Source organism: Pipistrellus hanaki (assembly GCF_964339955.1).
Source record: "Pipistrellus hanaki genome assembly, chromosome: 19".
Taxonomy (NCBI): domain Eukaryota; kingdom Metazoa; phylum Chordata; class Mammalia; order Chiroptera; family Vespertilionidae; genus Pipistrellus; species Pipistrellus hanaki.
This window is the reverse complement of record NC_140521.1, coordinates 22129822-22199943: the sequence shown is the minus strand read 5'-3', so window position 1 is coordinate 22199943 and position 70122 is coordinate 22129822. Positions and strand designations below refer to the sequence as shown.

The following is a 70122-nucleotide window of genomic DNA, read 5'->3' as shown; positions in this document are numbered from 1 at the left end:
CTTCTCTCTGATTCCCTCCATCCCTGCTCAGTCCTGGCCACTCTTCTCTCCCCCGGACGACTGCGTAGCCTCCAGGCTGGGCTCTCCTTACAGCTTCACCATCTCCAGTCTGTCCCCCACCCGCAGCCTGGCTGGTCCTTCTGAAGGCAGATCTGACCATACACCATCCCTCTTTGCAGGCCATCAGCAGCTGCCTGTTCCCTCAGGGTAAGACCCAAATGCCTTACTCTGGCCTCCCTGGTCCTCAGAGGTACAATCACGGCCTATCGCAACCATTTTTCCTAAGGATGCCTCTTGTGTTATCGTGAGCTAGCCTTCTGTCTCTGAAATATGCTAAGCCCTTTTCAACCTCAGGGTCTTTGCTCCTGCTGTGCCCACCCACTCCTCATTTCACTAACTTTTAAACACATTGACATTAGCCCTAGCCCGTTTAGCTCAGTGGATAGAGCATTGGCCTGTGGACTAAAGGGTCCCGGGTTCAGTTCCGGTCAAGGGCACATGCCCAGGTTGCATGTTCGATCCCCAGTAGGTGGAGCCAATCAATGATTCTCTCATCCTTGATGTTTCTACTATCGCTTTCCCTCTCCCTTCCTCTTTGAAATCAATAAAAATGTATTTTTAAAAAGGAATGAAAGAAAGCGCCGAAACCGGTTTGGCTCAGTGGTAGAGCATCGGTCTGCGGACTGAAAGGTCCCAGGTTCGATTCCAGTCAAGGGCATGTACCTGGGTTGCAGGCACATCCCCAGTAGGGGGTGTGCAAGAGAGGCAGCTGGTCGATGTTTCTCTCTCATCGACATTTCTAGCTTTCTATATCTCTCCCTTCCTCTCTGTAAAAAATCAATAAAATATATTTTTAAAAAATAAAAACAATAAAAAGGAATGAAAGGAAGAAAGTAAAGAAACAAATGATTTAAAAAATTGATATTAGAAAGTGAGAGGAAGGGAAACAGAGAGAGAAACGCCGATTTGTTGTTCTCTTATTTCTGCACTCCCTGGTTGCTTCTTGGGTGTGTTCTGATGAAGGATCGAACCTGACACCTGGGCTATCGGCTATGGGGACGAGGATCTAACCACTGAGCTCCCGGCCAGGGTGGCTCCCAGGACTCTGGGGAGGCGGCCTGTGAAAGCCTCGCCATGATGGAGGCTGCTCTCATGCTTAACCCCGACTCTAGGTCTTCATTCCAGTGTGTGAACATTGAATGACCTTGAACCCCGATGTGGAATTCAAGCGTCTGGTCAGATTTCTGATCAGACTAAATCTGGGCTCAACTCTTGCCTCCAGCAGTTCCGTGGGCCTCCTTCCTTCGCGTGAAATGGTGACAGTGAGGAGGGTCCCAGCCTCATTCCACCCAGGCGCGCGCGGCTGTGCGTCCTCTCCCCGGAGCGGCTGCCCCTGCCCGTGGTGTGCTTCCCCCTAAATATCAGCCTCTTCCTTTACAGCAAGCACCATATTTCTTATTTCTTTTTTTTTTTTTTTAAATATATTTTGTTGATTTTCTACAGAGGAAGGGAGAGAGATAGAGAGTTAGAAACATCGATGAGAGAGAGTCATCGATCAGCTGCCTCTTGTACACCCCCCACTGGGGATGTGCCCGCAACCAAGGTACATGCCCTTGACTAGAATCAAACCCGGGACCTTTCAGTTGCCAAGCCGACGCTCTATCCATTGAGCCAAACCGGTTTCGGCTTATTTCTTATTTTTAAAAAATATATTTTATTGATTTTTTACAGAGGAAGGGAGAGGGATAGAGAGCTAGAAACGTCAATGAGAGAGAAACATCGACCAGCCGCCTCCTGCACCCCCCCACTGGGGATGTGCCCGCAACCAATGTACATGTCCTTAACCAGAATCGAACCAGGACCCTTCAGTCTGCAGACCGACGCTCTACACTGAGCCACACCGGTTTCGGCTTTGTTGGTTCCATTGGGTCCAAGGGCTGTAGGTTGATGGATAGATGCCGAGTGGTTTCAGGGAGAGGCTCTGGCAAAGGCCGGACACGGGAGGGAGGGGAGGGGCCTCTCAAAGGCCTCGAGGGTGAGCTTTTCACAAAGACACTCGCCCAGCCCAGCCTGTGGAGCTTAGTGGTCATACCCAACATTTTCTGAAGTCCTACTGTGTGCCAGGCACTCTTCTAAGCATGTCACAGGAAAATTCATTCCATTCTTAAAACAGCTCCGCGGACATAGATAGAAGGTACTATTATTAGCCTCCTTTGTCAGGGGAGGGAGCTGAGGCATCGGGAGGGGACAGAAAGTGGCTGTGAGGGGATCTGAATCCGAGCTGGCCAGGGGCAGAATCCTATGAGCCCCTGAGGATGAGCGGCAGTGTGGCCTGAAGGTTAGTTACTCCAGAAGGAAGAGCTCCCGCCAGCCTCGGTGAAGGGTGGACTGAGGAAGCAGGTGTTCTCCGGGTCCCATTACAAAGGAATTCTTCGCTTATTCAAATGTCGCCATTTACAGCCGGCATTGAGGACTCTAGATAGAAGGACTTAGTTCAAACAAACAGAGGCTTAGCATTGACAATGGAGGTGAAAACAGCATCCAGATCAGAGGAGGGAGGACTGGGCTTCTGCCCACCATTAGGCGCTGATAAGAGGCCGCTAACGTCCTGGGAGGCCACACCTCCTCCCGCCGCCCCATTCCCTTCCACCCCTGCTCTCCCTCCCACAGGATGGAGCAGGTATCTGGGAAAGCCTTGGAAAACCCGGGTCCCCCTGATTCCTCAGGCTGCATGGAGTTCCCACAGCCCCCTGAGCCCACCACTTTGCTTTGCTACCCACCTCCTGCCTCTTGCTCTCCTCCCCCCACTGAGAAACCCCTAAGGGCAGAGACTGGCTGTGTCTCTTCCCCTCTTATTGGTCTTTTCACTCTTACTCACCCCTCAGGTCTCATCTTAAAAGTCACCTCCTCCAAGAAGCCTTCCTTGGCCAGCCCACCATCTGCATAGAGCACTTTCTCTCAGTAATGATTCCTTGTTGCATGTCTAGGTCGCCTTACCCTTCACCCGGGGGTTCCCACACCTCAGTGTCTGTTGGTCACCTGGGGGCTGTGAGGGGCCAGTTCCCAGGCTCCACCTCAGAGGATCTGAGTCAGAGTTTTTGGTGGGGCCTGAGAATCTCACTGTGTCAGCTCCCACCACGAATCTGGTGTGGGAGGCATCAGAGGAGCGATACACTAAACGGGGCTCCTTGCCCGGCTGGCGTGGCTCAGTGGCTGAGCATCAGCCTATAAACCAGGAGGTCAGGGCTCGATTCCCAGTCAGGGCACAGGCCTGGGTAGTGGGCTCCATCCCATGTGGGCTGTGCAAGAGGAGGCCGAGCTATGATTCTCTCCCATCACTGATGTTTCTATCTCTTTCTCCCTTTCTCTCGGAAATCAATAAAAATAATAAATAATAAGTAAATAAGTAAACAAATAAATAAATAAAATGGGGCTCCTTGAAGGCAAGGATCATGATCACTATCATCCCCGTTAGCCAGTCTGTGCCTGGCACAGAGGAGGTGTTCAAACAGGATTGTGGAATGAATGAATGAATGAGTGAGTGATGGTTGCCAGCACTGCAATATGTTCTTCAAATACAGCCACTTGCGTTTGGCCTTGAAAGAGCCACATGAAGGTCACGTGGTTGCACCTCCCGGGAATGGAGGCGGGAGGCGTGGTAGCTTTGGTGTCTGCAGGGCTCCCTGAGGAGCCAGGGACCCTGCTTCCCGGCGGTGCGGCCTGAGCAGGGCTGGTTCCCGTCAGCCTCGTTCTCTTCGTCTGCAGGTCAGAGGTGACAACAACCATGGCTGCGTCATGGGCTGTGCCAAGATGAAATGGGGCAAAGCTCTTAGCGTGGTGCCTGGTCCACAGTCAGCGTCCAAAGCCCTCTGGGCCCCAGTATGACTGTTGCTGCTGTTATTAGCATAACATTTTAACAGGGGACCCTGGAAAGCAGGGGAGTCCCCACTCAGGGTCCCATGGGTCACCCTTGATGAGGAATCCATAGCGGGTGCTCACAAGTATAGACTATGAATATCCAGGGTAGAGCATCGGATTGTGAATATCTGTCCGCTTTCCTAAGGAGCAGATGTTAGCTTTGAACTGCTGAAAGATGGGAAGCTGCCCGACCGGCGTGGCTCGGTGACTGAGCGTCCACCACCCATGAAGCAAGGGTCACGGTTCCATTCCCTGGTGGGGCACAGGCCGGGGTTGTGGGCTCCGTCCCCAGTGGGGGGCGTGCAGGAGGCAGCCGATCAATGATTCTCTCTCATCACTGATGTTTCTGTCTCTCTCTCCCTCTCCCTTTCTATCTGAAATCAATAGAAATATAGTTAATTTTAAAAATAAATATATTCTGCCGAAACCGGTTTGGCTCAGTGGTAGAGCGTCGGTCTGCAGACTGAAGGGTCCCGGGTTCGATTCCGGTCAAGGGCATGTACCTGGGTTGCGGGCACATTCCCAGTGGGGGGTGTGCAGGAGGCAGCTGGTCGATGTTTCTCTCTCATTGATGTTTCTAGCTCTCTATTTCTCTCCCTTCCTCTCTGTAAAAAATCAATAAAATATATATTTTTAAAAATAAAAATAAATATATTCTTTTTTAAAATATTAGATAGGTAATGTGCATTTCCTAACAAGGTTTGAGGGAGGCACATCTCACATAAGAGTCACCCTCATGAGCTACAAAAGGATCTAAATATTCTATTTTAACTTAAGAACCCACTGCTATATGTTAACTCACCAATCTTTTTTTTTTTTTTAATATATTTTATTGATTTTTCACAGAGAGGAAGAGAGAGGGATAGAGAGTTAGAAACATCGATGAGAGAGAATCATCAATCAGCTGCCTCCTGCACACTCCCCTACTGGGGATGTGCCCGCAACCAAGGTACATGCCCCTGACCGGAATCGAACCCGGGACCTTCCAGTCTGCAGGCCGACACTCTATCCACTGAGCCAAACCGGTTTCGGCTTAACTCACCAATCTCTTGAAGTACGGCCAAAGCCTCTTCTCTGAGTCCGATCTGTGTCTGCTGGTTGGCATCCCCCCATCCTTCCTGCATGAAACGCTCCCTGAATTCCAGTCTTGGTTTCTCAGGAGCTGATGTGAATCTGAAGGTCCCCATTGTCCAGATTATTAGAATTTCATCTTCATCCCTACCCAATAGTCTTTAGTTGTCCAGGCCACCAACTCCTCCCACTCCCAGTGGCTTACAACAAAAGTTGATTTTTGGCTCATATGTTACGGCCATCATGGGTCAAGCAGGGGCTTTGCTCCATCTTTCTTTCTTCTTTCTTTCTTTTTTTCTTTCAAAGATATTTTTATTGATTTCAGAGAAGAAGGGAAAGGGAGAGAGAGATAGAAACATCAACGAGGAGAGTGAATCATTGATCGGCTGCCTCCTGCACACCCCACACTGGGAATCGAGCCCACAACCCAGGCTTTGCCCTGACTGGGAATCGAACCCTGACCTCCTGGTTCATAGGTCAATGCTCAACCACTGAGCCACACCAGCTGGGCTCTTTCTTTCTCTCTCTCTTTTTAATTGACTTTGCTTTTATTTATTTTTTAAAATATATTTTTATTGATTTTAGAGAGGCAGAGGGAGAGAACGAGAGAAGCACTGGTCGGCTGCCCTCACCGGGGCTCCAGCCTGCAGCCCAGATGGGAATCCAGCCTGCCATGGGGAAGGAGCCAGCACCGCCCGGTGCATAGGACAGCACCCAGGTAACAGCCACACCGGCCAGGGCCCCAGCCACGCCTTAATCCAGGGAGCTAGTTAATCCAGGAAGTTTCCACTATACAGTCATGTCTAACAAAAAAGCTATCTCTCTAAGTGAAGGGTTGGAACAGAGCTAATTCTGTCCTTTCTGCTCACTTATAGCTCCTAGTTATTTTTGCACCTTTAAACGGGATGAAAGTGGGTGTGCCAGGTGCTAAGTGAACGGTACTAGACTCCACCTCCTTTGAATCGAGCCCATTGTGACAGGCTGGACGTGATGTGACAGGCCTTCCCTCCCGGGCATGGGTGCGGAGGCCTGGGCAATGGCCGCGCACTCAGCCTGTGCTCCGGGCCGCTGCAGCGCATCGCCTGGGAACTTGTTCGAAATACAAGTTCTGCCGAAACCGGTTTGGCTCAGTGGACAGAGTGTTGGCCTGCTGACTGAAGGGTCCCGGGTTCCATTCCGGTCAAAGGCATGTACCTTGATTGCAGGCTCATCCCCAGTAGAGAGTGTGCAAGAGGCAGCTGGTCGATAACTCTCTCTCATCAATGTTTCCAACTCTCTATCTCTCTTCCTCTCTGTAAAATATCAATAAAATATATTTTTTTTTTAAAAAGAAAGAGAAATTGCCTGGGGTTCCAGCAGCCTCCACTTCACTCAACCATATCACTGCTAGTTTTATAGCCAGAAGTTATGGGGTCTTCATCTCCTGGCACTGGAAACCTGGGCTGGGGCTTCTGGTGTGGGGCTGGGAACCTTGCTCCTCAGAACAGACCTCTGTAGCAGAGATAACCCTCCTGATTATTATTTGCTCTATCTGGATGTGAGATCAATCCTTTTGTGTGCCCCCTACCAGTCCTGATGTGGCTTCTTCCTTAAATCCTTAGCTGTAGAACTTTCATTTGGCCAGATTTCAGGCAGTACCAAATGATGGTTATTCTGTAATGCAGTTAAAATTTTTATGTGGTTGTGGAAGGATGTGAGAAATACAAGTTCTCAGGCTCCGCCCCAGACTCGCTGCTGGAAACTTGGGGGTGAGGCCCCACAGCCCGCCTTTGAACAGCCCTCTCAGGGGTGATGGGGCTCCCTGAGGGCAGCAGATGCTGCACATCCCAGGTTTACGTAGAGGCTGTGTGACCTTGGAGAAGTCCCTGTACCTCTCTGAACCCGTTTCCTCGCTGAAAAATGAGAATAATAATCCGGCCTTCCAGGGCGATGGTGAAGATTGAGTGCGATCAGACATGCACAGTGGACAGGACAGTGCTGACACGTAGCAGGCACCCAAGAGACATTAGGAATATTAATATGACTATTAGGAGCTCAATGTGGTCGCTCTGGTTAGGTGAAAATATTTGGGAGGAAAGGGAGGAGATGTCAGGTGGGTTAAATGGCTTCTGAGCGGCCACACAATAGCAGGCACTTTGACCTCACATGTCCCTTTGCCTTCCTAAGAAACGCATGGAAGTAGGTATAATTAGACTCCTTGCCCACTTCACAGATGTGGAGACTGAGGCGTGGGGAGGCCGGATGACAGCTAAGAAGCAGAGGAGCTGGGGACCTGACCACATCCATGTTCTCCACGTGTCTCACCCCGCCCCAGCTTCAAGCAGGTGCAGACACATTGCCACTTCCCATGCTGTCTGCACCTGCCCTCAAGAGTCTGGCTGGCCAAAAGCGGTTTGGCTCAGTGGACAGAGCGTCAGCCTGCGGACTGAATGGTCCCAGGTTCGATTCTGGCCAAGGGCATGTACCTTGGTTGCGGGCACATCCCCGGTAGGGGGGTGTGCAGGAGGCAGCTGATCAATGTTTCTCTCTCATTAATGTTTCTAACTCTCTGTCCTCTCCCTTCCTCTCTGTGAAAAATCAATAAAATATATTTGTTTTTTTAAAAAGAGTCTGGCCAAAACCGGTTTGGCTCAGTAATAGAGCGTCGGTCTGTGGACTGAAAGGTCCCAGGTTTGATTCCGGTCGGGGGCATGTACCTTGGTTGTGGGCACATCCCTGGTAGGGGGTGTGCAGGAGGCAGCTGATCGATGATTCTCTCTCATCGATGTTTCTAACTCTTTATCCCTCTTCCTTTCTGTAAAAAATCAATAAAATATATATTTTTTTAAAAAAGAGTCTGGCTGTTCTCCTGGCTGTCCGGGGGTGGGGTGGGCTGCCCCGTGCAGGAGGGGCTGGGAGCTCCGGCAGCAGGCCCAGCAGGGGTGTTTTCTCCGGGCTCTAGAAGGCAGGCCTTTCAACTCCTCTCTGCTGCAGGGGGATTTCTGGTTCTGTCCCTTCCTGCTGCCTCAGACCCTCACTCAGCTCCAGCCAACACCAGCACGATTCAGTTCTGAACCTCAGACCAGAACTAATAAATGCGCTAATTTATTATTCAGGCACTGGTAGGACAGAGATGAGCAAGACAGACACAGGTCCTACTGCGGAGAACTTGAATATTCATATGAAGGACATGCAGAACCAAGTACTAAACAGGTGATGGGAATACAGCTGGGCTCTGAGAGCCCCAAAGAGGCTCCTGATCTAACCTGGAAGTGGGAGGGAGACCCGGAGGGCTTCCTGGAGGCGGTGACTTCTGAGCTGACTGGGAGACGTTCCCCTTGGTGTTTCGTCAGTTTCTCATTTTTAGATGGAGAAATGGGACGAGAGAGAATGATCTAGTTCATTCATTCATTTAAGCAAGTAAACATTTCTTCAGAATCAGCCCCAAGCCTGAGGATACAGAGGTGAATAAGGAGACAGACAGAGAACGTTTGCATCCTGTGCTCACCCATTCCGAGTCCGTGCCTTCCCCGGGTTCACTGTGGGCCCTCGGGCGAGTCTTGTCCTCCCTGAGACTCAGTTTCTCCATCTACGAACTCCGTGTCTCACGGGCTGACGCCTGGCACACAGTAAGCGCTCAATAAACACCAGCTGCTCAGGCTGTCCCTGGTTCACCCTCCCTCCAGGCTCTTCCCACCCTCCTCCCCCCCACCTCTCTCTCTCTCTCACACACACACACACACACACACACACACACACACACACACGCTCGCACACACGCACTCGCACACAAAGACAGTTTTGAGGCCTCTTGTTTCTCAGGGCTTTATTTATAGGCCGCTCCTCATTGTGAATGTGAAAAGGAGAAAGCCCAGGCCTCCGTGGCCCTTTCATGTGTAAATCAGCCGGCCCCAGCGCCGGGGTCACGGGGGAGGATTTCACTCTTAATTACTCCGGGGAAGGCGGGAGGGGCGGCGGGAGGGGCCTCGCAGCCCGGGCCGGGCTCGGCCTTGGTGTCTGGGCCGGCGGCAGGGGCAGGTGCTGGGGGAGCGGCCCAGCGGGTTTCTCGCGGGCCGGGCGTTCGAACGGGAAAGACGGCAAAGGCTGGGCAGCGTAGGAGGCAGGGGAGGCCTCATGAACGTCAGCAACGAAAAACTTTTCTTAAAACGGTCTTTTACTCGTGATTTCTTTTCTGGGGCAAGAATAGAATGCTCTGGAAAGAAACAGGGAAGCAGTCTTGTCCGACCTTGAACATGGTTTACCTGGGGCTGAACATGGGGGAGAGGGACATCATTAACGTTTTGGTAGAACCTATTTCTTTTCTTTTCTTTCTTTCTTTTTTTTAAAATAGATTTTATTGATTTTTTACAGAGAGGAAGGGAGAGGCATAGAGAGTTAGAAACATCGATGAGAGAGAATCATCGACCAGCTGCCTCCTGCACACCCCCCACTGGGGATGTGCCCGCAACCAAGGTACATGCCCCAGACCAGAATCGAACCTGGGACCCGTGAGTCCGAAGGCCGACGCTCTATCCACTGAGCCAAACTGGGTAAGGCCGCATTTCTTTTTGGCTAATTACAAGGACTGTGTATTGGCTTTTAATAATATCTGTGATACTGTTTCCTGAGCGGAAAGTAAATTCCTGTTCAAGTAAAACACAGAGAAAAGAACGTCTAAAGCCACCATGACCACACACAAAGAAAGCCACCGGAATGTTTAGGCGCATACCCTGTGGTGGTTTATTCCCGTGTGTGTGTGTGCGTGTGTGTGTGTGTGTGTGTGTGTGTGCGCGCGCGCGCACGTGTGTGTGTGTGTGTGTGTGTGTGTGTGTGTGTGTGTTTTGCACACTTACATGGCACGAATCCTTTTGGCACAACCTAACTGCCGAGGTTTTCTTCCACGTGTCTGCCTCTGCACGCATGTTTACATGCAGACATATTTGTGTGACTGGAGAGCCGTATCCTGAAACTTCAAATACACAAACCCTTGGGCCCCCGCAACTCCACAGCTAACATTCTATCCCACAGTGCACTCACTCACGTGAATGGAGAAAGGTGCATAGTATGAACACGTATGTTCACTGCAGCCATGCTTATAAAAGCAGGCGTTAGCAAAACCCTTACTTTCAACCCCAGCCCTGAGGGTCATCAGTAAGGGGAGAATTAAAAAAATCGTCATGTGACATCACAGAGGAGACGGGGTGCAGTAACTATAGGAGAATATCATCCATGCAGAGATACCCACACATCATTGCCTGACAAAACACGTTTCAGAAATATTTATATTGTGTGAATCTCAGTCTCTCTACCCCTCCTCTCTCCATATATGTATATATATATCCATAGGATATGTGGGTAATCATATCTAAGTGGATATGCACAGAAAATTCTAGAAATGCAGACATGCAACTGGTATCAGTTACTTGGGGAAGGAGCCCGAGGGTTCAGGAACTTTTGCTTTTCATCTTAGACCTTTGTATACTGACTGAATTTTTCTTTTAATGTGAGCATATGCTATGTTTGTAATTTAAAAAACTAGCTAATTATAATGTCATTTAGCCATATATAATTCTAAGTAATATATGTTCATGAAAGAAAATGCAATGTTCCTAAACACAAAACCCATGAAAGAAACACAGAGTTGAACATATAATCCCCTATACCGTTCAAAGACAAGCACACTTCACATTCTGGCTTCCTTCCTTCTAGTTTTCTTTCTGAATATATTTTTAACTTAAAAATACTAACAGCCTAAACCGGTTTGGCTCAGTGGATGGAGCATCAGTCTGTGGACTGAGGGGTCCCAGGTTCGATTCTGGCCAAGGGCATGTACCTTGGTTGTGGGCACATCCCCGGTGGGGGGTGTGCAGGAGGCAGCTGGTCGATGTTTCTCTCATCGACGTTTCTAGCTCTCTGTCCCTCTCCCTTCCTCTCTGTAGAAAATCAATAAAATATATTTTAAAAAAATACTAACAAAAAATATACACAAATGATACATTTGTAGAAAAGCTAGAAAATAAATACCACTCACACCCTATGATTCAGAAATAACCACTGTTTACATCTTAGCTTATAAGCTTTGAACGCTTCTCTGCAGTGTTTTCTTTAGGGAGTGAGTGGTTTTTGGGTGTTTTTACACCGTCCTTTCTTATGCACATAAATTTGTGTTTTCCTTTCATTCATTCACGTATTTTCACGGGCCCTTCCATGTTATTATAAACCATTTGCAGACAAACAAGAAAGCCTTCGCTCAAACATTCTCCTCCTAAATGCCTGCTAAGCTGTTGCTAAGCTTTTGTGATTACAAAGGGCTCAGATGAACACTTTATAGTTACATCTTTTCCTCTGTATCAAACAACGTCTTCCCGGCAGTGGCCTAGAAGCCAAAGGGAGAGCCTGTTTCCTCAGGCCCTTCCACAGCCTTTTCCAGGTTATTCCCCAGTGAAACTCCTCGTGGCAACCCCACCCACCGTCTATGAGCCTCCATCCTGGACGGGCACAGGGATCCTGGAGGAGGAGAAAGATGGCGGAGTGGGAGGCAGAGCCTGGGCATTTGAATGTAATCTCTGCCCGTCTGCAGCCAGCGCTCCCTTTCCTTCCCTCTTCTAACATCGCAGCAATGCCAACAGCTACGGAGCTTGTACTTCGTGCTCTGCACTCTCCGACATTGTCTCATCCACATCCCAAAGAACCCTGCGAGGCGGCTGGTTTTATCATCCCCATTTTACAGATGAGAAAGTTGAGTCTCAGAAAAGTGTCTCCCAACCGGTGTGGCCCAGTGGTTGAGCGTCGATCCGTGAACCAGGAGGTCAGGGCTCTATCCCTGTCAGGGCACATGCCTGGGTTGCCAGCTGGATGCCCCATAGGCCGCATGTAGGAGGTAGCTGAGCAATGATTCTCTCTCTCATTGATGTTTCTATTTCTCGCCCCCTCTTCCTTCTTCTCTCTGAAATAATACAAACCTATTTAACAAGAAGAAAAGAAGTGTCTTCCCTAAAGCCACATCGCTGGTAAGCGGTGCGGCTGGGATATGAACCAGGCCGTCTGATTCCCTTCGCATGAATGTGTAGACGGGCCAAGCTCTCATTTTACAGGAAGAAAAGAGACGAGATGCCTAAAGTCAGAGAAAGCCCAGCCGGATTGCTGGGTTCCCACTGAGCTCCCCTGTCCGGTGGCAGGGCTTTAATCCAGGGGGTTGGGCCTGTAGGAGCGCCAGCACTCTGCCTTAGCAAGCCTTCCTGCCCGAGCTGGGGTGGCGCAGTGGGTAGAGCATCAGACAGCAAAACAAAGGGTCCCGGGTGGATTCCGGTCCAGGGCACATACTTAGATTGCAGGCTCCTCTCTGGGCCGGGTCCTGGTTGGGGCATGTGCAGGAGGCAATCAATCAATGTGTTTCTCTCACATCGATATTTCTCTCTGTCTCTCCCTCTCTTCCACTCTCTAAAAACCAACCGGAAAATATCCTCCGGTGAGGATTAAAAATATAGAAGAAAGAAAGCAAGCCTTCTGCCTCTCAGAACCACAGCCCAGCTGTGCGCTCCCTCCAGGGCTGGGCGCTGCCTGTCGGTCATTAAAAAGGCGGAAATAGCAGGGAAGCACCACATGCCCAGACAGGGAGGACACCGGGCAGCCCCCTGCGTGTTCAGCCACGGCCTTCCCGTGAGGAGGAGGGAGCAGTCAGGTGGACGGAAAGCAGCGAGAGACGGAGAGTGATCACACTGGGGGAGGCTGCACGCACAGGCGGGGCGAAGGTGGTGCCCGGAAGGACCAGCTTGGGGATCGGCTGGTCCCTGGAGGTGAAGAGAATTAAATGCCTGAGTTCCCAGCACAAAGAATAGCATGGGTGTCTGACCTGGAAGTTCCAGCCACTGCGTTCTACAGGTGAGGCCTCTGCAGGGGAGGGAGGGAGGGAGGGAGGGAGGGAGAGAGAGAGAAGAGAGAGAGAGAGAGAGAGAGAGAGAGAGAGAGAGAGAGAGAGAGATCTCCTTCCATTGCGAAGGTCAGAGACCAGGAGGTGAAAATCTAGCTCTGTCTTTCTCGCTTGGCTCTGGGCCATGTTCCCTGTTCATGTGGACCCTGATGCTCTGATGCCAAGGATGGTAGGATGGAAAATTTCAGGAAGGATAGAACACCAGGTATTCATCCATACATCTACCCACCCATTCATCCATTCATCCATTCATATATCAATCCATCCATATATCCATCCAACCATCCATGCATCGATCCATCCATCCATGCATCGATCCATCCATTCATCCATCCATATATCAATCCATCCACATATCCATCCAACCATCCATCCATCCACATATCCATCCAACCATCCATCCATCCACATATCCATCCATCCATCCATCCATCCATCCATCTATTCATCCATTCATTCACCTATTCATATAGCCATTGGTTTATCCATTCATTTGCCAGTATTTCTCTCCATCCACCCATCCTTCTGTCCACTCATGAGTATCCATCATCCACATTAAGAGTAACCACCAGCCACAGGGGCATGCTGGTGAAGACTGAGTCTGGAACCAGACTCTGCAAGTTGGAATGCTGGTCCCACCGTGTACAGTTTGACGGTGGGCACATGGCCTGGCCTCTGTGTCTTAGTTCCCTCCTCTGTGAAGGCCACTTGCAATATCATGCCCGTCTCACAGGGTTGTTGTGTTAAATGAGTTAATCCGTTTAAAGTACTTACCGAAACTGGTTTGGCTCAGTGGATAGAGCATCGGCCTGCAGACTAATGGGTCCCAGGTTCGATTCCAGTTGGGGGCAGGTACCTTGATTTCGGGCACATCCCCGGTAAGGGGTGTGCAGGAGGCAGCTGATAGATGTTTCTCTCTCATCGATGTTTCTAACTCTCTATCCCTCTCCCTTCCTCTCTGTAAAAAATCAATAAAATATATTTTAAAAAATAAAGTATTTAGAACTGGTTCCTATCTATTGAGCAGATTTGTTAGTGTTCGTATCACTTCTTATTTAAGGAGGCACTAAGCGGGGCCCTGGGGCTTGAAGCGGCTGTGAAATAGAAGCAAAAGTGAACAGCTTTGTCTGGGGCCCGAGTCAGGGAAAGCTGAGGTCCCCGTTCCTTGAGTCACTGTCCTGGGGGCCTTGTGAGGGGTGGGGAGACGAGAGAAGGGGAGAACGGACCCCCGGACGCGGTCTGGGCTGTGCAGCAAACGTCCTGGGCGCGGAGGCCCCTTCGGGACCGAGAACGCACGTCCCAGCTGTCGGCGGCGCTGACGGCTGACGGCTCGCCGCTGGGCTCTCGGGCTTTCCCACGGCGGAGGGGACCGTGGCCCCAGGGTCACGCCCTCTCCCCAGCGCCGCTCACCTCCGCCGGCTGGTGAGCGCGGGTAAATACACTCAGCCCCATGGCAACTCCGGACAACGCTGCGGGCCAGGGGCTCCAGGCGCTCAGGGACACCGGCTGCGGAAAGGAGCCTGTCCCAGCCCGGCTCCCCTGCCCCTGCTGCGCCCCTCCCGCCTTCCTCACCAAGGCCCGCGCTGCGCCCCGCTCCTGCTCTGCCTCCCAGGGAGCCTGGCCGGTGGAGGTTTGGTTTCATGTTATTTAAATGTAATAGCTGGCATTCGGTATGACATCAGTGTCAGGTGTACAGAACAGGTTAGCCCAGTGGTCGGCAAACCGAGGCTTATGAGCCACCTGCGGCTCTTTGGCCCCTTGAGTGTGGCTCTTCCACAAAACACCACGGCCTGGGAGAATCTATTTTGAAGAAGTGGCGTTAGAAGAAGTTTAAGTTTAAAAAATGTGGCTCTCAAAAGAAATTTCAGTCGTTGTACGGTTGATATTTGGCTCTGCTGACAATGAGTTTGCCGCCCACTTAGACAATGCCATACTTTATGATCTATCACAGTAAGCCTAGTGACCTTCTGTCGTGGCACGGAGTTGTTGCATGTCATCCACTGTTCTCTGTGCTGTACATTCTGTCTGGCGACCGATTTACTTTTTCAGACTGCATACCCCCTTTCACTTTCCACCCATCCCCTCTGGAAACCAGCAGCTTGGTTTCTGTAACTGTGAGTCCGCTTCTGTTTTGTTTTGTTTGTTCCTTTGTTTTGTTTTGTTGTCAGATTCCTCATGTAAGTGAGATCACACCGTATTTACCTTCCTCTGTCTAACTTATTTCACTGAGCACAGTACCCCTGAGGTCCATCCACATTGTCACAAATGGCCAAGATTTCATTCTTTTTTCTTCTTCTTCTTGATTTTAGATAGGAAGGGAGAGGAAGAGAGAAATATCAATGATGAGAGAGAATCATTGATTGGCTGCCTCCTGCACGCCCCCTACTGGGGACCAAGCCCGCAACCCTGGCATGTGCCCTTGACCAGAATCGAACCCGGGACCCTTCAGTCCACAGGCAGATGCTCTATTATCCACTAAGCCAAACCGGTTTCGGCTTTCATTCTTTTTTATTGCTGAGTACTGGAGCCTGACCTGTTGGATGAGAGATACACCTCTTAACTCCCGACAGGACTCTCAGAGAGAAGCTGCTATTCATTACTTCCATCTGCAGATGGGGAAGTTGAGAGGATTTGTTCGTAGTCACACAGCTGGTGTGTGACAGAACCAGAAGCCAGGAGCCGGGGAGAATGTGAGGTGGGCATGACACAGCTGCCTCATGAGGTTCAGAACCAGCCAGGATCTCCCCATGGAAGGGGGGTGGAGGCCTGGGCGATGAGAGTATGTGATGGGGAGTGCATGTGGGGCCACACATGGCACATACGTACCTGTGCTTTTACTATGAGTGTGATGGTATGAGTGCATGTCCATGTAAGGGTGTGCTCGGCTGGCATAAGGGTGATCAAGCAAGGCTCCTGGGGATGGTGTGCACATGGGACCCCTCGCCCCGGTTTCTCTCTTTCCCTTCAGACGCAGGCGCGTGAGTGTGCGGGTGGCTCGGGCAGAGGCAGGGTTTGACCCAAAGCCCACATTGCCGGTTCCCTCGCGCCAGGCCTCTGCTGCGGGAACGCCTGACTGTCGGCCACCCCCGCTCTCTGCGGAGCAAGCTGGTAGGCCAGGCGGGGAGTCGGAGGACGATGTGGCTGCACCAAAGGCAGCAATCCCGGCGTCTGGCCCCGCCCGGCCTCCGGGAGGGCGGCTCTATCTATCACCGCACTGGGGCCAGGCGTTATGGGGAGGAGAAGGCTGTGGAGGGAAACTGCAGGGTTCGAAGTCCAGCTTTGCCTCTTCGCTGTGTGCTTTGGATAACTTACCTACCCTCTCTGATCCTCTGGTTTCTCCTCTGTAAAGTGGGAGTCTAATAGTCTAACTCCTTCACAGGCGGGTCTTATGGCTAAATACCACTTGAGGAAACTCTGAGCCTGTAGTAAGTCCTCACTAAATACTACTTCTATCATTACTTTGAACCCACGCTAGGCAAGGAAAGGGGCGAGAAAGTGCTTTTCCAGAGGAAAGTGCTTTTGTCCAGGAGCTATGTTATCCATCCTTGTGAAGCAGGTACTAACACGCCCATTTTACAGATGAGGAAACTGAGGCTCAGCAAGAGAATGTAACTTACTTCCCCCAGGTCACACAGCCAGTGAGGGGCAAAGCCAGCTCTCCAAGGTCCGCAGGTCCAGTGCTCTCCCTACCGCCCCCAGCGTCTCCTCCTTTGGCCCGGAAACTTCCGGGCTGTGACAGCTTGTCCTGTAAACTCTGTTCACCACAGACATTGTGCTGCCTACACGTTTTCCTCTTCCGTTGCCTACTCACAAAGAGAGTGTGTAGAGACTTGCAAGTGGTCAGACGACACTTTTAAAAATTTTTAAATAAATCTTTATTGTTCATATTATTACAAATGTTCCTCTTTTTTGTTTTTTTGTCCTCCATTGCTCTCCTATTTTTTTTTTTAAAGACATTTTTCTTTGTGCAGAAAGAAACGCAGCTGAAAAAGAAACCTGAGTGAGACAGAGGAGTCGGTGGAGCAGGGAGCTCTGAGAGGGAAACGGGAGGTTCGCGCGGCAATTAATGCTTCGCTCTGAAACTGTAAACAGATAGTTAGGGCGCTGACACCACCAGCGCGCAGACAAAAGGCAGACAGACAGCACCGCAAGGAAGCCGGAGAGACTACGCCCAGGGTGGGAATTAAATGTTTTCCTGAGAGCAGAAAGGAAAACCACAGTTCAAGCCAAGCCATGACTCCGAGTCTGCGCCTCCAGGACAGCGCACGTTCAGTGAGGTAAAGGCCATAATTTGCACCCAGGTGATGTGAATCTTGAAGTCTTACTGGACATTCTCTCTTGACCTAAGTTTGTAAAGCAAAAGCAATAATTAAATTAAATTAAAGCAGTCTTCAATGCACACTGTCATTTCAATCAAAGATACACATGCACCGAGAGAGAGACAGAGAGAATATCATTGGCATAGTTTGTCAGAACGATTGGCTATAAGCAACAGAAAACTCAACAGATGCAAACAAAAAAAAAGTTAATAGTTAATAATAATTATTACTTAGTGGCTCAGGAGTGGACCCAGGCATTCGAAGATTTCCATCTGCGTCCTGCCATGTCTTGGCTCTGCTTCTTTTGTGGCTTCCCTCTCAGGCTGACACACTCCCTGTCAGGCTGACAAGATGCCCTAGAAGCTCCAAGCTTGCTTTCTTCTCAGAGTGGAAAAGAAATGGCCTCTATCCAGCTACAAATCTCAGGGCTCCCTCTGATTGGCTCTCATTGGGTCACATGCCCATGTTTCAACCAATCCCATGGCTACTTTAGATCACGGGGCTGGAGTAAGCTCCATCCAAGGTAGAGTACTGATATTGATGGAGGCAGAGTTCCCCGGCGAAACTGGGGTTCTGTTTCCAGAAAAAGACACAGGTAGCTCATGCCTCTGGTAGCTCATCTGGTAGCTCATGCCTCTCTTAACCAAGCTTAAGGAGAGGCTGCCATCAGGAATAGCAATAATCAATAACAACGATAATAGCAAACTCTTGCTGAGCACTCACTATGAGCCGGCATTCTATGATAAATGCTTCATATGCGTTATCTTATTTACTCCTCACATTTACTCCTTCTCACCATCTAACTTCATCAGGGGGCAAACCGATGCTTGGAGTGTTTAAGAAACTGGCCCAGTTTGTGCAGACAGGAAGGGGTGAAGCCGCAAACCTGTGCTCTTGGCTTCCTCGGGAGCCACGGTTAGAGCTGGTCTCAGAACGTCGTTTTGGGCCCCAGAGAAAGCTCTGAGTCTTCCTGGGGCCGCTGGCCGAGGTCCCGGCGGGGGACGGCAGAGAGCAGGGCTCTCCGAGGGCTGGTCCTGGGCATGGGGACCAGTGCTGTGGACCCGAGAGGTTTGACCAGGGGAGTCCAATCCAAGGATCATCGTGGGTTTCGGAGCCCGGATTCCCCGCTGCCTCGGCCTTCGTTCCCATCGGGACCGCGGGCAAGAGAGCACTCCAGGAGGGGCGTATTAGGTTTGAACCCTGTCCTGTCACTAGCCAGCTGTGTGTGCCCCCTAGTAACCTCCCTGATCTCTCAGAGCCTCCGCTCCCACACCCACAAGGTGGGCACACCACCCTCCCCGAAGGGCTGTGGGTGGCACTGCGTGCAGAACGGTGCCTGCTGCCACCCAGCTGGTGCTCCAAGAATCCCCCTCTCACTCCGGACAGTGAGCAAGGGGCGCAGCCAGGAGCCGGGGAAAAGCACCCTCCGCTTCTCCTGGCCAGCCCCCTCCCCTCCAGCTCTGCTCCCGGGTCCTCTGTCCAGCTCTGCTCCCGGGTTCGAGCTCCAGCTTAGCTGTCCTCTTCCCAGCACTGACCTTGGGCAAGTCCCCACCACCCTCAGCCGGAGAGCCACCTCCCTCCAGACCTGACGGAAGCCTCCCCTGTCAGTGCGGGTGGCGGGTGTGTGTGTGCGTGTGTGTGTGCGTGTGCGTGTGTGTGTGTGTGTGTGCATGTGTGTGTGTGTGTGTGTGCCTGTGTGTGCCACAGCTGCTGGTTCTCTGTCTGAGCGGTCAGAGGGACCGCGCTGGCGGGCTGGGCTGGGGCTGGGCTGTGGGGCAGGGCTGTGGGGCTGGGCTGTGGGGCAGGGCTGTGGGGCAGGGCTGTGGGGCTGGGCTGTGGGGCTGGGCTGGGGCAGGGTTGTGGGGCAGGGCTGTGGGGCAGGGCTGTGGGGCAGGGCTGTGGGGCAGGGCTGCTGGGGCAGGGCTGTGGGGCAGGGCTGTGGGGCAGGGCTGTGGGGCTGGGCTGTGGGGCAGGGCTGTGGGGCAGGGCTGTGGGGCTGGGCTGAGGCAGGGCTGTGGGGCTGGGCTGGGGCAGGGCTGTGGGGCAGGGCTGTGGGGCAGGGCTGCTGGGGCAGGGCTGTGGGGCAGGGCTGCTGGGGCAGGGCTGTGGGGCTGGGCTGTGGGGCAGGGCTGTGGGGCAGGGCTGCGGGGCAGGGCTGTGGGGCAGGGCTGTGGGGCAGGGCCTGCGCTGTCTGGGCAGTGAGGAGCCTCTCAGCTTCCCTTCCTCCTCCTGAATAATTCATGACAAACAAAATGGCTGGCCCAGCCTGCGCTCCCTCCTCCCGGCGGGCAGGAGAAGTTTCTAATTACAGGCCTGGGCGCTCACACAGGGGCATTGACGCGCAGTCAGGCGGGAGGGGCTCGTCCCAGCCCCTCTCCAGGAGGAACTCAGTCCTGTGGAAATTGCAGCCTGGGCCTGCCAAGGCCTGGGAGGGGCTGGGCGCTCCTGAGGAAGCGCCGAGGAGAAGACTGCCAGGGTCAGAGAGGAGAAGTGGCCAGAGACATGCCGGTCGGGGTGGGGAGCTCCTGAAGCCCACGGAGGGGCAGCCGGTCCCGAAGGAGGGTCCCCGTTCCTGGCCATAACCCCCCGCCCCGCCACCCCGCAACTCCCTCCCCTGAAATGGGGACAAGCACAGACCCTCCCTCACAGCACGAAACTAAAAAAACACGTATTTTAGGCTCGCCCAGGCTGGCTCAGTGGTTGAGCATTGGCCTATGATTGGCCTATGACCCAGGAGGTCACAGTTTGGTGCCCAGGTTGCAGGCTCCATCCCAGTGCAGGGGGAGGCCAACGATTCTCTTTCATCATGGATGTCTCTGCCTCTCTCTCCCTCTGCCTTCCTCTCTGAAATCAATAAAAATATATTTTTTAATTTTTGTTTTTTTAAGGAGCACTGGGCTCGGAGTTGGAGAGCCCTGGACTTCCCAGCTACAGCTCTGATCTTTTTTTTATTTTTAAAAACATACATTTTATTGATTTTCTACAGAGAGGAAGGGAGAAGAATAGAGAGAGAGCTAGAAACATCGATGAGAGAGAAACATCGACCAGCTGCCTCCTGCACACCCCCTACCGGGGATATGCCCTAGACCAAGGTACATGCCCTTGATCGGAATCGAACCTGGGACCTTTCAGTCCGCAGGCCGACACTATCTACTGAGCCAAACCGGTTTCGGATCAATAAAAATATTTTATTTTTTTAAACATATTTTATTGATTTTTTACAGAGAGGAAGAGAAAGGGATAGAGAGTTAGAAACATCAAGGAGAGAGAATCATTGATCAGCTGCCTCCTGCACCCCCCCCCCCAATTGGGATGTGCCCGCAACCAAGGCACATGCCCTTGACTGGAATCGAACCTGGGACCTTTCAGTGTGCAGGCAGATGCTCTATCCACTGAGCCAAACCGGTTTCAGCTTAATAAAAATATTTTAAATCATTCTTTTAAATACACACTAGCAGTAGCATAGTTGTTATTTTTTGTATTAAGCTGCCTCCATGGGGAGCTCAGTCAAGGATGAAGGTGACAAAAGAGGAGGTTCAGGGAGACTGTGGGAAAGGAGAAATTGGCGTGTGAGGGATTCAGGATAGTGATTAAGAGTAGAGACCGTGTATTTTGCCTAATAGTAATTTTTAAAAAATATATATTTTATTGATTTTTTTACAGAGAGGAAGGGAGAGAGATAGAGAGCTAGAAACGTCGATGAGAGAGAAACATCGACCAGCTGCCTCTTGCACACCCCCCACCGGGGATGCGCCCGCAACCAAGGTACATGCCCTTGACCGGAATCAAACCTGGGACCTTTCAGTCCGCAGACCGACGCTCTATCCACTGAGCCAAACTGGTTTCGGCTCTAATAGTAATTTTTAAAAAAAATAAGGACCCAGCACTAGGCTGCCAGGGTTCAATCCCTAGCTGTGTGATCTTGGGCAAGTTGCTGTACCTCTCTGAGCCTCCGGGTTCACCGCCTGCTGCAATAAATGGTAGCCACTGCCATTAGCCCAGTGTGGTGAACAAAACCAGTAAGGTCTCTGTCCTCATGGGACTTAGCGTCCAGTAGGGAGGTTATGCTGATCAAGAGCACTCACTGAAGGCCTACTGTGTGCAGACCATGGAGCTTGCAGTTTACCTAGAAAGCTGTACTAATGCAGAGCCTGTACTGTGTGCCTGTTGTGTGCGGGTCCTCTGTACACACTCCCTCCACCGAGCCTCAGAGGCCCTCACCCCCACTTCATGGATAAAGAGGCTGAAGATCAAAGTCAGGAGCAGAGAAGGGATCTGAGACAAAGGGGTCGGTCAGCAGCATGAATGGACCTCCAAGCCTGAATGTGGAGCAGAAAAGGCCAGACACAGAGAAGTGCACATGGTATGCGCTCATTTATACGAAATTCTAGGAAAATGCAAACTAACCCACAGCGACAGAAAGCAGGCCGGTGGTTGCCTGGGAACCCAGAGGGGGGCGGGCACTGACGGCGAGGGGCACGGGAACTTTTGGGGCGATGGAATGCTTTCCAGCTGACAGTGATGCTGGGGACGTGGGTGTGCTCGTTTGTCCATGCTCGCTGACCTGAGCGCTTCCCGTGGGCGCCTTCTCCCGCGTGTGAGCTCTGCCTCCATGAAGCCGGCTTTTCAAGAGAGGCGGGAACCTGTGAGCCAGACTCCCGCCCTGCGCTCCTTACACTATCTGTGTCTGATGAGCACATTCATGTGCAAACACCGAACTCTCCCCCCCCCACCCCCACCTCCCAGCCCCAGCGCCTCGCACAATGGCCTCAGACCCCGCAGCTCAGAGCAGCACAAACACCTTGGGCATTCTTTGTGCTGGGTGCTGAGGTCACAGCGCAGTCAGCCTGGTGGGAAAAACAGACGAAAATGGGCAAATAGACACAATAATTCAGTCCTGCAGACGGTGAAGGGGGACCGCGTGCGTGTGCAGCTGCGTGGACACAGCCGTGAGTCCTGCCAAGAGCCTGGAACTCAGGGTGGGGAGGGTCCCCGTGTTCGCATCCCCCCTCAGCCACGTGTCAGCTGCACGATCGTGGGTGAGCACCTTCACCCACGGAGCTTCCGGCTCCGGCCCTGGAGAAGGAAACCCCGCAGCTCCCGCCGGAGGGCTGTGCTGAGAGGAAGGAGGACGGGCTGGCCCGTTCGCAGGCTGGATGGGTGCAGAGTGCGGGCTCAGCTGCTGCTAGCGGCTCCCGCCAGGCCTGAGGAGTGGGCGCTGGGGGCACACCGAGGGGCCCCTCCCGGCCTGGGTGGGAGGCAGCGCGGGGCCCCGTTCCCAGGAGGCCGCGCTGCAGGAGCAGTTGGCCAGGGAGCGTGGCCGTGGGCAGGAGAGGGTGGGAACAGCTGAGGCGAAAGCTCAATAAATATTTGCTCAATAAAAACATAAAGACTGTGCATGGCCCGCCTGTAACCAGGGGGACAGAGAAGGCCTGGGGGCAGGCGGGGCGGGGGGCGGGCAGGGGGCCGGGGCTGGGGGGCTGGCCCCAGGGGCGGACTCCACACCTTTCTGGACGCAGGGCCCTCCCTGGCCTGGTCCTCCCCGATCTGCTCCCCGAAAGGGATCTGGGCACCTCGGACCGGAGACCCGCAGCCCCCGGAGAGGCGGCGGCGGGGCCGGCCGGCGGGAGGGGCTTCTCGGGGCCCCTCGCGGCCCCCCCATGAGCCTGGGCCGGTCCCTGCGAGGCGCCGCGGGCGGCCCCGTGGCCGCACAAAGGCCGGATCGGCGGGGGCGGGGCGGCTTTGTCGGCCCCATTGCCCAGGCATGTGGAAAGGCCGCCGCCTTTGTGGCCGTTGCCAGGCTGCGCCCCGCCGCCCGGGCCCCGCGGCCAGACGGAGGCCACAGCGCCGGGCTCAGCGAATAACGGTGCAGGGTGCCCGGTGTGAGTCGGATTGCTGGTACACAACGAACACAAGCCCCCGACTTATTTTTATATTTATTTATTTATTTAAAAAAATATATATTTTATTGATTTTTTACAGAGAGGAAGGGAGAGAAAGAGGGACAGAGAGCTAGAAACATCGATGAGAGAGAAACATGGACCAGCTGCCTCCTGCACACCCCCTAAGGGAGATGTGCCCGCAACCAAGGTACATGCCCCTGACCGGAATGGAACCCCGGACCCTTCAGTCCGCAGACCGACGCTCTATCCGCTGAGCCAAACCGGTTTCGGCCCATCTTATGTGTAGTGTGTGTCCCAAATACTGCCCGGGACATGCTTACACCAGAGAAGGATTTTGTGCTCTCCCACCTGAAAGTCAGCTTTCCCCGGAGTCCGTGTTTTATCTGTTCCCTGCGGGAGGGAGAGCCAGTCCACTCTTTCCCACCTTCACCGGCTCCTTCTCCCACTTCGATCCCCGCGGTGTTTTCTGCTTTTGCGTTTTAGGCCTATCTGCGTCTCCCTTGAACTACTATTGAGACCCTATTTTTTCTTGAAGTGAATTTATTTTTTTACCTTCAATGACGAACAGTGGCTCACTGACGCACACAGCACACACACCCGCTGGAGCACAGAGCAGGTGTGCCATTGCTGTCTGTGTGGGGTCACGTGACTGCAGCCAGGGGGGGTAGACAGCAGTCCCACCACCCCAGAAGGCTCTCCTTTGGCTTCCCCGAATGCACTCTCTTGAGCCTGGCTTCTTTGAAAAATACAAACTGTATTGATTTCAGAGAGGAAGGGAGAGGGAGAGAAACATCAATGGTGAGAGGGGATCATGGATCGGCTGCCTCCTGCACGCCCCCCACTGGGGATCGGGCCTGCCACCGGGCATGTGCCATGAATCTAACCGTGACCTCCGGGTTCATAGGTGGATGCTCAACCACGGAGCCACCCCAGCCCACGGGCCTGGGCGCTCAGTGTCATGTCTGTGAGCTGCGTCCAGGCTGTGGCTTGCTCCCTTTCCGGCCTCCGAGGGGCGTTCCCCTGGCTGCACCCCACTGTGAGCACCACCCGCTCCTCACCAGGGGCTGCCTCAGCAGCTTCAGCCTTTGGCTCCTGTGGACAAAGCTGCGAGGGTCAGGCTTGTGAAAGCCATTGTTTGCATTTCAATCCGTTTAACCTAAGCAACGCCATTTGTGGATCTGCAGGCCTGAGATGCTGGTTTTGTTTCTCCCTGCACGTGAAATACAGAGCTATCGCACACGTTTATGTGAGCACCTGCGTCTCCACCGAGCTCACCTTCTGCATGGCCAGGGCCACCCCGTAGAAGAGAAGTTAGGAGAGCTGAAACCGGTTTAGCTCAGTGGATAGAGCGTCAGCCTGCGGACTGAAAGGTCCCGGGTTCGATTCCGGTCAGGGGCATGTACATTGGTTGCGGGCACATCCCCAGTGGAGGGTGTGCAAGAGGCGGCTGGTAGATGTTTCTCTCTCATCGATGTTTCTAGCTCTCTATCCTTCTCCCTTTCTCTCTGTGAAAACATCAATAAAATATATTTAAAGAAGAAGAAGAAGGAAAAGAAGAAGAAGGAGGAGGGGGAGGAGGGGGAGGAGGAGGAGGAGGAGGGGGAGGAGGGGGAGGAGGGGGAGGAGGAGGGGGAGGAGAAGTTAGGAGAAAGGCCGGCTGGGGTGGATCCTGGGCAGGCGGTAGCCCCTTTGAGTCCCGGTCTCCTCACATGTGAACTGGGAGTGACGATGCTAATTGCCCCCCAGGGTGGCTGAAAGGGAACTGGAGCTCGGTGCATGGACGGTTCCGCTCCCCGTGAGGCTCCGAGCGGCGCTGGGCCTCTCCCCTGCCTGCTTCCCTCCGTCCCCAGGCCAGCCCTCGGAGGTGCCAGCCCTCCAGGCGGCCCTGTGCATCAGCCTGTCTCGCAGGCGGGAAGCTGAGGCAGTCACCCGCTCACCATGCTCAGCCAGTGAGCGGCAAAGCTGCCGCCCAGTGTGTGTCCGGGGCTGGGGGCCAGGAGGGACCAGGCAGGGCAATGAGAATGGCGATAGGAGGAGCCGGTCCTGTGTCCCCCAGCAGCACCGGAGCCAGGACCTGGTTTCTCTTTGGGGAGTGGAAGGAGCGGAGCTGAACGTTTCTAGGAGCCACGGGGCAGGTGAGGACAGCAGGGTGAGTCTGACGGAGCCGCGGGGGCGGGGGCGGGGGGGGGGCAGGAAGCCGGAGGAAAAGCCGGGCCTCCCGCAGCACTGCAGCCCCCGCCGCCAGCCTGGCCGGCATCGCTACCTGCCATCTGAAGGGCAGGGAACTGCTGATCTCAGGCGATTAGCATAACAATCCCCATCCTGCATCCTCGGGGCCCAAAGCTGGGTCTGCACAATCCCATTTCAAGCCAGCTCTTTCTTTAGCAGGCTAATTATGGGGGAGGGGGGACAGGATCTCCTTAAAGGGCCTGCGTCCAGGGCCGGGCTGGGACTGGGAGCAGGGAGGGGCTGGCCATGAACGCCACCCCCCAGCCTCAGGGAGGACTCCCGCCCCGGGCCCTCGGCACACACACTGGGGCCTGCTCATGGCTGGCCCTGACTGCTCGGAGCAGGCGCTCAGCGACCCACCCAAGCACAGAGCCTGCGCCTTAGAGACCAGCCCCTCTCTACGGTAGAATGAGGCCGAGGCTCGGTGCTGACGGGGAGCACGGAGGCACACGCACCTCTGCGGGTCCCTGAGCGCCCTCCTCCTGCCCATTCCCACCACTGGGGTCCCGAGCCCCTCCGAGCCCCTCCAGCCTCCTCGCACCTCAAGTCAAAAGATGCGCATGGGCCAAAGCCGGTTTGGCTCAGTGGATAGAGCCTCGGCCTGCGGACTGAAAGGTCCCGGGTTTGATTCTGTCAAGGGCGTGTACCTTGGTTGCGGGCACATCCCCGGTCGGGGGTGTGGAAGAGGCAGTTGATCGATGTTTCTCTCTCATCGATGTTTCTAACTCTCTATCTCTCTCCCTTCCTCTCTGTGAAAAATTAATTTAAAAAAAATATATTTTTTTAAAAAGATGCACATGGGTTAGAATGGGCAGAGAGCTGGGCTCAAGTCTTAACTCTGCTGCTGATCGCCCATGTGACGTTGGGCACGCCCCTGAACCACACCGAGGCTCGGTGTTCTCATCTGTGAAACGGGGACAACCGAAATCTGCTCAAACATGATGTGCTCACAAGCGTTTGCTGACCGGGAGTGTCTGTCACAGAGCTGGGCTCAGGTCTGGAGCCCTCTCCCTGCCTCTTTAGAAACACCTCCTGCACTGCTGCTGCGGCCTCATTTATCATATAATGGAGCCTTTCTCTCTTCACCCCTCAGAGCAGCCTGCGGTGGGTCAGAACTTTGTGAGGAAGACAGTGAAGTCTGAGACAAAGTAACCTGTCCGGGGCCATTAGCTTAGATGGGAGGCATGAGCCCGCCTGACCCTATAGACAGTGACCCTATAGACAGTGACCCTGTAGACAATGGCCCTATAGACCATGACCCTGTAGATAGTGACCCTATAGACCATGACCCTATAGACAGTGATCCGATAGACAATGACCCTGTAGACCACAACCCTATAGACAGTGACCCTATAGATGACCCTATAGACTATGCCCTATAGACAGTGACCCTATAGATGACCCTGTAGACGATGCCCTATAGACAGTGACCCTATAGATGCCCCTATAGACAATGGGGCCAGGTGCCCGGAAGTGACCACCTTCCCTTTCCCGCTCAGCCGGCCCCGGCCTTTGGGTCATCTCCTGTCCAGCCGGATGCTGAGCGCTGGGGTGTCACTGAGCACAGGGTCACCTGTCCTGCTCTCCTGGGGCTGGAATGGGACAGCCATCCAGTGCCTTCTGGAGCGGTGAGTGCCGGAAAGACAGGGAGCAGGGGACAGGCCAGAGTCCGGGGTCCAGGAAGTCTCCTCCTGAGGAAGTGCTCCTGGAGAAGGTGGGAGGGGGGCAGGGGAGCTGCCAGGCTAAAGGAAGAGCAAGTGCAAAGGCCCTGGGGCAGGTCCACGGGGCACATCTCAGGATGGAAAGGCCCTGGGGCAGCTGGAGCCCTGGGGGAGGGAGGCGGAGCCCTGACCAGGCAGGGCCTTTTGGCACCTGGTAGGAATTGAGGATTTCCCTCCCTCCCTCCCTCCCTCCCTCCCTTCCTTCCTCCCTTCCTTCCTCCCTTCCTTCCTTCCTTCCTTTCTTCCTTCCTTCCTTTCTTCCTTCCTTCCTTTCTTCCTTCCTTCCTTCCTCCCCTCCTCTCTCCCTCTCTCCCTCTCTCTTCCTTCCCCCCATGCCCCTATTTTCCAGGCACTGGGCCAGGGGCTGAGGGCCCGTGAGTTTCACCCTGCTTCTCCCTCTCTTCCCATCCTCCCATGTCCCCTCCCCTCCCTTCCCCCTCCTTCTGAGCAGCCGCCCCACCCCCACGCCCCTCTTCCCCCTCCAGCCCTCACAGCCCCTCCCCCAGCAACAAGCACAGCCCTGAGCCCAGCTCTCCGGTGCTGCCCCTTTAAGGAATCCCTAAATCCGGACACCCCTCTCCTCCCCCACCTGAGAACCAATTAGGGTTCCCGAATTCAAGTAGAGGCTTTTGTGTGTCACGTGCTCGGGGAACAAAGCCCTCTCCGACAGGAATAAAAGCTCCTATTCAGGAGCCCGTTTGTCCCCATTCTAATCGCTTCCACTCCAGCCTCGCCTCCTTCCCGGGTTCCCAGGGCCGCCCAGCGCGGCCTCACCTTCCCGCCCCAGCACCCACACAGCCCTCCCGCTCAGCACCCACACAGCCCTCCCGCTCAGCACCCACACAGCCATCCAGCTCAGCACCCACACAGCCCACCCCAGGGCACCCACACAGCCCACCCCAGGGCACCCACACAGCCCACCCCAGGGCACCCACACAGCCCACACCAGGGCACCCACACAGCCCACACCAGGGCACCCACACAGCCCACCCCAGGGCACCCACACAGCCCACACCAGGGCACCCACACAGCCCACACCAGGGCACCCACACAGCCCACCCCAGGGCACCCACACAGCCCACCCCAGGGCACCCACACAGCCCACCCCAGGGCACCCACACAGCCCACCCCAGGGCACCCACACAGCCCACCCCAGGGCACCCACACAGCCCACACCAGGGCACCCACACAGCCCACACAGAGCACCCTCACAGCACACACCAGGGCACCCACACAGCCCACACAGAGCACCCACACAGCACACACCAGAGCACCCACACAGCCCACACCAGGGCACCCACACAGCCCACACCAGGGCACCCACACAGCCCACACCAGGGCACCCACACAGCCCACACAGAGCACCCACACAGCCCACACCGGGGCACCCACACAGCCCACACAGAGCACCCACACACAGCCCGGCCCAAAGGCAGGTGGCCGCAGCCCAGGGCCAGGCCCACCTTTTCACCCCAAAGGCCCTGCGATGCCAGCTGCTCTGGCCCGGGCCTGTCTCAGTGCTCCCGGGCCTCCTCTGCAGGGCGGTCACTGTCCCCCATGCGGAAGGGGAGCGGGCTCCGAGGGGCAGGGCCTGTGCCCGCCGTCACACAGCGGGAAGAGCAGGAGGCAGACTCTGGAGCTTTTCTCTATTCCTCACACCTCAGCGGGGCCTGGAGCAGCAGGGAGTCCCGGGCAGGCACCTGCCGGCGGGAGAGACTCCGCGCCAGGCCACGTGAGGAGACAGTGGAGGTCAAAGTCACAGGCACGTCTGTGGCCGAACACGAGCTGGAACTCAGGACTCGGAGAGGGGACATACGGGACTTCCATGTAAGGGAGCCAGGAAGAGGAATGCAGTGACGGGAAACGGCCATGGAGGTACTGCCAAGAGAAAAGGCAGTGTGCTGGGTGTGATAGTCCCACTCGTGTAGAAGAAAAAGGAAATATAAGCGCGCGCGCACACACACACACACACACACACACACAAGTATTACACACTTCTCCATGTGCACAAACATTTGAAGAAGAATACGTAATAAAATGTAGTATCTACTTATTTCCTTTGTGAGTGGAAATGGGGAGAGGGAAGAGATCGCTTAGTACCATACTGTGTTGTTTTAAAAAATTATTTTCTTACCGTGTTCATCTATTTCTTTTATAATAACTAATTTTGTTTTATTGCAATTAACAACCATTTTGAGGTGTACAAGTCAGTTGTGTGTAGTACATTTGCAAGGTTGTGCAGCCATCACTTCTTTTTTTAAAAATATATTTTATTGATATTTTATAGAGAGGAGGAAGGGAGAGAGATAGAGAGCTAGAAACGTCAATGAGAGAGAACCATCGACCAGCTGCCTCTTGCACACCCCCCACCGGGGATGTGCCCGCAAACCAATGCACATGCCCTTGACCGGAATCGAACCTGGGACCCTTCAGTCTGCAGACCGACGCTCTACCACTGAGCCAAACCGGCCTTGGCAAGCCATCACTTCTATTTAGCATACTCATCGCCCCAAAGACAATCCCCACACTCAGTGACTTCCTGTTCCCCTGTCCCCTGGCCTCTAGCAGCCTCCAGCCTGTATTTCATATGAATGGAATAATGAAATAGGTGACCTTTCGTGTCTGGCTTCTTTCACTTAGCGTGCTTTTGAAGTTCATTCATGTTTTGCAGTTTTATCCAATGAAATATTACTTCACACCCACCAGGATGGCTAGAATAGAAAAGACATTTTAAAAGAGAATTACAAATGTTGGGCAAGAATATAGAAAAATTGGGATCTTTCTGTTCATTGCTGGTGGGCATATACAATGGTGCAGGGCTGTGAGAAACACTTCGGTGGTTCCTCAAAAAAACTTAAACGGGCCCGGCCAGTGTGACTCAGTGGTTGAGCGTCCACCTAGGAACCAGGAGGTCAGGGTTCAATTCCTGATCGGGGCACATGCTATATAAAAGATGGGAACAAGTCACATGCCCATCATGTGATAAACTGATGCATGGATAAACTGTCTTCACCAATGAGCTCCACATTTCCGTGATCACACAGTGAGAGGAAACCGTCTTTGAGCTCATATCTCCAATATATGTAGATTTACTGGTTCATAATATACGGACTACAATTACACTGTTATAATATCTTTGTTGTATTGTAGAACATCACATGCAACGTTTTTAGAGGATGAAATAGAAAGAGTCGTGGCCCAGCTTGACCCCCTGGGACCCGCAGGTCCTGGTGGCAGAGTGAGGCCCGCAGCCGGAGGGCGGCCGCTGCTGGGTGCAGGGCTGGCTCTCCAGGTGGGATCCAACTCCCGTCTTCTGAGTCAGAGTCTGAGGTCTGAGGGCGGGTTTGGACCCAGGTGCTACCTAATTCCCAGCTGAGTCACCTCAGGCCGGCGGCTCTGTCTTTCTGAGCCTCAGATCCCAGTCCTTACTCCATGGGGGGCGGGGAGAGGGCACCGCCAGTGAGTGCACGCCCGGGTGCTGGTCATCTCAGTCACCAATGACCAGGATCTCAATTACTACATGAAGGGGCCAGTGCCCACAGGCCTGGGTCCCTCTGTTAGGAAGGACTCCGGCAGGACCCTCGCTGCAGGAAGGGGGAAAGGGACCGGCGGGAAGCAGGGAGGAGGCGCTGGGCTGCTCTGAGAGGCCGGACGGCTGGTGAGTGAGAATACCTGAGTGCAGGGGCAGGCCTGGGCCGAGGCCCTGCTCTTCCTCTCACCGGCCAGGTGGCCTTGGCCAATGGGAACAGCGCTCCGAGCCTCAGAGTCCTCATCTGGGACATGGAGATAATGATAATTGCACCTGCACCGTCGAGTTCTCTAACGAGTACATGAAATGGCACAGAAGTGCTTGCTCTGCAATAAAAATTCAATAAGCCGCAGTGATCATTATCATTCCTTGAGGCCTAATGTGTGTATCACATTATTTACCTAATTGTTCATTCCACCAAGGTTTATAAAGTGCCTACTGTGTGCCAGCCATACAACAGGAAACAAGAAGAAAATAGTCTTACTTTCAAGAATCTTATTTCTCTCTCCCTCCCTCTCTCTCTCTCTCTCTCTCTCTCTCTCTCTCTCTCTCACTCACCTACACACACACACACACACACACACACACACACAAATACTACACATGGTGGCAAGTGCTACGGGTGAAAAAGAAACAATGAAAAGGCAGAGGAATAAAAAATCAGAGAAGTTCCCTAGCTGGTTTGGCTCAGTGGATAGAGCTTCAGCCTTCGGACTGAAGGGTGCTGGGTTTCATTCTGGTCAAGGGCATATGCCCAGGTTCCGGGCTTGATCCCCTGTGTGGGATGTGCAGGAGGCAGCTGATCAATGATTCCCTCTCATCATTGATGTTTCTATCTCCCTCTCCCTCTCCTTTTCTCTCTCTCTCTCTCTTTTTTTTTTTTTTTTTTTTTTTTAAAGAATAAGAGACGTAATCAGTGACATTGATGCTGAAATCTGATCGGTAAGGAAGGGACCAGGCTCAGCAGGGACAGCGGGATGTCAGTCAGGGAAGCATGGTCAGGCGGGGGAAGGGTGCCCAGACTGAGACGAAGGTGCTCTAGCATAAGCAAAGGGTGCTGCAGGCCAGGCTAAGGGTGCTCTGAGCTGCAGGAGGCCGTTCCAGACTGAAGGAGGCCCCTGGTTGAAAAGAGCCTGTGCTTCTCAGTCTGGAGAGGCCGGTTGGTCAGAGGGAAGAGGGGGTGTGGGTGGGGAGATGAGGCTGGAGAATCAGGGCCCAGGTCACGCAGGGCTGCGTAGGCCACTGTAATGGTTTGGGTTTTGTCCTACCAGCACCGGGAAGTCAGTGCATGGTTCTTATCTGGGGCAGAGGGCAACAGCAGCTGCCGGAAGGTGGGTATGCTATACGCACATCTTGCTGGAGAGGTGGTACCTGAACAGAAATACGGAACTAAGTGATTGGGTTCCAGAATGGTCTAGAACTTGCCTGTGTTCAATTCTAATTCTGTGCTGTGTGGCCTTAAGATGTTACCTGTCCTCTCTATCTCTCCTGTCAAGGGAAGATAATAAAGGTAACCCACCTCAGTTTGGGAGAGAAGACTAAATGAGTCAATTAATGCAAATTGCTTAGCAAAGCACCTGGCATATTGTAAACATGCAATAACTGGCAATTATAGCTCCTCCTCCTCCTATTATTGTTCCATTATGTCAGGTAGAGAGAGGTGGACCTGGTGACAATTAACATATTTGACTCAAGTCCCAGGCAGAGCATTTAGTGCTGTGCATGGAAAATAATAGGCAGTTAGCAAATATTTGTTGAATGAATGAATGCACCTTTCTCTTCCCATTTCTGATGAATGGGTCCCGTCCTTCATCAGTCAACCCAACAATGGCTGAGCCTTCCTTAGACCCAGCACCATGCCAGGCAGGAGGGACAGGGCCGTAGCTGGGCAGATGAGAATGCACAATGCAGCTGGCACAGGTGCCTACTGGCTCTCCTTTGGGGAGTGCCCACGCTTCCTTTTCTGCTTCCCAATCCAGCTGAAATGCCAGTCTCCCCTTTTCTCTCCAACCTGCTGCATGCTCTCACTCCCTTGAGCCTCCAAAGGTCTCGTAAGGGCCACCTACTTGGCTTTTACTGGAGCGTAGACACCCCAAGAACTGGCAGCAAGTCTCATTCAGGGTTAGACACCGCCAAAGTGCCGGACACGGGAGAGAAGGCATGTTTGATTCATTCAATGGGAAGTGGAGAGGCAGAGATGGGTCACCAAGCACCAGCTGTGTGACCTCGGGCAAGGCACCTCTCTCCCTGGGTCTCTTGCTTCTCCCTCTGTAAGGCAGGAAGGCGGCACTGGAGGCTCCCCACAGCACCCTCTCCCCTCTCTGAAATTGGGACACTCCTGACGGAATGACACCCATGTGACGCTCTTCCTCGGGCTTTTAGGTAAGATAGCCCGAAGCTCTGTATAACCCAGCTCTCCGCTCCCCGGGAGGGCACGTCAGAAGGCCAGGGAGCAAGTGAGGTTATTTATAGACATAACCTTGAATCCACTCTTTTTCATTTGTTTATTCCTCCTCCTCCTCTCCCTCTTCCTCTTCCCTCTCCTCCTCTTTCTCCTTCTCTTCTTTCTTCTCCTCCTTCTATCTCTTCATTTGTTTATTTCTCCTCCTCCTCCTCTTCTTTCTTCTTCTTCTTCTTCTTCTTCTTCTTCTTCTTCTTCTTCTTCTTCTTCTTCTTCTTCTATCTCTTCATCTGTTTATTTTTAAAGCAAGTAAAGCATTTCCAGCTTTAGTAGAGGCAGTCATTAGAACTTCAAATATCAGGCCGAAGCCAAGGGGACCTCTGTGGAAACACCTTCTTTACCCCCCTGAGAGGCGTTATTGAACCTGTTTCCAGGTCTGCAAAGTGGGAGGATCATAAAGGAAGCAGCCTCGGCGGCTGTGGAGAGGATTCAAGGAGATCCTGAAGGAAAGTTCCCAGTACCACCCTGAGCGAGTGGCAGGGGTTCCGTCAAGTTGTCGATCTCTACTTTTACTGTTATCAGTGACGTGTCCCCTGTTACACCCTGGAACATTAGGATAGAATGCTGAAAGCTGAGAACTAAGCTCTTGATTGGCTTCCACCGAAGTTGCCTTTTGTGGTTTTCTGGCCTAGCCTCGGGGGTCCTGAGCGCAGGCAGATTTCCCGGCTAAGAGGTCAATAGGCCTATGAATGTAGCTTCTTTCTTCGCCTGTTTGCTCTAGCCCCACTCTCCCATTCTATCCCCACTTTAAATTTTATTTTGCTTTTTCAGTAAAGTACTATTCTTTTTTTTATTAAGCTATAATTTACATGCTAAGTGGACAGCTTGGTGAGTTTTTATATATAACAATAACGCAGACCAAGTAAGCCTCAGACTTTGTCTGTTGCAGCGACCTCTCACCATGTGTGGCTACTTGCACACTTAACATGTGGCCAATCCGCCGAAAACCGGTTTGGCTCAGTGGTAGAGCGTCAGTCTGCGGACTGAAAGGTCCCAGGTTCGATTCCGGTCAGGGGCATGTACATTGGTTGTGGGCACATCCCTGGTAGGGGGTGTGCAGGAGGCGGCTGGTCCATGTTTCTCTCTCATTGACTTTTCTGGCTCTCTCTCTCCCTTCCTCTCTGTGAAAAATCAATAAAATATATTTTTTTAAAATGTGGCCAATCCAGCCTAAGAAGTACCATATGCACAAAATATACATTGGATATTGATGAATGTAAAATATGTCATTAATAATTTAATAATGATTACGTGCTGAAGTCTAATATTTTGAATATATTGCTAACATACATTTTACCTTTTTTTTTTTTAATGTGGCTACTAGAAAATTTTAAGTTATGTATGTGACTTGCAGCTGTGGATTGAATCTTACTTCTATTGGACAGCACTGGTATAAAACATTTTATATACATATATTTTTAAAATTTAATTTCAGAGAGGAAGAGAGAGTGAGAGAGAAACATAAATGATGAGAAGGAATCATGACTGGCTGCCTCCTGCATGCCCCACACTGGGGATGGAGCCTGTCACCCAGGCCTGTGCCCTGACTGGGAAGGGGATCGAACCATGACTTTCTGATTCATAGGTTGACACTCAACCACTGAGCCATGCCAGCTGGGTGGTACAGAACATTTTTATCCTCCGAAAAATTCTCTCTTGCTTTCCAGTTAATACCTGCTTCCTTTTTCCCACAGATAAACACTATTCTGACTTTTCTCCCCAACATTGATTTTGCCAATCCAGAACTTCATATAGCTGGAATAATACAAGATGGGGTTTTTTTTGTTTGTTTTTTTGTATCTGGCCTCTTTTGCTCAATATTATGGTTTTAAAAAATTCATTTGTGTATCAGTCATATGTTCCTTTTTATATTTGCATAGTATTCCATCGTATATCATAGTTTATTCATTTCCTCTTGGTGACCATTGGGATCATTTCCAGTTTCTATTATGAATAATGCTGCGATGACTGTTCTTGGAAAAGTCTTTAAATCGTCTCATTCAAATTATTTTTACTATTTTTTTTTTAATGCTAAGATGAATCCATCCTCACAGAAAAAATCCATGCCCATACTAACACACAATATACACCCATGTTAGCGGTTTTTAAAAAATATTTTATTGATTTCTTACAGAGAGAAAGGGGAGAAGGATAGAGTCAGAAACATCGATGAGAGAGAAACACTGATCAGCTGCCTTGTGCATACCGCCCACCCCCCCTCCCCAGGAATGTGCTCACAACCAAGCTACATGCCTTTGACCAGAATCAAACCCGGGACCCTTCAGTCCGCAGGCCAACGCTCTATCCACTGAGCCAAACCGGTCAGGGCCATGTTAGCGGTTTAATGTTAATGCTTTCTGGTTTAATCCTTCCAGGCCTTTTCTCCACGTACTGAATCATAGATGATCATGTTAGTAAAACTGTCCCTTTGGAGCTCCTCCCTCGCTGCCTGAGCCCTGGAGGAGGCTGCATATTGATCCTGCCCTTCTCGCTCTAAGTTCTCTAGGAGACCAAAACTGGAAAAGATGTAGGGATGGTCTAGGGAGGGCAAAGATCATGGGGCCCCTTGCACTATTCCCTGATTACCTGCATCCATGGCAGACATTGCTAATCAATCACAGCTTTCTATCCTTGCCCAGCCCTAGTCACTACTAATCGATAGAAAAACTGAAACCAATTTCCCAGCTCTGACACCGCCTGGCCACCTTCCATTCTGCTGATGAATAAACTGGGGCTCGGGGAGAGGAGGAGCACGCTTCAAGGTCAGAGATGGAGCCCCAGGCTCCCGACTCCCTGTCTGGTGTTTTATTCTGTTACATTCACGGATTAAAAAAAAAAAAAAGATTTCCCTGGGACCCTGAACACCTGGTCTCTGGGAAGAGGGTGTGTGCTTCTCAGACGGGACCCTCTGCCAGCCCCTCAGTTCAGGCCCTGCCTGGGTGTGGCCACCAGCCCCGGCCAACGGCCTGGCAGCCCTTCCCCCGCAGGCACCGCGGACAGACCTGTGGTTTCTGTTCTCCAGGTCTGCAGTTTCAGTTTCCCAAAATAAACACTTAAAAAAATAAAGGAGGCACGCTCTTAGCATCTTTGTCTTCAGCCCGAGAACACGGGGTTATGAACTGAGCAGATCAAACCGAATAATCACAGCGGAGAGGCGACTCGGACGCCGAGACCGTACACCCCCCGGCACCCCTTTCCGGCCACGCATCGCCCGGCCCCGGCGGCCCCTGGGAGCCACAGCGGGGAAGCGGGGAGCCGGCAGGTCTGACCAGCCTGTGGGTGTTCTCAGCTGGACGAGCAGAATCGTTTATTTAATTCCCTCCCTGCCAGGCCTGGGGGGTGGGGGCAAAGGCAGGTGGTGGTGGGGGGGCGGGGATGGAGACAACGTAGGTAATATCAGAATCGGGTGGAGCGGCTTCTCAGACCTGCTTCGTACACTCACCGGCTGCGTGGTCTCGGACGTGTCATTCGGGTCTGAGTCTAGTTTCTTCCTCTGTAAACAAGCGTATTAATAAAAGCTAAAAGCTACTACTACACTGGATTATTGAGGTGATTAAGAGGACGTGGTTGAAAAGATGCGTATAAAATTCTTGTATTTGTCGCTATGCTGTAAGCTCTGTGAGGATGGGAGAGCTAGCTGTCTGCTCATTCACGGTCGCGCCCTCCAGTCCTACCAGCACAGGGACCGGTTCCAGGCAAAGCACCTACCAAGCAGCCATGCAGCCCCGAGTGTGAGGCCTGGTCCCGAGGACAGGAATGGCGATGGAGAGGGCAGAGGCTTAGCTCAGGGACCTCGCCCTGAAGTAGTCCCATTCCTGCATGTCCGTCCAGCACCGTCTATCATAACAAATGGGTTGATGTGCCTTGAATAGGAAGAGAAAGTAATGAAGTGGCTCATGGTAGAGATTCTGGCATCAGACTCAAGTTCAAATCTCAGCTTCCCCACCACCTACCATTCTGATCTGTATTAGCAAGCTTACCGCTCACCACTTCTATTTCCAGATCTGGAAAATAGGGACCTCCCTCAGAGAGCTGTAAGAATTGAATGAGGCCGAAACCGGTTTGGCTCAGTGGATAGAGCGTTGGTCTGCGGACTGAAGGGTCCCAGGTTCAATTCCGGTCAAGGGCATGTACCTTGGTTGCGGGCACATCCCCGGTAGGGGTTGTCGATGTTTCTCTCTCATCAATGTTTCTAACTCTCTATCCCTCTCCCTTCCTCTCTGTAAAATAATCAATTAAAAAAAAAGGAGAAAAAAAAAGAATTGAATGAGTTTCCGGAAGCAGTGCTTAATACAGGGCCTGGAACATAGTAATTGTTCAATAAATATTAGCTATTACTTTTCCCATTTACTATGTCACTGCAGACAAATTATTTATCTTCCCTAGGACTTGTTTTCCTGGTCAGTAAAATCAAAATGCAATCGTTTCTACCTTGAAGAATTGCTGGGAGAATGAAAATTCCTGAAATTAGCACCATGTCTAATGTGGAAATAACTTAATTTCTAGGTGATGATGATGGTGATGAAGTTAAAAACAAGATGCTACAGGAGAAAAGAGTAAATTCATTTGCTGCCTGGGCCCTGGGGTCAGAGAAAGGTTTATAATACGTGAGTGCTTTTTCTGGTAACAACTTGATTGGGATGCAGTTTACATGCCATACAATTCATTCATTTAAAATGTGCGATTCAGTAGTTTTTAGTAGATTCACAGAATTCTGCAAACATCATCTAGTCAATTTTAGCATATTTTCATCACTCCAAATAGAAAACCATACACAGTCCTCTCAGCTCTCCCCACTCCCCCACCCTAGGCCCGAGGCACCCACCAGTTCACTTCCTGTTTCTGTGGATTTGCCTCCTGTGAGCATCTCATGCGAACGGAATCAAACAACGTGTGACCTTCTGTGTCTGTCTTCTTTCACTCAGCATAATTTTTTTCAAGATTCCCTTGTGTTGTAGCATGTATCAGTCATGCATTCCTTTTTAAAAATAAATATATATTTTATTGATTTTTTACAGAGAAGAAGGGAGAGGGATAGAGAGTTAAAAACATCCATCAGTTGCCTCCTGCACACCCCCCACTGGGGATGTGCTCAAAACCAAGGTACATGCCCTTGACTGGAATCGAACCTGGGACTCTTCAGTCTGCAGGCCGACGCTCTATCCCCTGAGCCAAACCGGTCAGGCCTGCATTCCTTCCTTTTTATGACCAAATAATACTCCGTTGTATAGAACTGATGTACAATCTTGGCTGTTATGAATAACGCCGCTGTGAACCTTCAAGTACACGTTTTCACGTGGACACGTTTCCATGTCTCTGGAGTGGACACCTAGGAGGGAATTGCGAGGCTCCTGGTATTGCTGTCTGACCTTCCGAGAACCTCTTTTCCCATTTTCCATAGAGCAGCACCCTTTCACGTCCACCAGCAACGGAGAAAGGTCCCAGTCTCCCACGCCCTGACCAACACGGGTTAAGATCTGTCTTCTCTATGATAACAGCCATCCTAGGAGGCGTGGACTGGGACGTCATCGTGGCTTTGATGTGCACTCCTTATGGTTCATGATGGTGAGCATTTTTTTCATGTGCTTCTTGGCCATTTGTGTATCTCCTTTGGAAAACTGTCTTTTGAGCTCCTTTGCCCATTTTTAATGGGATAATTTATCTTTTTTTAAATTTATTTAAAAAAATATATATTTCATTGATTTTCTACAGAGAGGAAGAGAGAGGGATAGAGAGTTAGAAACATCGATCAGCTGCCTCTTGCACACCCCCAACTGAGGATGTACCCGCATCCAAGGTACATGCCCTTGACCGGAATTGAACCTGGGACCTTTCAGTCCACACACCGATGCTCTATCCACTGAGCCAAACCGGTTTTGGCTTATTTATCTTTGTTATTATTGAGTTTTACAACTTCTTTATATCTTCTAGATACAAGTCCCTTATCTTCTAGATACGAGTCAAATATATGCTTTGCAAATTTTTTTCTGTTCCATGGGTTGTTTTTTGCTTTCTTCCTAGTGCCCTTTGAAGCACAAAAGTTTTTAATTTTAATGATGTCCCATTCATCTGCCTTCCTTTTTATTTTTATTTATTTTATTTTATTTTTTTAATCAATTTTTATTGTTCATATTATTACAAAGGTTCCTCATTTCTTCCCCCCTCCACCAGGTTCCCACCCCACCCTCCGCCCCCCTTCCCTCCCCCATTGTCCTCATCCATAGGTGCACAGTTTATGTTCAGTCTCTTCCTCCCTCCCTTTCCCCGATAGTAAATCCCTTTTCAGATAGTAAATCAGTTACTTAGCATTTTCTCATATCAATAATACCTCCACATGCCCAAAGATACACTTCACACAAAAGACATTTCCAAATAGGTCAACCAACCTCATCCAGGCCCCATACAAGGCACTCACAGATCAACACCCCAGCCCTATACTAACTCAACATATCCAGATCTAAGCCTTCATCACTTGATTCAGCAGACCCTCAAGTTCCCGCAAAAGTTTCCAGCCATGTCTGAGAGGCAGCATTGGGGCGGGGGCAGGTGAGGAGCGAGCTGTTCTGGTCCTGGCTGCTCCGGGCCTGGCCTCTGTTGCTCTGGTCCGTTCCACAACCAGCTGCTCCGGGTCTGGCCACCGCCGCTCCTGACCTGGTTGCTCCAGGCTTGGCTGCTGCTGCTTCGGGCCTGGCCACACCCAACCCCCGCTGCTCTGGGCCCGGATGCTCTGGGCCCGGCCACTCCGGGCCTGGCCGCTCCCAGCCTGGCAGCTGCTGCTCCGGGCCTGGCCGCACCCGACCCGGCTGCTCCGGGCCTGGCCGCTCCCAGCCTGGCAGCTGCTGCTGCCTTCCTTTTTATAGTTTTAACTCTTACATTTAGATCTTTGACCCATTTTGAGACAGTGCCTGTATATGCCATGAGGTAGAGGTACACTTTCATTCTTCTGCATGTGGAATCCAGTTAGCCCAGCACCATTTGTTGGAGAGACTGGATTATTTTGGGGCTCTCAATGCTATTCCATTATAATACCTATATGTGTGTCTTTATGTCAGTACCACACTGACTTGAACTTGAACTGGACCAAATTAACTGGATCTGTGGGTGCGGTCAGAGCCGCTGTCCCTTTCCATGGTGCTTCAGACGGTTCAAGGTGCTTCATACACTCAGAGCAAATGGAGGCGCAGGTGGCTGAGTGGCATATGCCTGGATCAGCCAGGGACAGCGGTGGTTCCAGGACCCGCCTGTGCATCTTTCAATCTTTCAATCTTTCTTTTCTTTCTTTCTTTTTTAAAAATATATTTTATTGATTTTTTACAGAGAGGAAGAGAGGGGAATAGAGAGTTAGAAACACCTATGAGAGAGAATCATCGATCGGCTGCCTCTTGCACAACCCCTACTGGGGATGTGCCCGCAACCAAGGTACATGCCCTTGACCGGAATCGAACCCGGGATCTTTTAGTCCACAGGCTGACGCTCTATCCACTGAGCCAAACCGGTTTCGGCCACCTGTGCATCTTTCGACTCTGGGTCAAGCGCTCATTACCCCCGCCATTCACCTGCTCTTTGAGTCCAGAGATTTGGGAAAAGGAAAAGATATTTTAAAAATTAGGGCAGCAAAAAGGAGGAAGGGTGAAAACAGACTGATTCCTCACCAGCTTATGATAAATGTTTCCTTCTCCTGCTTGGACAAGAAATGGATGTTCTGGGTAATCCAGGGTTTTGCTTGAGTTTTGCATTTTCGAAGAATGAGAACACAGTGAAACACTCTCAACACTAAAACCACGGGGACTATAATTTAATCTTTCCTTCTGTTATTGTTGTCATTCTAGAAGACTCTTTAGTTTATGTTAGGGCAATGTTTCTTTAAGAGTGGTCCAAGGAAACCCTCAGCCATCAGCATCATTTGATAGAGGTACTTGTTTTTATTTTTTTTTAATAAATTACTTTCTTTTTAAAAAATATATATTTTATTGATTTTTTACAGAGAGGAAGAGAGAGGGACAGAGAGTTAGAAACATCGATGAGAGAGAATCATCGATCAGCTGCCTCTTGCACACCCCCCCCCCCCCCACTGGGGATGTGCCCGAAACCAAGGTACATGCCCTTGACCGAAATCGAACCGGGACCTTTCAGTCCGCAGGCCGATGCTCTATCCACTGAGCCACACCGGTTTTGGCAGAGGTACTTGTTTTTAAAAAGATGCAATTTTCAGAGCCCCCATCCGCCCTGCATCTGCTGAAAGTCACGGTGATATTTAAGGCCAAGGTTTGGGAGCCATTGTTTTAGAGCAGTGACAGTCAAAGTGTGAATACCAATGGGCACTGCCCTCAGAGACGCAGGCATTCTCTTAGGTGAGAGTTCTGGATAATACAGCAGATCATGTACCTCGTTTCCTTCAAGTCTTTGCTAAAACATCACCCCTTCTGAATTCTCATCATTTGCAGCAACCTGGATGGAATTGGAGAACATCATGTAATAAGCCAGTCAATGAAAGAGAAACACCACATGACCTCATTTATGGATGACAAAGAACATTATAAACTGATGAACCAAAAGATAGATAGAGACAGTAAAGCAACAAGCAGACTGTCAAATTACAGCAGGGAGGGTAGGGAGATCTGGGGGAGATAATAGATCAACCGAAGGACTTGTATATATGCATGTAAGTACAACCAATGGACATAAAACTCTGGGGAGGGAGGGTATGTATGGGAGGGGGGGCAATATTAAAATATGTACACAGATAATAATTTAATTAAAAAAATGGAAAAAAAATAATAAAAAAAAATCACCCCTTCCTGTGAGAACTTCCCTGATTTCCAGTTGCATGTCACCTTCTGCCCAATGCCTCCCACCTTCCTTATCCCCTTCCCTTCTCCACAGCACTACACATCTGACAGATTTATCTATCTATCACCTATCTATCTATTATCTGGCTCCTGCCTTTAGAAAGCAAACTTCACAAAAGTGCTAGGAACACAGTGCTTAAGACAGTGTCTGCTGGGTAGCAGGTGTTCAATAAATACGTGGAGAGAATGGATGTGCCATGTTGCATCTTAGTGTGTGGGCATTATGCCACTTGCCGTCTGTCTTCCTTAAAAGGATTTTTTTTTTAAACTATAAAGCAAATGATTCTTTAATTCTCTGAGCGATGCTCAGTGTGTGCAGCAACGGAGAGAAAGCGCTGGAGCCACGTCCTCTAATCTCCTCATTCTGGAGTCGGAGCCGGTTGCTCTGAAGATCATTTTCCCTTAATACCGCGGAGACCCTCAATCTAAGATGAGGATCTGCACCCACAGCTGCATTGTCCTGCGAGGGCGGCCCCCAGGCGGACTCCTTGCCCCTCGTGTGAGGGAAGTGGGCCGAGTGGCGAGGCTCAGAGGAACCTGCAGGAGGAGGCGGCTTCTGTACAGCCCTCCCCACGCATTGCTGAGCTTCGAACCGGGAACCAGGCCGTGAAAGGACACACTCCCTCCTCTGAGGTCCTGAACCAGGACTCTAATAAATGATCTTATCTCAGTCTCCTTCTCAGGCCTGCCTGGCTGGCTCTGAACCCATGGCCCGCACCCATTTCCTCCCGCCCAGCCACCTGCCCAGCAGCACGCGCGCACACACGCCCATGCTCATGGACACTTGGGGCTCTCCACTCCCCGCACCTCTCCACTGGCCCCTTTCACACACAAGGACCTAGAGGTGTAGACCCAGGAACAGCCAGTTCCCTAACCTGACGGTGCTGCCTGCTGACCTCCACCCCTCTCCCAGCGCACACCTCATCTCCAGCTTGTGTGATGGCAGAAAGGCTGTGCGTGTGTGTGTGTGTGTGTGTGTGTGTGTGTGTGTGTGTGTGCCCCTCAACCCAGGTCAGGAGGAGGAGAAGAACAGGAAAAAACAAGTTGGTTTCTCCCTTCACACACGCGGGGCGGCAGGATATACCTGCTGAGTGTCCCAGAAGGCGGGAGGAGACCATCCGCTGGAGCCTCAGGTTCTGAGTGTGAGGCTGGGAGGAGGGGGCGGGCACTGAGCGCGGGGAGGGCACCCTGCAGAGGTCAGGGCTCAGGATGCCGCACACAGCAGTGAAGGTGGCTGCCCGGAGGGGGTGTGGGTGAGAAGAGGGGGCTCCCCGGGCTGCAGGGTGGAGAGGGAGAGCTGGGGAAGGGCGGGGGGGGGGGGGTGAGTTGGAGGGCGGGGTGTGGGGCACTGGGACCCCAGCAGGGTGGGCATTGGGGGGGGCAGTGACTGCCTCAGCCTCCGGCCTGACCTTTCTGGGGGGGGCGGGGGGGTTACGGCGAGAATGCGGATGGGGGGGGCGTCGCTGGCTCCCACGGCGATGCAGCTGGACGGAGGGGCTCCGCGTGGGTGAGGCCCCCGGAGAGGGAGTGGCCGGGGACCTCGGGGGCCACAGGCGGGTGGGGGGAGTACGGGGACTGGCCATGTTCGCCTCCGGGGGCGGCACCTCCGGGGGAGACGCATGAAGGTAACCCCAAACCAGTGGGCAGGCGGTTAGGTGCTTCCACCCCGATGGGGTGGGGCTTCGGAGGGGGCCACCCCGAGGGGCAGGTGAGCAGCGGAGCCCTCGGGCCCTGGGCTGGAAAGGGGAGCCCCTAAGAGCAGGGACCCCCCCACCCCGCCCCAGGCTGCGGGGAGCGCTGGGCCGCTGTACGGGATCCGGACAAAAGTCTGTGGGGCTGAGAGAGCCAGGGATGGGGGGACAGGGGGCTGCGCACCTGGGGGGGGGGTGGCAAACTGGGGATCGGGCTGGGGTCGGAGGGTTTGGGGGAGCTGAGGGGTTCTCATTAGGAAGCAAGCGCGGAGGGACTGGGGGAACGGACACGGTTTCCACTGGGGTGCTCCCCGCTCGGGCGGAGGGCTCCCCGAATTAGACGTTGAGTATGGGGCGCGGGGAGGGCTGCGGCCGCCGAGGGCGACCCCGAAACTGGGCTCAGGGCCCCTGGGGGCTCGCGGGCGGCCCTCGCTCCGCCGGGGCCATGGGGGTCCGCACCCGCTGGAGCCGTGGCGGCCTGGGGGGCCCGGGGCGATCTCCCCCCACCGGGGAGACTGGGGATCCCCCAGGCTCCGGCGGCGGGGGGTCCCCGGTCTGGAACCCAGCTACCTGGAAGCCCCGGGCAGCGCTTCGTCCCGGGAGGGCGTTCCCGGCCCGGCCCCGCGCGGGGAGGGTGGGGTGCGGCCGCGCCCCGGCCCGGCCGGGCCGGCACCGGGGTTCGGGGGCCCGCTCCGGGGTTCGGGGGTCCGCTCCGGGGTTCGGGGGCCCGCTCCGCGGTTCGGGGGCCCGCTCCGGGGTTCGGGGCCCTCGCCCTCGGGGCCCGGGGCCCGGGGCCGGCGGGGCGGGGTGCGGGCGCCGGGCGCGGGCGGCGCGGGGCTTTATGCGCGGGCGGCGGGGGAGGAGCCGGCAGGTCGGCCCCCGGCGGGCCCTCCCCTCGGCCGTCCCCGCCCGCCCGCCCGCCCGCCCGAGCGGGGTCGGGGGAGGGGGCAGCATGGCCTGTCCGTCCGGCCCCCTTCGCCGCGCACCTCATCTGCCCCGCGCCGCCCGCCGCCGCCGCTCCGCCGCCCCGCCGCCCGCGGCTCCCGATGGAGACAGACGCGCCCCAGCCCGGCCTCGCCGCCCCGGACTCGCCGCACGACCCCTGGTACGGCCGCCGCCGCCCGCCCGCCGCCCGCCGGCCCCGCCAACATGGCCGATGCGGCCGGCGGCCTCCGCGCCCGCGCCCCCCGCGCCCCGCGCCCGGCGCTCACGGCCCTTTGTGTCTCCGCCCGCAGCAAGATGTTCATCGGGGGACTCAGCTGGCAGACGACGCAGGGTGAGCGCCCGCGCCGCCCGGCGCCCCGGCCCGGCCCGGCCCGCTGACCCCCGCGCCCCCGCCGCCGGGACAGCGCGGGCGGCCGGCGAGGCGCGGCCCGGCGGGCGGAGCGGGGGGCGCGGGCGCGGGGGCCCCGAGGGCGGGCCGGGCCCCCGGGCCCCGCCGGCGGCGGCGCCAACTCCGCTCGCACCTGCGGCTCAAACTTTTGTGAGCGGCTCCGGGCGGGCGGGAACCGGCCGGACCGTCCCCCCGCGGCCCGCGGCCTCGGCGTCCCGGCCCCGCGGCGCCCGGAGCGGCGGGAGTCGGGGGGGGGGGCGGGGGCTCCGGCCGCGGGCGCGGGGCGGCGGGCGCGGGGCGGCGGGCGGGGCGGGGGCCGGGCCGGTGCGAGGCGGTGTGTGTTGCAGAAGGGCTGCGCGAGTACTTCGGCCAGTTCGGGGAGGTGAAGGAGTGCCTGGTGATGCGGGACCCGCTGACCAAGAGGTCCAGGTGAGCCCCGGCCCGCGCCCCGCGCCCCGGGCCCCCCGGTGCCCACCCGCCCCCCGTGACCCTCTCCTCCCCGCCAGGGGCTTCGGCTTCGTCACGTTCGCGGACCAGGCGGGCGTGGACAAGGTGCTGGCGCAGTCGCGGCACGAGCTCGACTCCAAAACGGTGAGTGGCCCCGCGGCGGGGGGCCCTTTGGGGGGAGAGGGGGGCGCCGGGGCGGAGGCCCGGACCCCCGGGGACGGCCGCACGGGGTCCTGAGGGAAGGAGGGGGTGTTCTGAGCAGAAGGGCCGCCAGGCTCCCAAACTTTGTCACCGGAGTTGAAGGCGGAGAGGAAAGAGACCACCCGGGCCTGCCCCGAGATGCCCCATCTCCAGCCCCTCCGGGGGAGGTGAGGGAGGCGCAGTCGCCCCCTCTGTGTGTGTGTGTGTGTGTCCCCCCCCCCCCCCCCGCGTCCCCATAGGTGCTCGTCTTCAGGCTCCGGGAGGAGGCCGGGGTGGGGCTGGCGCCGTCCCCTCCCCAAAGTGGGTGAGTCAGGGCCGCAGGGACCCAGCCCGTGGCTTCTGTGAACTGCAGCTAGTATTTGGCTCTGACCCCCCACCCCCATCCCAGACCCATGGCAGCGCACCCCTAAACCTGCCCCCTCCCGGCCCCTGGCTTTGGGTCCGTGGGCTCCTTGCTTTGTGAGGAAAACCCAGGCCTGCTCTCCCCGGGGAGGGAAGGGCTGGGGAGAAGGGAGCCAGCTTGGGCGAGAAGCCCTCTGAGGCCGGCTCGGAGGCCTGTTTGGTTTCAAGCTGCCGGGTCGTGTTTGCTGTTGTCCCTCTGCTCCCCGGTGTCCTGGGCTGTGCGGGGGCCCTGGCCGGGCCCTGGCTCCGGGGAGAGTGGGAAGGAGAGAGTGATAGCAGGGGTTCCCCTGTGAGGGGGTGACCTGTGACTGGGGAGCCCAGGGGCCGGACAGTGTGATAGCTCTCGCACTCCCCCATCTCCTCCGGGCCTGGGCCTCCCTGCTCGGGGCAGCCGCGGGCTCCTGTTTACCTGCAACAATGGCCGGTTGTGCCCAAGAATTTGTTAAGTTGCCGCCCGCCTGTCCCCACTCCTGGCGCCTCGGCCAGGGCTCCCACCCCTGCCCTGGCGATGAGCAGCCGAGGCCAGGCCTCCACTTTGCGGCTCTGAAAGGCTCCTCTTGGCTCAGCCCGAGTGACCCAGGCCCGGAGTGGAGAGACAGTGGCCTATTGTTTTTGGTGATTATCTGCCATCGAGCTGCCTGTTCTCCTGCCGTCCCCTGTCCTCAGAGTGCACGGTGGCTTCTGGGCCTCTGTGAGCCGAGAGGCTGGGCTGGGCTGGGGGAAAGGAAGGCTGATAAGGGCTGGAAGAGAGGGGAGGAAGGAGGGTGCGCTGGCCTCCTTCTGAGACTTAGGACTCGGGGGCAGAGGCCTTGTGCTTGGCGTTCTCTGGCTGCGTTAAGGGGTGGTGGGAGGGAGGTTGATTGTGGGGAGTCTATTTTGGGTTCTGACTTTCACCTTTTATTTACTTGTTGGGTTTTAGTTATGTTGCCGGCTGTGAGTCAGAGTGGAGGTGGGGCGCAGCGGGATAGGGTGTGTGTGGGTCTGCTGGACGGAGCCCGGGTACCGGCTCATCTCCCCGGGGGGTGCGGTCTGCGTGGGGGGTTTCGGGGGGGCTGACTGGGGTGTGCTCCAGTGGCTGGGAGAAATGGGAGGAGGAAATACGTACGGAATCACCCCCTCGGACGGGGAGAATGGCCAGCTGTGATTTCCCCGGAGCCGAGAGGGCCTCTGGGAGAGGAGGCACTGCCCTGGCAGAAAGGGTGAGGGTTCCCTCTCGGGGGGCGGGTTCCAGGGGGCGCCCGGAGGAAGCTGGTCCTGGGTCTGTGCCGTCCAGGCAGAGAGCCGGTCGCCTGGAACCAGGCTGAGTTTTGGACAGAAGGAGCTTTGGGAAAAGATAGCTCTTGCCTGCGAACTTGTGAGAGGTGTCCCCCATGTGGGTGCCGTCAGCTCCGAATGGCGGAGCCTCCTGGGTCCTGCACGGACCGCGGTGCCCCCCGCCCTGCCTGTGGCCGGTCTCAGTCCGGCTGGAGCACCCGCATAACCAGGTGCAGGCTGCTTTTCCCTCCTGGGGGCTGCTCACAGCCAAGGGCAAAGGTGGCTCCGTAATAGCACCTTTGTCTGTGCCGCAAAGGGCCGTTCACAAAGCACCGCCCTCAGCCACGTTATCTCGTCCGGTTTCCCCAGCTGCCCCTGGGAAGAGGGGCTGCAATTGCCCCCACTTTGCAGATGAGGGCACTGAGGCTCCGCGGGGCCAGGCGAGTCCCCAAGATCACAGGCTTGGCCCGGGGCCCAGGATTCCTGAGTCCCAGCCCTCTGGCCTTGCCCGGCACCACAGCCAGCCTGCGCCCGGCCTCACCCCAGGCCCGCCGCGTCCTCCGGGAGAGCCGGGAGGTGTCATAACATCAGGGGAACAGGCCGAGTCCACTCCCGGTGGTTTATGAACTCTTATCTGGAGGCCAAGGCCGTCCCTTCGCAAGCCTTCAGAAGTCTGGATTGCGTGCCTCGCCTAGACAGGTGTCCGTGGGAAGTCCGTTAAGCTGGGAAGGTCCTCACAATGCCTGGCGCTCAAAGGAGTGAGACTGCTTACTTTTGGGGGGGTTCTGGCTGTCAGCCGGACACTATTCTTTGCGAGCATTCGCTCCTGTGCCCTGCAGATGTCCGCAGGAGGTGGAAGTTACTCTCTCTGTCCGTTTTGCAGGGAGCTTGACCCTGAGGCTCAGAGAGGTTCGGTAATTTGCCTAAGGTCTTTACAGCTGGGAAGCACCTTAAGAGGGATTTGCACCCACTAGCCCGGCTCTGGGGCCCACATGCTTAACCACTTCGCCTTGCTGCCGGAGGCTGGTCTCTGTCGCCTCGGTGTCCTGGCGTGAGAACGGTCCTCAGGGTGGAGAGTCCAGTGGTCACCGTCGGTGTGTGGTAACGAGGCCCCTTCTCTTTCAGATTGACCCCAAAGTGGCCTTTCCCGGAGAGCACAGCCCAAGGTAGGCGTGTGTCCGTCGGGAGGCCTGTGACAGAGGGCGGAGATATTCCCAGCATTCCTTTCTAGGAAAGATGCTTCGGGACCTCGGTGGGGACTGGGCCGGGGGGAGTTAGGATTCTCGATGTCCTTGTTCTGTAGATCGAAGACACCATGTATCCTCCTTCCCTCTGTGCCCGGGGCAGGCTGGGGAAGGGGCGGCGTGTGCTGGCAGAAGGGGAACCTCTCGGGGGACCCGTTGTGCTATATTGGAAGCCCGTTTGGCTTGGACCGAAGTGGAATTCTGACCTCAGAGAGCACAGCCTCGGTTCCCACTGCCTCTGGGGGTCAGATCCAGGACAGACCTACGCCCCAAGGCTGAGCTGGAGGAGGCCCGGGAGCGGCTTCTGACCCCGGTCACCCTGCCGCCTCTGGATGCGTGGGGCCCGAGGAGGGGGAAGGGACCTCGGAGCCCGTCACCTGCTGTCTTTCGGCTTGGGGGCCGTGGCTGCCCTCCCCAGCACGCTCTCCCTGGTGCCTGGCACACTTTTCTGGGTGTGCGGGAGGAACCGGAAGGAAAACAGACTCCTCGGCAGTGGAGCCGTAGAGCGCTCCAAACTATGGTCCAGGGCAGAGGCCTGAGATTCTGTTCCCGCCCCAGGGCCACTCGCCGGATCTTAACTTTTCAGCAGTTGAATAGTGGAGACAGGGAGGCTGGCTACAGAACAGGGACCCTGTGTCTGCTGACTTACAAGTGTCCCAGGACTGGTCCCTCCCCAGGAGAGCTGTTTCTCCTTTGCAGGAGGGGTGGTGGGAACAAGACGCTTTAGGGTCCTGAGGCCTGGTGCCCGGCTCCCGCCGCGGCGAAGGGAGAGGGCGGCGAGTTAGCGGCAGGAAGGGGCACCGCTGGCGGGCGGCGGAGGGAGGGCCTGAAAGCAATTACGGGGCAGGTATGCGAGGGAAGGCAGCCGCGCGGGGAGCGCATGGTCGGAACTGGGTTAATTCCATTAAGCAGTTTGGTGACAGAAGGCGCTTTGGTGTGAGGACGGGGCTGGGAATTGCTGTGGATTAGCCATGCGCTCTGGGGTAATTAGGACCATGTGTTCCTCCTCGAACGGGACTGGGGCCACAGGGCTGCCAGAGGCCGGGTTGGAGGAGGTGGGTGAGGAACACGTTGGCATGGCGTCCAGGGGGTCCCTGGGATGGCCGTGGCCTCTCCCAGGGGGAGCGGGCGGGGTCTCAGTTAGGCTGTATGGTCTTTAGGGAGGGCATTTCCCCGTAAGACCCCCGGGAGGGAGGCGGGCGCACTGGAGCCAGCCAGGGTGTGGGGTGCACAGCTGCCTGGGACAGGCCTAGAGGCGGGGGCCGAGGGGGAGCTCAGGGGGGCCTTCCGAGAAGCGGGGGCCACAGAGAGCCTGTCAGCTGGCGCCCTGGCAGGAGGCGCGCCCCTGCTGGTGGCAGGAGGCCACGGGACTCAGATGCCCACTCTCTCCTCCTCTCCCCGACAGATGGTGACTCGGACGAAGAAGATCTTCGTGGGGGGGCTGTCGGTGAACACCACGGTGGAGGATGTGAAGCAGTATTTTGAGCAGTTCGGGAAGGTGGGTGAAATCGGGGCGGGGGGGGGCGCTTACTGGGGGTGGGAAGAGCCTGGGATTGGTCAGGAGGGAGCAGAGTCCAGCCGGTCACTCCAGCGGCCACAGAAGCTGAAAGAGGGGTGGGTGCTTCTGAGGGTGAGGTGAGGCCAGCCCACGGTGCAGGCTGCTGGCCTGTCTGAGGGCCCCACCCCCTGGCCGCGTCCCCGGGGACAGAGCGCACAGTAGCTCTCTCTGTTGTTGCCCTTCCCGTGTTTTCCTCTCACTTATCTCGGTCCCCCAGGGGAGGCTGCGCTGCGCAGCCAGTTCCATCCAGTCCCCCGGCCTCCTGGGAGCCTGCACCTGTCCGGGCCATGGCACCTTCCCCCTCTCCTTCCCGGCGAGGACGATAAGGAGGCCATAAATAGGGCTCCCATTGCACCCGCACTCCGCGGGCACCGGCGGGAGGTGGGGCAGGAGCTGGGGAGGGGGCTGATCCTCCACCTGTTTATGGGGGGCGGGGGGGGGGCGCTGACCATCAGGCCCCAGGCTTGGCTCTCTGCTCTGAGATGCAGCCAGCTTTCACCTCCGGGCTGTTTGTGACATCAGACCCTAGGGTGTCCCCAGGAAGGTGAGCGATGTCAGAGTCCAGGTTCCACGGAGAGACGGCAAAGGGGGGACCCGCGAGCTAATCTGAGGGTGACGGTGCTGTGTGCTCAGTACCGGGCCCCTGGCCCTCTCCGGCGCCAGGCAGGCTGCAGGCTGGCTCTCACTTTCCCACCCAGGTGGCTGCAGTTCCCTGTGGGCTAAGGGCAGGGAAGGCCCTGTGGGAAATGGAGTGTGAGCTGGCCACTGGGTGAGCTTCCGGCTCCCTGGCTCCGGGGTGGAAGGGAGAAGGTGAGAGGTCCCTGGGCCGCGGATGCTGGCGGCGCGGGGGCCTTCGTGGGGACTGGGCGCAGGGCGGGCCATGGGGACCTGGGTCCGGGGCGCAGGGTGGAGGAGACTGGGTCCGGGGCGCAGGGCGGGGACTGGGTCCGGGGTGCAGGGTGGGGACTGGGTCCGGGCTCAGGGTGGGGACTGGGTCCGGGCTCAGGGTGGGGACCTGGGTCCGGGCTCAGGGTGGGGACTGGGTCCGGGGCGCAGGGTGGGGACCTGGGTCGGGGCGCAGGGTGGGGACTGGGTCCGGGGCGCAGGGTGGGGACTGGGTCCGGGGCGCAGGGTGGGGACCTGGGTCGGGGCGCAGGGTGGGGACTGGGTCCGGGGCGCAGGGTGGGGACTGGGTCGGGGCGCAGGGTGGGGACCTGGGTCGGGGCGCAGGGTGGGGACTGGGTCCGGGGCGCAGGGTGGGGACCTGGGTCGGGGCGCAGGGCGGGGACTGGGTCCGGGGCGCAGGGCGGGGACTGGGTCGGGCGCGGGGCGGCGCGGGGGCCCCGGGGGAGGCCGCCCGGCGGCGGGCCCTCCCTCCCGGGGTGTCTTTGTGTCGGAGCGGAGCGGCGGAGGGAGCGGCGGCCCCGCACTAATCGGATCCAGCAGCTGCGATTGGAGGCCGCTGCCCCCGGGGCCGGCGTCGCCATGGCAACCGGGCCCCAGGAGAAGCCGGCAGCGCCGCGTCTTTTGTTCGGGCCTAAATCGGCGTTGGCATGTGAAACCGGCCCGGGAGGCCGGGGACCGGGGGGAGCCGGGGAGCCGAAGAATAGGCTGCCGGGGAGCGGGGACAGCCGGGGGGACAGCCGGGAATGCCAAGGGCCCTGCGGCGGGGGACCCCCCCCCCCCGGGCCGAGGGGCAGCCGCCGAGGGGGGAACAATGGTCGCCGCCATGGCTGCCACTCAGGCTTAGCGGCTGCCGAACTTGGCGGCTCCCACCGGTCAGCAGCCCCGCCGCTCCCCTCCCCCTGCCCGCCCCCCGCCCTGCCCGGTTCCCATGGCGACCGGAGCCTATTAAGGACACCGCGCTGGGCGCCTCCCCGCTGCCCCGGGGGGAGGGGGCGCTGGGGGGGGGGTCCTGCGCCCCCCCTCCCGGCCGCTGCCCTGGCTCCCCGCCTGGCCTCGACCCCAGGCCCCCGGGTCTGTCCAGCCAGAGCTCAGGGGGAAGGGTCCGGGGGTCCCGAGTGATGGATGGGCCGGGAGGCTGGGAGGAGGAAGGCAGAGAGGGCTGTGCATTTGGGCCGGAGTCAATGTGTGAATCAGGCAGGGACTCAAAGCTGTCGTAGGAGAGTGCCGGTTCTCAGCTCATTCATTCGTCCGAACAATAATTACTGAGCCCAAGTCAAGTGCTCAGTCCGCTGGATCTGGTAGCAGCCGGCACCGCGCTGTCCGCACCAAACCTTCGAAGGCCGTGGTGGTGGGCTGCCCTCCCCAGCTCTGTCCCCTCCGCGATAAGGTGATGATAATCGTCGTTACTTATTAAGCACTGGCTGTATCCCAGGTGCTAGGAGTTGAGTGTTACACGCTCTCATTTAACTCCTCCCTGTAAGACACTCTCACACCCACTTCACAGATGAGTAACCTGAGTCAGGGAGACCCAGAGCCACTTGCCCCAGAGGACCCACCAGCAAGTGCAGGGCCTGGGGTGTGGATTCAGAGCCTGAGCCTGATGCGGCCCTGTCTCGTTGGCATCGCTGAGCAGGTTTGGGATTGGGACTCGGAGCGGGTCCTTCAGGATGAGCGTGAGGGTGAGGCTCCCAGAAGGCCAGCAGGGCCGGAAGAGGCCATTCCTCAGAGTCTCAGGGACCAGCCACCTCCCGGCTCGGAGGGTCCTGGCGCCCTCGGGGGGGGGGGGGTCAGGCCCAGTCCCACGTGGCGCTGTGTGCGCTGCAGGGACTGTCCCTCCTTCAAGGAGGCGGCAGGCCTGGGGAGAGAGCGAAGGGGACTCCGGGAGAAGCTGTGCCCCTGCTTCAGGCAGTTTTCCTTCACCCCGTGGGGGTGTGTGTTGGGGGGGGGGTCAGCGGCTGGAATGCGATGGAGGGGGAACAGCCCTTATTTCCACCAAGGATGAATCAGACCTTCGCTTAACCCCGCGAGCTCGCGGACATTGGCTGGAGAGTGAAGGGCCGGGAGATTCAGCCGATGCGGGCACAGGGGAGGCGGTGGGGGGTGGGAGGGAAGCTAAGAGCTCTGGCTGACCAGGGATCCGAGGGGTGCCCTGAGGAAGAGGCAGGAAGAGCAGCCTGGGGTCCAGAGAGGGAGGAGAGGGGAGACCCTCCCCTTTCCTCAGCCCGGCCCCTCCCCCAGTCAGTGGGAGGCCGGCAGCCCAGGCCCTGAACTCCACGTGGTTTAATTACAGCCTCTAGCAAAAGGAAGCCTCAATTAGAGGAGAAGCTCTGTACGGAGAGGGAGAGGGGCCGAGACTGGCTGGGAGGCAGCCGTCCTCCTGGCCTTTCGCAAAGAGGGGAGCGGCCTCTGCTTCCCCGGCTTCCCCTGATCTTGTATTTCCTCCCCTGCTGCCCACTCGGTGCCTCTTCCTCCCAGGCTTGATCTAAGGCTTGCTGTGTGACCTTAGGCAGGTGACTTCACCTCTCTGATCCCACTTCCTTCCGTACAAAATGAGGGTCTTGACGCGCAGGGAATGTGGAGAGGATCATGGGACAAGGGGCCAGGCACATACTTGGCGCTTAATATTTGCTGGCTGGCCCGTCGGGAGTCCGGGGGTGGGAAGGGGCTGCTGTGGCGTCCAGCTGGGGTTGCGGGCAGGAAGTCGCCCCCAGCGCGGGAGCCGGTTTACGAAAAAGCCTGGGCTGGGGAGCAGGGGGCGGAACAGGCGGGGGAGGCCCCCTGGCCTCTGGAGCGGGACCCTCCCACCACCAAACGGCTCTGTTTCAGGTGGACGATGCCATGCTGATGTTTGACAAAACCACCAACCGGCACCGAGGTGAGCGCGCCCCTCCCCTGCCCTCCCGGGCCGCCGGGCCTGTGGTCAGCCAGGGGGCTGCAGGTCACAGCTGCCCTTTCATCTCTCCTCCTGACATCCTATCCCCGAGGATCCGCATCCTCTCCAGGGCCCGGCCTTACAGAAGGCTTTTGTCCCGCCGTTTCCTGTGCTAGAAACTTGCAGAATTGCAGACACCCGAGAGGAGCAGACTCTCCCTGGCCGGGCCCTGCCCCCACCGGGCCTGCTGTCTGCCCGGCCGTGTCTGCACTGGGCCTACCTTGTCCCTGGTAACCGGAGCGCAGGCCGGGCTGCCCCAGGGTCAGGCTGACTTGCCGACTCAAAGCCCCGGGCAGTCTGCTCCTCCCACTGCCCTTCACCCCCACCCCGTCAGCGGGGCCCAGCCCCAGCCCCAGCCCCCTCGCCCCTGAACCTGGGAGCTTCTAGGCCACAGTGTTTGCTCAGCCTGGTTGTTTTTCTCCCAGAGGCCTTGCCTCTCAGACTCCCCTTCCGTCCCCGGGGCACACGGAGGAGGGCTCCCGCTCCAGCTGCTGCAGGACTTTGGGCCTTTAACCTGCTCTGGGGGTGGGGGGGGGGGCGGGTGCCGCGTGTGCGGGCCTCTGCATGGGGAGGGGTCAGCGTCTGAGCGTGTGTGTGTGTGTGTGTGTGTGTGTGTGTGTGTTGTATCGGGGTGACTGTGTGCTGTGCACAGGGTCTTTATGTGTGTGGGAGCACGTGTGTGAGTCTACCCGTGTGAGTGTGACCGCACAAGCATGTGTGGGTGTGTACACTTTTGTGTGCGTGTACACAAGGGTCTGTCTGCGTGTGCTCTTCCCTTCCTCTTTGGAAAGCATCTGAGAGGAGAAAGGGCACGGGGAGTGGGATTTCAGAGAGCTCTGCCCCTTTCCCTCGCTGGGTGATCTTGAGCAAATCACTCACTTTCCTGAGCCTTGGCGGTCACGTCTGTAGTTTGGAACCAGAAACCGCCGGGGCCGGTGCAGAGAGGGTCCTGGCTGAGGGCTCTCAGACGCTCCCCTGCCGGAGGGAGTGGTGGTGCTGGTGTGACTTGGGGCTGGGCTTGGACCACCAGTCCGGTTCTGACCCTGTGTTTGCCCGCTAGGGTTCGGGTTTGTCACGTTTGAGAGCGAAGACATCGTGGAGAAAGTGTGTGAAATTCATTTCCATGAAATCAACAACAAAATGGTGAGCTGGGGTTGGACAGGGTGAGGGGCAGAGAGAGGCTTTGGCTCCTGGCTGAGCCCGCCAGGGGCGCCCCGGGGCTCTGAGGCAGCAGAGGGCTCAGTCAGGGGGTAGAATCAGTTCCCCACACCCGGACAATCTGCATGGCAAGGTGTTCGCCCCTGTGGCGGTTAAAAAGCCTGGGGTGGGGGAGGCGGAAAGCAAAAACTTAAAAAAGCCTGGACTGAAATCCTCACTCCACTACTTGCTGGTCTAGTCATTGGGCAGATGGTTTTCGCTCTCTGAGCCTCCATTTCCTCGTCTGTAAAATGGGAGTGACCGTAGCACCTTCGTGGTTGTGAGCATTCAGGAACTGGTGCCTGCAGCCAGCCTGTTTGCACAGTGCCTGGCGTGTGGTAACGGAGATGAACAGGGAAGAGGCCGGGGAACGGGAGGGCCGGGGGGAGGACTGACACCGGGTCTCATTGCAGGTGGAATGTAAGAAAGCGCAGCCGAAAGAGGTGATGTCGCCGACCGGCTCGGCCCGGGGCAGGTCCCGAGTCATGCCCTACGGAATGGACGCCTTCATGCTGGGCATCGGCATGCTGGGTACGTGCCGGGCCTGCACCCGCAGCTTCCTCCTGCCCAGCTGCTCCCAGCTGCCCGCGAGGGGCCTCGCCTCCGTGGTCCGCCCTTCGCTCCGGAGTCTCTGGGTGGGAGTGGGGACCCAGGGCCTCGGGTCCGCCAGGCCTGCCAGAGGCGGGTAGTTTGTTGTGGGGCACTGCCCTCTGGTGGTGGCCAGAAGAACGGTCCAGCTGCTCTCTCCTTGGTCTTGTCCATCCATCCATTCATCCATCCAGGAAACAGGTATTGAGCAACTGTAAATGCCAGGCACTGTGCCAAGCAGCACAGCAGCGACTCCCCTTGGACCTTTACGGTTTGGCATGGAGAACAAACAGTAATAACACACACACACGGGTTTAGGGTGGAGGAGTGTAGGGTGCCAGGGGAGCATGGGTCATAGGGCACGTAACCAAGACTTGGAGAAGCCAGAAGAGAAGATACGTGTGATCAGGAGCTGGGGGAAGGGAGGGGAGAGTGTTCCAGCAGCGGGAGCAGAGCTCACAAACACCCACAGGCCTTTGGGGAGGGAGAGAGGCTGCGACTGATGCTGATGGAGCAGCTTCTGAGAGGCCTCGCCTGGCCTCACGGGGTTTCCATCAGTGGGAGACGGGAGTGGATTGGCAGTGTCCCCACAGGGGGACGAAGCCGTGGGGGTCCAAAGAGGGGTGTCGGGGAGGTCTCCCCTGGCGGAGGGGAGGGCTGCCTGAGCCTCAGGTTGGGCAGGATCAGCACCGCTCGGGGCCCCGATGGAGCGGACAGTCTGAGCCGGGCCCGCAGGAAGCTCAGTTTCCCAGAGAGACGGGATGTGCCCGCACAGGAAGGGAAAGTACAGGGGTCTTCATGCCGGGAACTCCGAGGAGGGGGATAATGTGGCTACAGGGCCAGGTTTGGGGTCACAGATGGGGCGGTTGAGGACAGCACCCTCCGAACAGTGCATGGTCTTCTCTTGAAGTTTTGGGTGGCTTTTTATTTTTATTTTTTATGTGGAAATAGTTGCAAACTTTCAGAAGAGTTGAAAACGAAGTAGCACACAGAACATCCATATACCCTTTACCAAATTCATCTATTATTAACATTATACCCATGTCTTTGTCATTCTCTCTCTCTCTCTCTCTCTCTCTCTCTCTCTCTCTCTCTCTTTCTTTTTCTGTCCCCCCTCTCCCTTTCCCTCTCTCCTTCCCCTCTCTCCATATATATGTCCACACACACATAATAAATACACTTGTGAGTAAATCACATGCATTATGGTCCTTTACCCTTAAGTATTTCACTAAGATCAGGGATATTCTCTCATGAGACTATGTAATAATTGTCAACTTTATCCATTGATATTGATAGGGTATTTTATCCTAGCCCACCTATTTCTGTCTTTATTAGTTGGCTCAGTAATGTTCTCTGGAGCACATTTTTAAAAATATATATATATTTTACTGACTTTTTACAGAGAGGAATAGAGAGTTAGAAACATCGATGAGAGAGAATCATTGATCAGCTGCCTCTTGCACACCCCCTACTGGGGATGTGCCCGCAACCAAGGTACATGCCCTTGCCCGGAATCGAACCCAGGACCTTTCAGTTCTCAGGCCAACGCTCTATCCACTGAGCCACACCGGTTTTGGCTCTGGAGCACGTTTTGCCTCCACGGACGAGCCGCGGGCTGGAGGCACGCCTCTCCGTTCGTTGTCCTGTCTCCTCAGCCTCCTTTGATCTGGAACGTGGGGAGAGTTTTCTTTTCAAGGCGATTTGTTCTTTATCCCGTGTAAAGACTGAACACAGGAAAGGGCGTCCTCTGACAGGTGGTGGGAACGGCGGCGGAGGGACTGGGAGCCTGTCGGTGTGAATCCGAACCCCTTTCCCCCGTGGCCGTTCCTCCGCGCCGCGGTTCCCAGCTCCGGGTGTGAGACGCCAGCGCCGGCTGGTGCTGGAGGCTCAGGAGATGGGGAAACAGGAAGTCTGCACTTAACCCAGGCTGCAGAGGGAGAAGCCAGGGGGTGATAGGTACATACTGTAACCCTTGTGGGTGACCTCTCTGAGGAGGTGACCCTGGGCTAAGGTTTGCACGGTGACAGGGACCCCGTCATGTGAAATCCGGGGTGGGGTGGGGTGAGCGTTCCGGGCGGAGGGACAGCATATGCAAAGGCCCTGAGGTGGGAAGGAGCTTGGGGAACAGTGGGGAGGGGAGGTCAGCGTGGCTGGGGTGCAGTGACCAGGGACAGAGCTGATGAGGACAGGAAGGAGGCAGGAGCCAGGAGCCAGAGCAGGAAGGGCCTCGGCAAGGGTTTGAATGGCTCTTAGCCAGTAAGCGTCCCCTCTCTCTGAGCCTCCGTTTTCTGACCTGTAAGATGGGGTTCTCAGCAGTAAGGATTGCTTAGGGTCCTGATGAGGTTTAAGGAGAAAAGCTGTGCGTGCGCCTGGCCCGGGGCTCGGCGTGTGGAAGGTGCCGGTGGTGGGACTGGGAGGTGACGGGGGAGGGAAAGGAGTGGCTCAGAGTTCCCGCTGCTCAGGGTCCGAGCTGTCGGTGAGGCCTCTGACCCCGGTCCCCTCGCCCCCCCAGGGTACCCCGGTTTCCAGGCCACGACCTACGCCAGCAGGAGTTACACGGGCCTCGCCCCCGGCTACACCTACCAGTTCCCCGGTAAGTCCGCTCAGTCCGCTGCCAGCATGTCCCCGGTCCCCGGTCCCCAGGCCATCTGGCTCCCCAGGGCGGTGTGGGGGGTGCATGGCTGGGGCTGGGGGGCTGCCTGCTGGGAGTTTGGAAGGAAGGGCATGTCTGAGGAAGGAGCACCTCTCCCCACCCGCCCCCTCCCCCTCCCCCTTCCCCCTCCCCCCTCCCCCTCCCCCTCCCCGGAAGCCGGCCTCCTGTCTCCTCTCCACCCCCCGCAAGGTTGCCACCTCCACCACAGAGGGCACGGGCTTGGGTCAGCGGGCACCGGGGTCGGCGGGCACTGGGCTTGGGTCAGGGGGCACCGGGCGTGTCTTTTTGGACACACGGGGAGGGCCACGTGCTATACTGAGCCTTCCGAGGCCAGCGGGACCCCTGAGACCCGGATGCTAGAAGCGATTTAAAACATGATGCTCAGCTCCCTCATCTGTGATTCAAAGCGAACACAGCTCTCTGCCTCCAAACACATGGCAGGACGCCCGCCAGAGCTTTGAACTCTCCCGTGATGACTGTTCAGTGTTGTTTTCTTTGAAATATCAGGTTTTTGCAAGGCTCTTGGTGTTGTTTTTTTTTTGGTCTTATTTTTAGAGGGTCCCTCGGCCCGTGCCTCGGCCCCTCGGGCTGCCTGTGTCCGCATTCTGTCGTCTGACCCTGACAGCAGTCCCGGGGGGAGGGCTGTCGGTCCCCTTGTATCGGTGAGGAAATGGGCTCAGAGGGAGGGGAGAGGTGACTGGCTAAGGTGACTGGACTAGAAAGTTCTGGAGCCGAGAGCCCACCTGAGCCTGACCTGCTCCAGGTCATCGCTTTTACCACACTGCTCCCCCAGCTCCTCCTTCCCCCAAAAATAGGAGTTGAGGAGGATTCTGGGGGATGTTGAGGTGCAATCTCAAGCCTTTTTAAAAAATATATATATATATTTTATTGATTTTCCACAGAGAGGAAGGGAGAGGGATAAAGAGCTAGAAACCCTCATGAGAGAGAAACATCGACCAGCTGCCTCCTGCACACCCCCTAATGGGGATGTGCCCGCAACCAAGATACATGGCCTTGACCAGACTCGGCAATCTCAAACCTTTTAAGAAACATCAGCCTGGCAGGCGTAGCTCAGTGGTGGAGCCTTGACTCGTGAACCAGGAGGTTATGGTTCAATTCAAACCAGGACACATGCCTAAGTTGCCGGCTCCATCCCCAGTAGGGGGTGTGCAGGAGGAGCCATCAATGATTCTCTCTCATCATTGAAGTTTCTGTGTCTCTCTCCCCCTTCCTCTCTGAAGTCAATAATATATATATATATATATATATATATATATATATGGCAGCCCAGCTTTGCCAGTGCCCAGATATATGGCAGCCCAGCTTTGCCCGTGCCCAGGGTATAGATGGCAACTCTACCCCCTCTCCGCGCCTGTCTCTCTCCTGTGTCTGTCTCCTCCCCGCCTTGGCCTGCTGGGGACTGTGCCCTGCCCCTCCCCAGCTCCTGGGTCCCGTGCCTGGCCTGCCCCCACCCAGTGTCCCTGTGGGTGCCTCTGTCCCCGGGGCACACCCGAGGGGCCTCTCCTGCACCTTCCTAAGCTGTTTTACGTTTCGTTTTAGAGTTCCGTGTAGAGCGGACCCCTCTCCCGAGCGCCCCCGTCCTCCCCGAGCTCACAGGTCAGTTGCTCTGACTCCGTACACCTCGCAGGCCACGTGGGCGGGAGAGAAGGACTGAGGAGCGCCCCCTGGGGGAGGGGCGGTGGACTCCCCTCTCCTGCCCGCAGCCTCCCGCTGTGGATGCGCAGACAGCCGGTCCGTGTAGGACATGGCCCTGGGGGTGGAGCGTCGGGCCAGATGGAGGCCCAGTCCCCCATTCATCCACTTGGCAGGCATTTCTCTGGCGCCCCCGTCAGCACCACGTAGGCTGCGAGCCCCGGTGGGGAAGAGGCCAGGCTCAGACCGGGCAGGGCGGGCCAGGCGGGGACCTGGGCGAACGGCGGGCACGCGGCACGCCACACCCAGCTGGCCCTGCGGGGAGCGGGAGGGGACGCCCCCCCAGTCCGTTTGGATCTCATTTTCCAAGCGAAGCTGGAAACCCGGCTTTTGCTTTCGAAGGAATTTTCCAGTTGCAGTGGGACCTCGTTTCTCGAACTTCCTTCCATCCTTCCATCCGGAAGGCTGTTTGAAAAACCACATCACGTTTAGAAACAATGTAGATGTAATTAATCCGGGACAGACCCCCAAGTGGCTCCCTGCTGTCACCTTTCTCTTATGCAGCACATGTCTGCTAGAATATCTCATCTATAAAGGAACCCTTCAAAAACAAAAAGAACGTGAAATTTAGATGAAAATTTAACAAAGAGGAAAGGAAATATATAGTAAAAAGGAAATTTCACAATAATTATAAGCAGCAACAAAAGCAAAAAAACACGAAAATCTTTACAGCGCAATGTCCTGAGACTTTTTTAAAAATATATTTTATTGATTTTTTTTAGAGAGGAAGAGAGAGGGATAGAGAGTTAGAAGCATTGATGAGAGCGAAACATTGATCAGCTGCCTCTTGCACCCCACCCCCCCCCCACTGGGGATGTGCCCGCAAGCAACGTACATGCCTTTCACCGGAATCGAACCCGAGACCTTTCAGTCCACAGGCCGACGCTCTATCCACTGAGCCAAACGGGTTTTGGCTGTCATGAGACTTGAACAGCGGTAACTGACTCGTTTGAACATTCTCTCCTGTTTGACACATGAGAGATGCGTGTCATACAGGTATCAGCAGGAAAGGGTTGTCAGGTTAAGAAGCGAGATGTTGCCAAGACCGGTTTGGCTCAGTGGATAGAGCGTCGGCCTGCGGACTGTAAAGGTCCCGGGTTCGATTCCGGTCAAGGGCATGTACCTTGGTTTCGGGCACATCCCCAGTGGGGGGGTGTGCGAGAGGCAGCTGATCGATGTCTCTCGCTCATTGATGTTTCTAACTCTCTCTCTTCCTCTCTGTAAATAAACAATAAGATATATATATTTTAAAAATAAGATATATCTAAAAAAAAAAAAAAAAAGAAGAAGAAGTGAGATGTTCCAGAAACAAGGTTCTCCTGTATTTTTAAGTGTTGGCAACAAATTCCAAACTTTGAATCACTGCGGGCCACACGAGACCTATTGGGGCAGAGCCAGGCCTCGGCTGCCCACGGGGACGTCCGGGCCAGTGGGTGGCGGTGTGGGCCTTGGCCATTTCTCCATCCGGGCCCTCCGCTGGCGCCGAGCCGGGGGCCAGGCCGAGGGGCAGGGGGCGCTCAAGGTGAGGGGGCTGCGCGGGGTTTCTCTGCTCCACCTGCTTCCCCCGCCCCCACACCCGGACTCCCCAGCCAGCCTGCGTGGAGGGTGGATGCTGCTTTCGACGAGACCTTCCTTCCAAGGGGTGCTCCGGGGCCCCCCGGTGGAGGGGGGGAACGTGGGGTGCAGAAAGGTGGGGTGATGGAGGCTCTTCCCCGGGTAGAGTGGGGGTTTGGGCAGCGATGGGGGAGGAGAGAGGCACCTTTTCTACCCATTGGAGAACGCTGTCTGAGGACCCGCTGTGGGCCCCGGGCCCGGCGGCCACAGAGCTGCCGTCTGGAGAGGAAGCGGGTGCTTAGTAGGCAAGTGAGCAGCCCTTCCCGAGGTGAGAAGCAGGAGGTGAGAAACAGGAGCTCGGATGGCCACAGGCGTGCCTGTGGGAATGCCTGGAGGTGCCTAAGCACAGACTGAGCCCAGCCTGCCCCTGAGGAGCGGAGGGAGAAACGCCCTCGGGTGTCTTGGTGAGGGGAGGGGCGGGGGGGGGGTCCCTCCTAGAAGTCTGGGGTCTGAACTCTTCTTTTTTTTATATTTTTATTGATTTTTTACAGAGAGGAAGGGAGAGAGATAGAGAGCTAGAAACATCGATGAGAGAGAAACATCGACCAGCTGCCTCTTGCACACACCCCACCGGGGATGTGCGCGCAACCACCGTACATGCCCCTGACCGGAATCGAACCTGGGACCTTTCAGTCCGCAGACCGACGCTCTACCACTGAGCCAAACCGGTTTTGCCATATTTTTATTGATTTTTTTTTTTACAGAAAGGAAGAGACAGGGATAGAGAGAAACATCGATGAACTTCTATTTATTTTTTTAAAACTTTTGTTTATTTTTTTATTATTATTTTAATATTTTTTTATTATTTTAATATTTTATTGATTTTTTACAAGAGGAAGAGAGAGGGATAGAGAGTTAGAAACATCGATGAGAGAAAATCATCAATCAGCTGCCTCTTGCACACCCCCTACCTAGGATGTGCCCGCAACCAAGGTACATGCCCTTGGCCGGAATTGAACCTGGGACCTTTCAGTCCGCAGACCGACGCTCTATCCACTGAGCCAAACCGGTTTCGGCTGGACTCTTCTCTTGCCTTCAGGAGATGTGAATAGACATTCATCACGGCAGGTGCTGCCCCCAGCTGGGCAGACACAGCAGTGAGCGAGCTAGAGCAGGCCCTGCCTCCCGGAGCTGTGACGCGGGAGGGGGGGGGGGCAATAAACGAGCAAACAAGTAAACAAGGTACTTTCAGGGGTGAGACGTTCCAGGAGAACAAACGGAGATGTGGTGCAGCATGTGGTGCAGCGGCAGTGAGAGTGGTCAGGGAAGGCTTCTCGGAGGAGGTGGCATCTGAGAGAGACAAAGCCGGCCGCTATATGTGAAGCCTCCTCTACGGTGGGAGCTGCTCTGTCCCAGACTTCAAGTTCCACGCCAGGATTCCCAGGGGCCTTTTCCGGGATCCCTAGCCCCAGTTCTAGTTCAGGGTTAGGGTGACGCAAACAGCCCCTATGGGCGCATCTTAGGATGGGAGACTGATGTTCCTGAGGGCAAACACCAACGCTGCAGACCCTGGCGGGGCTGGGGGGGGGGGGGGGGCAGAGTTTACAGCCTCTCTGGGGCTACAGTGGCAAAGCCAAACAGCAGGGGGCGCTCACCCCAGTCCCAGGGAACTCCTGGCTCCAGCCCACCTGTTCTTGAAGCAGTGGTCCCTTCTACTCCGTCAGTGGACATTTAGTAAGCACCTGCTGTGTACAGGCAGGGTCCTAGGCACCATGGAGGGTCTGGATGGAAGTAGAAAGCAGACAAAAGGAATAGCAAAACCCCTGTGTCTGGAGGGGACCGAGGAGGGGCTGAGAGGCTTGGCTGTGGTCAGGGGGCCGGGGGCAGGACATCGGATGCGCGTGGTTTGTGGAGGACACGCTGTCCGGGGGGGAGCGGGAGCAGGCCCGGCGGCAGAAGGGAGGCCTGGGGCCGTTGTGGCTCGGCCAGCAGTCCCGCAGGGAGCGCGGGCTGCACCGCGGGCACTTGCACTGAGGCCGAGGCCCGTGGCTGCCCGTCACTGGCTCAGGTGCCTGGTTGGGAAGAGACAAACCTCCCATTTCCTTCGGACCCAGGGCACTCTGGAGCAGGGGCAGCTCAGGCTGAGGTGCCCCCCATGAGTGTGCCCCTCGAGTCCAGGGGAGCAGCCGTCCGCCCTCCTGCTGTCCATCGCTGCCCGGTCAGGGCCTGGCGCGGCCTCAGCCCTGCCGCCGGACCCGGGGCTGCACTGCCCCTCCGCAGGGGCGAGGTGCCCCCTCTCCTGCCGCTCTGAGTGCCCGCGCTTCCCTTCCAGCCATTCCTCTCACCGCCTACGGACCCATGGCGGCGGCGGCCGCGGCGGCCGCTGTGGTTCGAGGAACGGGTAAGGCCTTCTGGGGTGCAGGAAGCAAGGGAGGGGTGCAGGGGGCAGAGGAGCCTAGGGGGGGCCCTTTGAGAGGGGTTCCGTATTTCTTCACCCAGGTTAGCGGGGCCCCTGGCGAGCCCGCCAGGACCAAGGCCGGCAGCTCTGCCCTCGGAGCCTAGAGGCTGGGGCGTCCGGCGCCACAGGCAGGCGTTCTGGGTGACCCTGTCCTGGGGGGGGGGCGTTCTGGGTGACCCTGTCCTGGGGGGGGGGCGGGCGTTCTGGGTGACCCTGTCCTGGGGGGGCGGGGGGCACAGGGGAGCTCCAGGCCTCAGGAAGGCCTCTCGGGGGGAGCACTTCGCTTTCTGTCTGAAGGCAGAGGGAACAGCAGGTGCGAAGGCGTGGCGGTCAGTGAGCGTGTGGAGCCAGGAATGGGTGCGGGGAGAGAGGGAGGAGCAGCCAGGGCCCGGGAGGACTCTGAGCACGTTAAGTGGTGGAGGGGCGGGATGTTAGAGAATGCACAGGCTCACAGGGAGCGGCTGGAAGGGGCTCGGGAAGGAAGGAGGCCTGGGGGTGAGTGAGGGGGCCGCTGCGAGGTCAGACAGGTGCGAGGTCAGACAGTGTGAGGTCAGACAGGTGCGAGGTCAGACAGTGTGAGGTCAGACAGGTGCGAGGTCAGACAGATCGGGGGCCGCGCCAGGCCTGGCGGGCGGATGGGCTGGGGGGGGCCTCCGGGAAGGAGGGGGACCCACAGGCCCGGGTGGGATGAGGCGGAGGGAGGGGTGGAAGGGGGGTGGAGGGATGAGGCGGAGGGAGGGGTGGAAGGGGGGTGGAGGGTTGAGGCGGAGGGAGGGGTGGGTGCGACGGGTCTGAAGGCTCCAGGGCTACCACTGTCTTCTTTCTGGGTCGCCAGGCTCTCACCCCTGGACGATGGCTCCCCCTCCAGGTTCCACGCCCGGCCGCACGGGGGGCTTCCTGGGGACCACCAGCCCCGGCCCCATGGCCGAGCTCTACGGGGCCGCCAACCAGGACTCGGGGGTCAGCAGCTACATCAGCGCTGCCAGCCCCGCCCCCAGCACCGGCTTCGGCCACAGCCTCGGGGTGAGTGGCTGGTCCAGGGGGACCCAGCGCCGGAGGAGGGAAAGGCCGGTCTGTCCCGGGGCGGAGGGCGGCGCGGGCAGTGAGTGAGTGTCGCCGGGCAGTGAGGGAGAGCGGGAGTCCGCGTTCATTCAGCGGCCGCTGGGGACGTTCCAGCACCGGGGAGGGTGGGGCATTTAACAAGGTACGGCTTCTGTGCTGCACGAGGCCCCGCCCGCCCTGCAGACCTCTCAGCGGGCCTGCAGGGGGCGTCGCAGGGCAGGGCCGGGAGGACCTGGCCGCACTCCGGGGTCCGGGGAGGATCGGGGCCCTGGCTTTGTCTGCTCCCCCGGAATCTAAGAGTCAACTTCTTGTCTTCCCAGGGCCCCTTGATTGCCACAGCTTTCACCAATGGGTACCACTGAGGCAGGAGCCAGGCGGCCAGAGGTGAGGAGGGGCAAGGGCCTGGGGTGGGGATTATCCCGGGGAGCCTGGTACCGGGAGCCCAGCCTGGGCCGTGGGCCAGTCCCTGCCTTCATGGAGTCCGGGGGTCAGACCTCCCCACCAGCCGTGGCCACGGAACACGAAAAGCTGCTCAGCCTGCGACATAAAAGTCTAAGAGAGAGCAGGACCGGGCGCAGATCTGTTAAGATTGCTAATGCCCAGCCATGGTGAGGGTGCAGGGAACTGCAGACAGGCTCGGGGTTTCCAAAAGGCAGTCTGGCCGTGCCTTTGTTTTAAAGTATGTTCTTACTGATTTCAGAGAGGAAGGGAGAGGGGGAGAGAGAGAAACATCAGAGATGAGAGAATTGCTGACCGGCTGTCTCCTGCACACCCTCTTCTGGGGATGGAGCCCACCACCCGGATGTGCCCTTGACTGGGATCGAACCTGGGACCCTTCAGTCCGCAGGCCGACATTCTGTCCGCTGAGCAAAGCCGGCCAGGGCTCTAGCCAGACTCTACACACTCATCCCCTTGACCCACCCGCTCCACTTCTAGGCATTTATTTTTAACACTGCAAATAACTGAATTGCCCATCCAAAGACGAGTGGCTAGCTTTGTGGGTGTGTGCACGCAAAGGGGGTGACACAGCAGCCGAAGCAGGACTGCGGGCAGCTGCCCGCCCGCAGAGAACCCCGCCCTCAGCCAGCACGCAGCCTGTGCCCCAGACCTGAGGGGTGGGGGTTTGAACCAGTGACCTTTCATGTTTTTATTCGTTCAAACAACGACTTGTTGAGCGGTATTCCAGGACAGAGGGACACGGAACAGACAGAAAGCAAGCGAGCCCTGGCCCGCGGCTCAGAGGGTTGGCGTTCCGTCCTGCCCAGCAGAGGGCTGGGGTTTGATTCCGGGTCAGGGCTCAGGTCAGGTTTCGGGTTCAATTTCAGTCGGGGGGATCCGGGACCAGCTGGTCCATGTTCCTCTCACATCCTGGTTTCTCTCCCTCAAATCAATAACCATACACTGGGGTGAGGGCTTAAAAAAAAGTGGCTTGAAACCCTAAGACAAGTTCCTTTTTTTCAAATCAAGTGAGATCGTTCTAGATGGTGTGCGGGGCCACCTTAGGGGCTCAGAGGAGGCACCTCTGACTGAGAAGGGGACCTCTGAATACATCCAGCCGATTAAAATCCGGGGAAAGATTGAAATCCTATTAAATTCCCAGGTCAGCCGAAACCGGTTTGGCTCAGTGGATAGAGCGTCGGCTTGGGGACTGAAAGGTCCCGGGTTTGATTCCGGTCAAGGGCATGTACCTTGGTTGCGGGCACATCCCCAGTAGGGGGTGTGCAAGAGGCAGCTGGTCGATGTTTCTCTCTCATCGACGTTTCTAGCTCTCTATCTCTCTCCCTTCCTCACTGTACAAAATCAATAAAATATATTTTTTAAAAATTTAAAAAAAAAAATTTCCCAGGTCAGCACAGGGACTTTGTGCAGAGCACGTGCACAAAGCCCACCTGGGGGGAATTGGGGGGAGGGGCCTCTGCACGGAGGGGGTGTACTGTGTTCTGGGGGCCGGGGGGCGGGGGGGGGAGGGTTACGGGGGCTGGACGCCCATGGCTCCCTCTGTTACAGCGCCCCTGCGGCTGACTGAGGACCAGGAGGAGCCAGCGAGGGGGCGGGACACCTCACCGCAGCCGCCGCCCCTCCCCCCGCGACTCAGACGCTACTGCCGCCCCCCCTCTCCCCGGCCCCTGCCCTGCCCTGCTGCCCGATAGCCTGGCCCCCTACTAACCTCCCCTCCCCACCCCCTCCCCGCTTTTATTTATTTTGGATTAGCCGGTTGCCCCCGCCCTCTGGGCGCCCAGGACCCACAGAGCTTTGTGCTTAGCTAGAGCGGCCGGGCTGTGGGCTGCGGCCCCGGGTTCTAGTCTCCTGTGCCCTCCTTTTCTCTGCCCTCGCCCCCCCCCCTTTTTTTTTTTTAAAGAAACTTTTTTAAACTATTTCTAGGTTTGTGAATGTGAAGCCCCAGGCCGCCGGGGGCACAGGGCCGGGCCCCACCAGCTGAGAACACACACACGTGTGTGTGGGGTGGCCTGGCCCCCTCCCGCCCGGAGAGGACTAGGCCAGGCCGAGCCCCGGGCCCGTCCTGTACCATATGTAAATACTGTGAGGTGGGCCCACCCTCAGACCCAGCGAGGTCTCCCCTGTCCGTCCCTCCCAGACACCGTTACTGTACGCTCCAGGCCTCCTCTGGCCGAGCAGGCCCGCACGCTCAGGCCCTGGGGGTCAAGGCCGTGGGCCTGGTCACCCCGAAAACCCAGTGTGGGGGTGAGGGCCGAGGAGGGCCCGCCAGAGTCACTGCTGGAAAGGAATTAGCTCTCCAGGCCCCCTGCCCGGGTCGGGCCTCGTGGCTTCTGCTCTGAGCCCCAGGAGTGGGCATCGGGGGCCCTGGGACGGGGCGGACCCCGGGGAAAGCAAAGGGCTTCTCAGGGAACCCCCACATTCTCACTGAAGTATCTCGCCAGGACGGTCCCAGGGCCAGAGCCCGTGTCGGCCCTCGCCCCGGAGCCCCCGCAGAGGAGGGAGGCCCAGGGCCTGACCTGGGGCCCAGGCTGGTGTGGCCGGCCGAGGCCCCTGCCCCTCGGTGTCCCCCCGGGCCTGGGGCTGGGGACCCGCGCCCCCTCCTCCTCGGTCCCCACCATAGACCCCGTGGAGAATTCCTGTCTGTGTGAGGTGCTTAACCCGTTACCCCGAGAACACAAAGCAATAATCTTTGTTACTGAGATCGCGGCTGTTCGTGGTTTTTTTTTTTAATGTTTCCTAATAAAAGAGAAGCTGCAATTTATTGTTTTTTATTTTTAATTTTCTACACATTCGAGCTGAGTCAGGAGAGACTTAGTGCTCCCTCCTCCCTTCCTGTGACGCCCCCGCCCCCACCCCCCTCTCCTCGGCCCGTCCATGGGCTCAGGCCCTGGGATTCCGCGTTTTCTGATTTGTTTGGGGAATTTTTTAAAAGATGTTACGTGGTGTTTTTGAAGCCAGCAAGTTACCAACCTCCGGCATCTCTTCTCTCCACATCTGTAACTTCTTTTTCCGGGATTTATTTCCAGTTTTAAATTCCTAATAAATTATTTGAAAACAGTGCTGGGCTCGGGAGTGTTGTGTGTGTGTGTGTGTGCGTGTGTGCGTGCGCGCAGGCAGGTCTGGTTTGCCCAGGACCATGTCCACTTACCTTCTCTTGTTCTCCTCCCGGAACAGTGTGTGTGTGTGTGTGTGTGTGTGTGTGTGCGTGTGTGCGTGCGCGCAGGCAGGTCTGGTTTGCCCAGGACCATGTCCACTTTCTCTTGTTCTCCTCCCGGAACAGTGTGTGTGTGTGTGTGTGTGTGTGTGTGTGTGTGTGTGTGCGTGCGCGCAGGCAGGTCTGGTTTGCCCAGGACCATGTCCACTTTCTCTTGTTCTCCTCCCGGAACAGTGTGTGTGTGTGTGTGTGTGTGTGTGTGTGCGCGTGTGTGCGTGCGCGCAGGCAGGTCTGGTTTGCCCAGGACCATGTCCACTTTCTCTTGTTCTCCTCCCGGAACAGTGTGTGTGTGTGTGTGTGTGCGCGCGCGTGTGTGCGTGCGCGCAGGCAGGTCTGGTTTGCCCAGGACCATGTCCACTTTCTCTTGTTCTCCTCCCGGAACAGTGTGTGTGTGTGTGTGTGTGTGTGTGGGCGTGCGCGCAGGCAGGTCTGGTTTGCCCAGGACCATGTCCACTTTCTCTTGTTCTCCTCCCGGAACGGTATCGGGTTCGCTCCCACGGAAACGTGCCTGCCGGTGGCTCAGCTGGTTGGAGCGTCGTCCCGCTCACCAAAAGGTTTCAAGTTCAATTCCCAGTCAGGGCACCTCCAGGCTGCTGGTGACCCTGGGACCGGCCAGCTGACCGGTGTTTCTCTACATCAGTGTTTCCCAAACTTCTCTCATGATGAGAATCACCTGGTGGAGTTGTTAAAACACAGATTCCTGAATCCCAACTAAGAAGTGCTAAACTAGAATTTTTGAGAACATATAGGTAAAATTGCATACCTAACTTAGTGCTCTGTATATAAAATCTGTGTTAGAGTACTAGTTAAGTATACAATTTTACCTATATGTTCCCAAAAATTCTAGTTTAGCACTTCTTAGTTGGGATTCAGGAATCTGTGTTTTAACAACTCCACCAGGTGATTCTCATCATGAGAGAAGTTTGGGAAACACTGCTCTACATGGATGTCTCTCTCCTGTCATCTCTCTAAAAAGCAGTAAAAACGTATCTTCAGAGCGGTGCGCTGCTTGAGTGTCAGCCTATGAACCAAGAGGTCATGGCTCGATTCCCAGTGTGGGGTGTGCAGGGGGCAGCCGATTGATTATTGATTCTCATCATTGATGTTTCTATCTCTCCCTCTCTGAAATCAATTTTTTAAAATATGTATTTTAAAAACATATACTCGGGTGAGAATTAAAAAAAACACAATGTAGCTTATTTGAATATGATTTGGGAAAACTATCAAAAAGACATTTTGACGCCGAAACCGGTTTGGCTCAATGGATAGTGCGTCGGCTTGGGGACTGAAGGGTCCCGGGTTCGATTCCGGTCAAGGGCATGTACCTTGGTTGCCCGCACATCCCCA

At 56.0% G+C, this 70122-nt stretch overlaps 1 protein-coding gene across 1 annotated transcript; it reads left to right on the top strand.

The window, feature by feature from the left end:
* The first annotated feature begins 44458 nt into the window (after positions 1-44458).
* MSI1 (musashi RNA binding protein 1) lies at positions 44459-68616 on the top strand. The gene is given in 16 exon segments (XM_084868408.1): positions 44459-44705; positions 44836-44876; positions 45281-45362; positions 45440-45524; positions 48363-48384; positions 48387-48403; positions 49887-49979; positions 53772-53820; positions 54938-55020; positions 55488-55605; positions 58175-58255; positions 59876-59932; positions 63915-63983; positions 64909-65063; positions 65423-65486; positions 67110-68616. Coding segments are annotated over 15 exon segments (1053 nt in total). The 5' UTR covers positions 44459-44646; the 3' UTR covers positions 65465-65486; positions 67110-68616.
* Positions 68617-70122: the final 1506 nt, after the last annotated feature.